The 68,838-nt window shown below is 51.3% G+C and overlaps 7 protein-coding genes across 7 annotated transcripts in view; 2 read left to right on the forward strand and 5 right to left on the reverse strand.

Annotated features, from left to right (window-relative positions):
• Window positions 1-3,965, forward strand: part of LOC100900331 (lipase member K-like) — a 27,850-nt gene extending 23,885 nt beyond the window's left edge. The window contains exons 4-7 of the mRNA XM_003738763.1: window positions 352-444; window positions 2,312-2,464; window positions 2,596-2,667; window positions 2,772-3,965. Of these exons, the coding sequence (XP_003738811.1) occupies window positions 352-444; window positions 2,312-2,464; window positions 2,596-2,667; window positions 2,772-3,965 (1,512 nt within the window). The remainder of the gene's footprint in view (window positions 1-351; window positions 445-2,311; window positions 2,465-2,595; window positions 2,668-2,771) is intronic.
• A 3,355-nt stretch (window positions 3,966-7,320) lies between these two features.
• On the reverse strand, window positions 7,321-8,110 carry LOC100907494 (uncharacterized). The gene is made up of 3 exons (XM_003738733.2): window positions 8,035-8,110; window positions 7,735-7,867; window positions 7,321-7,611 (listed from the first exon to the last, which is right to left on the reverse strand). Exons 1-3 carry the CDS (start codon window positions 8,058-8,060, stop codon window positions 7,387-7,389), a joined length of 384 nt encoding a protein of 127 aa, XP_003738781.1. The 5' UTR covers window positions 8,061-8,110; the 3' UTR covers window positions 7,321-7,386.
• Window positions 8,111-10,224: 2,114 nt separating this feature from the next.
• Window positions 10,225-12,865, reverse strand: LOC100907642 (uncharacterized). Its single transcript, XM_003738734.2, has 4 exons — window positions 12,335-12,865; window positions 11,297-11,506; window positions 10,977-11,142; window positions 10,225-10,863 (listed from the first exon to the last, which is right to left on the reverse strand). The coding sequence occupies exons 1-4, from the start codon at window positions 12,656-12,658 to the stop codon at window positions 10,646-10,648; spliced, it is 918 nt and encodes a 305-aa protein (XP_003738782.1). The 5' UTR covers window positions 12,659-12,865; the 3' UTR covers window positions 10,225-10,645.
• A 19,686-nt stretch (window positions 12,866-32,551) lies between these two features.
• On the forward strand, window positions 32,552-35,777 carry LOC100907781 (5-hydroxytryptamine receptor 3A). Its single transcript, XM_003738735.2, has 8 exons — window positions 32,552-32,697; window positions 32,993-33,092; window positions 34,324-34,447; window positions 34,550-34,656; window positions 34,756-34,921; window positions 35,025-35,182; window positions 35,283-35,452; window positions 35,585-35,777. The coding sequence occupies exons 1-8, from the start codon at window positions 32,634-32,636 to the stop codon at window positions 35,767-35,769; spliced, it is 1,074 nt and encodes a 357-aa protein (XP_003738783.2). The 5' UTR covers window positions 32,552-32,633; the 3' UTR covers window positions 35,770-35,777.
• A 1,668-nt stretch (window positions 35,778-37,445) lies between these two features.
• On the reverse strand, window positions 37,446-39,653 carry LOC100900474 (52 kDa repressor of the inhibitor of the protein kinase-like). Its single transcript, XM_018641808.1, has one exon. The coding sequence runs from the start codon at window positions 39,651-39,653 to the stop codon at window positions 37,446-37,448; it is 2,208 nt and encodes a 735-aa protein (XP_018497324.1).
• Window positions 39,654-50,767: 11,114 nt separating this feature from the next.
• LOC100900616 (diuretic hormone receptor-like) lies at window positions 50,768-65,763 on the reverse strand. The gene is made up of 10 exons (XM_029113107.1): window positions 65,597-65,763; window positions 62,120-62,134; window positions 57,423-57,568; window positions 56,269-56,348; window positions 55,773-55,891; window positions 55,058-55,211; window positions 53,736-53,892; window positions 52,779-52,989; window positions 52,440-52,578; window positions 50,768-51,064 (listed from the first exon to the last, which is right to left on the reverse strand). The coding sequence occupies exons 1-10, from the start codon at window positions 65,761-65,763 to the stop codon at window positions 50,768-50,770; spliced, it is 1,485 nt and encodes a 494-aa protein (XP_028968940.1).
• Window positions 65,764-68,123: 2,360 nt separating this feature from the next.
• The window catches only part of LOC100900757 (O-acyltransferase like protein), a 5,031-nt gene continuing 4,316 nt past the window's right edge, over window positions 68,124-68,838 (reverse strand). The window contains exons 16-18 of the mRNA XM_003738766.2: window positions 68,602-68,744; window positions 68,325-68,442; window positions 68,124-68,230 (exon numbers count right to left, since the gene is read on the reverse strand). Of these exons, the coding sequence (XP_003738814.2) occupies window positions 68,124-68,230; window positions 68,325-68,442; window positions 68,602-68,744 (368 nt within the window). The remainder of the gene's footprint in view (window positions 68,231-68,324; window positions 68,443-68,601; window positions 68,745-68,838) is intronic.

The following is a 68,838-nucleotide window of genomic DNA, read 5'->3' on the forward strand; positions in this document are numbered from 1 at the left end:
CCATGAAGATTCTATGTGGGAGTGAAAATTGTTGAGAAACAGAATATTGACTCTGTTCAGTCTTCTCTTTTTGACTGCCTGTTTACTTGACGAACGGACTGACCCGTTCATCCGCGACGATTGAATCCTCAACTGTTGATTCCCGCAGCGTGCGTACCATGCCACAAATTCCATTCGTCGAGTTCCGTGCTGCTCACGTACATCCTTTTCGATAGCTCCGCGTGAGCAAATTCGGCAATAGATTATTTGGAAGGCCGAATTCCCAGCAATTGGATCGAAGATTTCGGATGCGTTGCGAGGAACGAGGTCTCGGGGGCTCAACACTCTACCATCATTAACGGTATTTTTCAGGTGAAACTTTTCGTTGCGATGGCTCCCGTGGCCAACATCACTCACCTCGCATCTCCGATGACAATGCTCATCCCATTCAAAGGCTTAATTAAGGTGAGCCCCTGCGAACCGCGGTCACGCCTCCCGAATTTTTTCCTTCTGAATCTTAACGGAACCATATGATCAGAGGCGCGGATGGAGCCTTCCGGAAGTTTATTAATCTATCCCAGCTCTAGATCGACGGAAATCAGAAAACTGACTCGCACGCTCTCCGTGCGAGTTGAGCCCTCTCAGTTCCCGAAAATGAGATCTTCCTAGCGGAAATCTGATGTTTACTCCTATAGTTCGGTCGACTTCTGAGTAGACTTGCCCGCAGAATATTTCTATACTCAACTACGATTATCACTCGCTCAAAACATCGAGCGACCAGGGTTCCAGCTATAGGTAGAGAATTTGACTCGATACATAGCACGGATCTAGGATCGAAAGCTTAAGCGACGAGAATTGCGCTCGACTCGCGCGAGACCCTTCGACCCGACAGTTGAGCCAGGAGCGACTCACCGAACGGAGAAATTATTGGAGTCAACATGTCATAAGTATATATTTTCAAATTGGTGCTTGAACGGCTCTGCGTTTTCAATCTTCATTTCTTCCTGGAGTATCTTCGGGTGGTCTCGGAAGCGTTCTCGTTTGAGATGTCTCGCATATCCATCGTGAATTTAAAACCTTCGTGGCTTGTGGTTGTTCTCGGGTAGCTTGATTACTTCTCTCATCTATTATTTATTGAACGTCTCACTAACTCGAGTAATTGCGATGCTAACTGTGGGATATGAGTGCATCGATAGAAAGAGGAGGAGTTCCACCCGGGACTGCATTTCCCCTCGCCTAACGGTCAGGTATAATGGGGTTGAGTGTAGTGATGCCATGATCCGATGTGGATAAGTACCTATAATACGATCATCCTGAGTCATCACGGAGAGAGAAGGCGCCTCGTCGACCCGACGGAATTTAGTGTCTTTTGTTCGAGCCGGGCACCCCTTTCACTTTCCGGGACGGGGACTCACGACGGAGATCTCGAATCTCGACCGGAAGTCAGGGACATGAATTCCGGACACGCTCCAAACGCATCTCGGTCGCCACTCGAAATCGGGAATAAAACCACAACTTTTGGCACTTGATTTGATTGGCTTAGCACTAGCTCATTTTGAATGCCGCTATCCTGGAAGCGGCGATCGCGTTGATGAAAGTCGAGGTCTAGGATATAAATTCTGACTCGGAGATTCGCTCGACACGAATCACGAAATTTGTCTCCGAGAGGTGGTCTATTGCCGCTGACCATCGAAAATTTCCTAATGCGAGGCTTCGGGGCCGTGAAGCCCGATGCGCGACGGGGCGAGACGCGAAATAATCGCATCCCGGACGGAACAGACGGATCAAAATGCTTCTCGGTAATCTTCACTTCCTTTTCTACCTCGTTCACTGTACGCTCCTTTGATTGCTGTTTCTGGTCGACTTTCCCCCTCCATGGGATTCTGTGATGCGCGGCTAGCCGAAGTTCACAGTCGGGTTTTGCTGAAAGAGCACACACTCATCGACTCCATTGAGAATTACACAAAGATTTCACCGAACGACCGCTTGGTTGACGGAAGCCTTCTGGGGCCCGACAGCCGCGATAGAACGTCATTCGCGATTCTTGGCCTCTAGGCAAGCAGAGACAATCTGATGGTGAACCCCAGTATTGGGGAGTACTTCCCCCTGTATTGAACATCTTTCCCGATGCCTCTGAGCCCCTCGGAACCTTCTTCGAGATCGGAGGTTTGAAACAAACTCGGGGCAGCTCCAAATTTAATTAATTTCTGGCTATACGTAGTGAGGGGAAACGGTGTGTTGGTTTGCATGGGGGCGTAAGGTACGGTTTTGCATCTTGCTCCGACACTACATCGGTATCGCTATGACTAATCCTGTGCATTTACTGCTGTAGAAAACTCTGGACTTATATAATGGAGGCGGAGTATTACCCTCGAGTCGCCACTCGAGATCGATGTACAACCATATGTGCAATTCTCACATCCGGGGACTTTGTTTCCTGCCGGTGTCGGTCAGCGTGGGAATCAGCCCTCATCAGCTCAACAAGGTGGGGAATCGGGAGTCGCGCGGCGTAAATCGGCGTGAATCTATCTATTAGTGATTATGTCAGAAGACATACTCAATCCCATGTACATGCGTATGTCGCGAACTGGAATCAAGTTTGTACTACCGTTCCAGACGAGGATACCCGTCTACATGGCTCACATGCCATCAGGTACTTCAACCAAAAATCTGATCCATTTCGTTCAGGTGAGACGACAGGAAATCGCCGAGGACGCATTCTTTCTGTGATGATGTCGCGAATCGCCTGTGTTCCTCGCGCTCCGGAGAAAAACAAATTGCCTTCTTTGTAGATTCGCGACCGGAGAGAGTTTCGACGGTTCGACTACGGGGAGCCGGAGAATCTCTGGCGCTATGGCCTTCCCTTCCCCCCGAAATACCCGCTTCACAAAATAAGCACTCCAATGGCCCTCTTCTGGGGTGAGGGCGATCGACTAGCCACACCACAGGACGTAAGCACTTTGAGACGCGAATTGAGGCACACAATAGTCTTCGACTATCTCGTACCGCAGTCGGGATTCGCGCATCTGGATTTCACAATCGGCATCAACGCCAAAGAAGTACTACACGACCCGGTTTTGCACGTCATCAACGAGTTCAACAAGGGTCTCCATCTCGGATTGTACCGACCAGAGATCCACGACACGCTATTCGAAGCGCCCGTGCCACCATTCCCGATGCCACCAATGACGCACAAAAACCCGAGCGGGTTGCCAATCATGGGCATCAAGGTGGCTTCGATCGCCATGGGCAAACCCTGGCATCAAGACGACGAGTTCCCGCCGATGCCTCATAAGCCTCTCTCCTTCTTTGAATTCCTCAGGCCGCCCTCTCTGGATCCTGTTCACCGATATCATTTCGCTGGCGAGACTTTCGCTCATTTCGACAACACCATGCTGCAAGGTATCCCGGAAGATCCTCGTTTCGGCAGCTCTCACGGCTTCGGAAGTTCGCCGCCAAGATATGCTCTGACGAAGCCCATGTTCGCTCCTCACCGACCAAACAAACAGCCAGGGATCGAGATTGCGACCCAGGTGGCCCAGAACCACGTCGAGGAGCCCCCCGTAAATTATATGCACGGTCTCCGACCTCCACCGCCCGTTCGCAATGTCGCGAAGCCCACCGTCTCACCGGAGGTCACACCCGACGTCACACACGATCTTCAAGATATATCTCAGGAGCTCCCTGATTCGTCGGAGGGCGAATCAAACATCGACGAGCCAAGGCAGCACTTGTCTAAACTCGTACCGGCCGAGGGCCATTTCATCGACTACGGTCTGAGCACCAAGCCAATCGCCATGCATCCGGATAAGAATGGTGGCTTCCAAACCGACTGGTTCCCAATTACGGGGAACTCGAAGAAGTTGAACGTACAAGATTTGATGCCGTCGGCTTCGAAGGCTCAGTTGAGCCCTCAGCTCCTAGTTGGCGAGAATTCGAGAGAGATGATCAAGAGTCCCGCTTCGAAACCGTTGCGCGCCATATAGCGTTTTAAGTTATTGAATGAGTTTCCGAAATAGCTCCTCCCTCATGTTCGGTGTGTCCCCCGATTCGATCAAGTGAGAGGTGGTATCGATCGAATCGTTTTTTTTCTGATTTTTTTTCATATGTTATTTGTTGCCAGAGACTAGACGAAGGAGCTCTCTTCACGAAGATGTTCCATGGACTCGAGCTTAGGTTATGTAAATAATGTACATATGGTTACAAATTTATGTATATAATAATAATTGTACCTACATATGCTTCTATTGAATGCTGAGTTTGTTGCCTTGAATTATTTGAGTATTCCATCTGTACCTCAGCACGCAGTTTGTCCATAAATGAGGCGACCTCTCATTTTTCTAAAGTGCGTAGGCTTTATTCAGGACTCAAAATGTCCATTACAGCGTACAATGCTCTAGGGTCTTTTGCGCCTCATGACATCATTCGACTAGGTAAGCGAGCTCCAAAGCTTAACTACCATCGACAGCTTTAGCTTCACAGACTTGTCGATTTGTCCTCATACCTGGCCGAAAATACCATCGCCCTTCTCTCCGGAGACGAATCGAGATTTCATGCTCATCAAAGCAACCCCAAGGCATATTTGGATGAAGGATTGTCCCAGTAATTTCTCGAGACAGCCTGCGCTCCCAGGCGATGTCCGCTCGAGAGTCGCGAACGATTCCACAAGTCGCTCTCTAGTTTTCCGGCCCGCGGTCTCGGCATCGAAAATTTCACGGATGGATTCGTCGTCGGTGTCGCGAACATGCTTATCGAGATCGACCCGTCCAATGGTGATGCGTTCATTGACTCGATTCATCTCGCGATCAACACGGAGACGATTTTCGGAGAACAGTTCACTTCGCTTCTCATCCGATCGATCCCGTTCCTCTGAATTCGAGAGGCGTCGTTCCTCGTCAGATCTCTCTAGATTGTCGGGAGTACGGTGGTTTCTCTGGTCTTCGTTGAGCCTCCTGGTCTCGTCATTCTCGACGTTCCGGGATGAGCGCTCATCTCCCGTTTCCCTCTGGCTCTCCTCGGCGTCACGTTGCCTGGATCCGCGTCGTTCGTGGGAGTCGCGTCCGCTGAGCTCCCGGTCCTCCCGAGAATCAAGTTGCCTGGACTCGCGTCGCATGTCCCGATTTCTCTCTCGACGGTCCTCCGCTCGAGTTTCTTGCTCGCGGTTGACACGCGCTCTCGATTCCCGCTCACGCTCCACGATCACCCTACGCTCTCCTTGGACTCGACTTCGTGGCAGTTGGAGCTCCGTCTCCCCGCGAGCAGCTTCTACCCGCTCGCGTCTGTCCGCGTCCGGCTTCTTACGGACCCTGCGCTCGACATCGAATTGCTCCCTGGACTCCCGGAGATCGTCAATTCGAATTCTCCTTTCGTCCTCTGAGCGCTCTCGTAATTGCTCTCGCTCTCCGCTCCGAACTCGACGGTCATCCTCAGCGTTCGCTCGGACCTCTCGCGTCGTACGCTCGATATCTGATCGCTCTCGAAGTTCTCTGCGGTGATCAGCTCGGGCCCTCCGTTCGTCTACGGCGCGATCACGGAGTTCCTGGCGCTCATGAGCTCGGACTCTGAGTTGGTCCTCGTTCCGCACTCGGGAGATCCGGCGTTCTTCGACCCGATCCTCTCGTTCGTCCCTGACGCGCCGATTAGAGTCCCGGCGCGTTTCGAGCCGCAGTCTGCCCTCCTTGTCGAGTCGTTCACCCTCGTCTTTCCTGACGTCTGCTCGTCCGCTTCTTTCAGTGATCTGACGTCGATCATCGGCTCGGATCCTTTGCTCGTTTTCGATGTCTTCCCGGAGCTCACGGCGCTCCTGGGTTCGATCGGAGCGTTCTCTAAGCTCTTCACGGCTCTCGCGTGGATCCGATCGCTCCTCATCGAGACGTTCGGAACGAATTTCTTCCCGGGCCCCCCGCTCCTCGATATCACGACCCGCGTTCTCAAGACGTTCGGCGACTCGGACCCTCCTGCCGTCGCGGATGGAGGACCTAAGCCCTCGGTGGTTCTCGCTCCGGCGTTCTCTGAGCTCATGCTCTGTAGTCTCCCGTCGATCCTCCGCTCGGACCCTCCTTGCATCTTGGACATTTCGGTGTTCCCGCGCCCTCTCGCCGACCACGCGTTCGCGGCTCTCTCGCCGGTCCTCCGTCCGTTCGCTGTCCCGAATTCTGTGGATCTCGCGGCGTCCGGTTTCTCCTTCTCTCCTGTTCGATCCGGACCTGTCTCGGGCAGTGGAAGTTTCCCGATCGCTCGTCTCACGACCACTCTCGATTCTGCGCTCGTCTCGACGCTCGAAACGTGATTCTCGATCAGCTCGACGACCTTCCGAATGAGCTCGACGCTCGTTTACATCCAGCCTCAGCCGCCGTTCGTCTTCGCGACGCGCCGAATCCACACGACGTTCCTCCGATCCGAAGCTCTCCTGATGTGAAATCCGATCGCTGACGTCTTCATTGCGGATGCGTCGATTTTCAGTGCTCTCCTGATTCCCCGATCGGGAATCATCGTATCGAGTCATTCGGTCATCATCAATGCGTACGCGTAGCTCCGAATTTTCGTCGCGAAGAGTTTCTCCAATCACGTTGTCAGATGTTTTCATCCTTGTGGGACTGAACCCTGTCCACAGTGACTCCTGTCGGACTCGCGCATCGAGATGAGCGCTGCACGGCGCCGCGATGAGGAAGACCACCAAAAAGTATCGTCGCAGCTGCATATCTGGAGAAGGAGCAAGATGCGAAATCGTATTGGTGAACCCGATGCGGATCCTAGGTGCACCGAATATGATGAATACAACAAGAATTCGCAATCCTTTGAAATGAACTAGAGCCCCCGAGTCTCCGCCCCGGCACTTCCTGAGCGGGTGAGGGGGTCGGCTGGGGGTCTGCTCGGGAATTCTCCGTCGGTTCCCGATCCCGATCATCAGCGTCGGAATAACTCGCATCGAGTCGCGGAGCTCTCGATATCGAATTTCCTGATAATTAGTTAGTACTCACTTTGATCGCTCTGATTGTTGTCCAAAGTCTTCGTTCACCACACGAGGCTCAAGTAATGAGTGCCCAGCTCCGGATCCGAGATCCTTTTATAGGGTGGTCGGATCCCGGTCGGCGTGCTGCTGGGCCTCGCGAAGAGATCAACCCGAGAGGAACAAATGACAGACACATCGGTACACAACGACTGGAATGACGTCAGTGAATAGCCCCTCCAGCCATGCTCCGAGCACGCCTTAAACTATTATTAGCCACGAACTAATCATAAACACTGGAATTTGGGTGAACCTTGAAAATTCGGGTGAAGGGTGGTTTGTGAACCTAATTTTCGGGGGGGGAAGGAGTACCCCACAGACTTCTGCGACGATGAATCTATTGGCGTTACGTGATTTTGTACAGAGTATACAGAAATATCCGATATCGCCGGATCGGGTCAATTATCAGTTACAAACTTCTCGAAAACCGACCGTGTTTTCTCAAGGCGCGCGGCGTCGACGATGAGCTCTGAAGAATTCTCACGAGTCCTCATAGATGGCTCGGTCTCCTCTGTCATTCTCCTCTTTGGTTGATCGAAACGCTCGTAACATGGATTATCTACCGAGACGGAGCTGAGAGATGCCAGTCTCCCTCTAAAGTCGTAAGAATTGCTCGTGTAGATCTGCGAAAATACAGAAACCAGTGATCGACCGGAAGGAAGTAATTTGTCGAAGAGAGCACAGGTTGGTAGCCTCGCGAATGTGATGGAATAATGGCGCGATTTGGGAGAAGTCCGCTGACGTACCTCGAAGAAAGGTTGGAACCTCCGTGGTAATCGTTCTGTCACTTTCTCCGGGCAGAAAAATCTACCGAAGATCCTCAGAAGAATCACGACGAGAAGTATGAAGCCGATGAAAACTCCTACAGCTATCAATGACCTGGAAGGTTTGAAATCTTTACCTCACCGTGGCCTTCCATCGGGAACGAGGCACCGCAACGCAAAGAGAATGAAACGATTAGTCTCAGAATTCCCGACTCGTTTCCGATTTCTCATTGAATCGGATAACCGCTGCTTTGGAATCCTGTCCGGGAAAAGACCACCTACTTTTGTACAGGAGTGTAACTCGACATTTCCCAATATGTTTCCACGGGGAAAAGCTATCAATCGTTCAGCTCCCAATGTTTCCATGGGAGACAGCTTTCTGAGCGTTTCCGCAGGCGTCAACTCTTACATTGGCCTAATCTGCCAAGGATTAAAACAACTCCAGGAGTAAGCTGGGTGAGGAGGCTTGATGATATCCGTGTCTCGAAGGCATTGACAGATCGCGGTAATGAGAAAGTCAGATTTTCTCGGGATTCAGATAGCTCCAATATTTGCCTTCAAAAATCAGAGGTTCAGCGTTCAGCATCATTCTTTCTCTATGACCTCCACGCTGACGAGGGCTGTAATCATGAGTTATAGTAGCCACCCGGTGAGTCGCCATCACAATGGGATATCGCCGATCTGTCAAAAACGAAGACGGCAAATGATCGAGGACCGGCAACACTGCCTGGTTGGAAGCTCTGGCGGAGCGCTAGCTCGAGTCGCCACTCCCAATGACGTCCGGGAGAGCCGCAGAAAATAAAACGGGCTCGGCAATCCCGAGCACATTGGTGACTCAAACTTCCCCGCTTATATCTGTGAGGAGATTAGTAACGAGTAATCCGTATCTACGACCTCCGCCTCGGCTTCGTCCCCCCGAACGGCTCTGACTCTGAATGCTGTATCCGCCGGACTTCTCAAGGCGCGCAGTCGTTGAAGTCGCCTACAATATCGAATCCCTGTGAATGGAATTGCAGAGAATGCGATCGCAGTAGGTGACGATCATCCGATAGGAATTTGCGTGGAACCGACTATGGGAAGAGCCTCGAACGGTCGGTCGCGGCTTCCGGGATATTCTTGATCTCTACCTGAAAATTCATTTGCCCGTCTCCCTCAACTCCACAGTGGACGACATACTCTCCGATCGGATCTGCTGGGAGAAGACCGCTTGGTCGTTGAGGTTTCCTTGCCAAGAACAATTTGACCCTCTCGATGCGTGACGGAAACTTCATCCTTTTTCGCAGTACAAACAGCGGGGAGCAACGGAATACCACCGTCAAGGATTGTACTGCTCGACATCGACGGACCCTAGCTCCCAATCAGCCAGAAATCCTCGCAGAGAATTGGATCAAATCTCTCCGGAGTGGAGTTTTCACTCCCTCGAATTCGAAGGGCTCCTGGGCAACCGCACTAATAGCGTGAATCCCGAGCACAATCTCGACATTTCGGGCCGAGCTCCGTGCGGTATAAGAGGGTATTCCCTCTCCGCGCATTTTATCTGGGATTCCGGAGTGGCCAACGCCCTGCAGATCCGATGAAGTCCGTGCGGCTCCGGAGTGTATCGACCCACGTAGAATACTACAATCAGGGCGACAAGTTCTATAACTCGTGAGGGTGGATTCTCTCCGAACTCAAAATGAGCAGGAATCCATCGAGTGTTCAAGGTGAACAGCCACTGCGCAAGGTTGAGCAACAACAAAGGAAGTCTCGTGACCGAGGAGAGAAGTGATCGAAGGCTCTTGATTGATCTTCACCACCGATGTTGCATCTTTCCGGTACTGACGAGACGCTGTCCATACTTTCGCTTGGCACCCGCTCCTTTAACTTTCCATTAAAGTTCACAATCTTGTGCGACAGAGCCATGGCTTCGCAGACGACCACTTCGCTAAAAATGAACTCGTCAGATCGGCAGCCGGAAGGAAGTAATTTGTCGAAGAGAGCACACCTTGGTATCCTCGCGAATCTTACGGAATAATGGCGCGATTCGGGAGAAGTCCGCTGACGTACCTCGAAGAAAGGTTGGATGACTGACGGTTTTCCAGCAGCCTCCTCCTCACTCATCGAGAATGGGACGAATCTCCGAGAAGACATGTGGGGGTCAAGCCCATCATCCGATTCTGCTGAGATCCCTGAGCTTTCCCGGAACAGCCGCGAATTCAAGCAATCTACGTAGCGTTGTCAACTCAGCTCCGCCGATACGCATAGATTATGCCCTTGAGGAGAGCGGGCAGTCTCGGTCTCACGGGCGCGGGCGTCCTCTGAGCTCTCATAAGAGAACCCACAGAGGAGAAATTCAAGAATCCGGCTCACAAGAGAGTGGGTATTCTCCGGAGCGTTTCCCTTGAAGATCTTCGGTGATCCCCTCATCATCATGAATCATGACTGCCTACAGCGCTCATCGAATGAGGAAAAAATTGAGCCGAGCACTTATCTTCCAAACGTCCTTGCGGTTTTATTATTTCTGAACATCGGTTCCGTTGAATACAAATTGCAAATAATTTATCTCTTGAGTTGAAGCGCGACCTCCTGCGAACAGAGCACGAGGCGGATCTGACGCCCGTCAATAACTTAAGTCGCTCCGTGGATTTACTCAAAAAGACTGATAAATGTATCACAACAATCGGAGGAGAGCTTGAGATTCTTCCTTATCGAAGCTCAATACATAGGGAGCACTCTGTCACAACACACGAGTTTCAAGTTCTCCCATTCGCTCTAACATCAAACGATGCGTAAATAGGAACGGTTTGAGGTCATGGTGATCGTATCATTAAGTTAGTTTCATAAATGCACATGTTCTCGCTTATTTACATAGATATACATGGAACATTGATGAAAGGTTTAATTAAAATTATGTTCAAGCTCTCCGCATGCTATCCTCGAAGGGCGACGTGAGGGGCGCTATCGAGGCGATGGAATCCGATCGTAAAAGCAGCGGCTCGTTCTGAACCTCTCGGGGAACGGCCAAAGTTAACCAGCGAGCGCATTTTATCGAGTTTCTCCGTTGTCCGATGTCGCGGCGGAGGCATTTCATTTGGTCGACGAAGGCACATTCCAGGTTTTTTTGAGTTTTGGCTGTAACAACTTTCGAAATTACTCCAAGTTATTCAGAGAATTCTCGTGTAGGATCGATCTTGGCCTTTAAAGACCCGAAAGGAAAATTCGACGACGAAGATAGGTCTCCGTACCTGAGAATTTTTTCTTGATTTCGAGGCTCCCGGGGCTCAGCTCCGGCCTGTCGGGCATTAGGGAACGATTCGAGAAAAGTCCCCGGAAAGATAATCGCTTGTTGGTCTTGCTGAGCGACCCGTGGTGAGCGATGCATTGCACTGACTTGAGTAAGAGCTCGATCACCTGGAAGAAGACAGCGACCGCTTAGTCAAGGAAATCAGCGCCCGGCGATGATCGTCGTCGACCCCGAAGGCCGCGTATGGGCGACAGAGCTGGGCAAATTCAGGGGGAATCGATTGGTGGCCCGATGGAATCGGAATTCTCTTTCGCAACTTACTTTGCTGAGCTCCTGCAGGAACGGAGATTCGTCGGGCATGGTGGGGCTATATTGGGTGAGCCAGGTTATCAGCGATCTCGTAATGTATCTGTATAGCTGGATGAGGACATCGCGGAACAGTCTCTTATCGTTGTTGGAACCCGCTGCCAAGGGCCAGATGCGGAAAATTTTCTCGATAATGGTCTTCGACCACAGGTAATCACAGGCGACCTGGGAATCAGGAGAGAGAACGTCAAGCATGATTGGGGGAAGGGGCTAGTGACGAGAAATCCGAGCAAATGGATACAGCTGTTGGCGTGTCTCTTTCTCTGGCTATCTCTATGAATACACTCCGCAGGTGAGACCGATGACGCAACGCTCTTCCCGGCCTCGGGGTCAAGTACTTCGGTCATAGACACCCTGCCGGCGCTCCGCTCGTGATTCGTGACTCAAAGCTAAGGCTCGATAGCCGTTGAGGAGGCTCACGTTGTCCCTCGTGAAAGAGCTGGGCCCAAGCACTAGGCGACGGCGAGCAACGCTCACGAGGTTTGCCCCCGAAACACACGAATACCTCGCCAGGATGATCTATTGATTAGCGCAGAGCTCAAGTGGGGTCGTCCGCTGAGATTCGCATCTCAAGCCGGATAGAATCTGTCAGAGTGGATCCTAATTATTCGATTACTGTTGTCGTCAATCACAATTAATCAGACCCTGCCCGACGTGTGGAAGAGCGCAGTCAAGGCTACATGGCGACAGCTAACGTCAGATCGGGGTGCGCAGAATGTGATCGTCGTAAATCGCTGACTGCCTGAGCTATCAAATCGGACAACGGGAAGTGCAAGGAAAGGCTTTCGGAAGCGAAAAGAGAGGCTCCCATGAGGAACAACTCTCATATCATTCCCGAGAGCAATGGTCGCCATCGGAGGGGATGTTCGAGTCTGAGGAAAACTCACTCCGGACTCTCCTCGTGGATGGAACTTTGTCCGATCGAGGAAAACCCGGAGAAAGCAATTCCCATCGGTTTCGAGGAACGGGGCACCAACGCTTAAACAAGCTCACCTGTTGCAGCGCCGAGTTGAGCGTGCTCGACATGAACTTCGGAGCGATTTGCATGACGAACTGTAGCGATTCATAGCCATTGTCCAAATCGTTCAAAATGGCTGTCTTGAGCTCTTCGAAGCTTCTGCTGAAATGCCACATCACAATCCTGAGTAAGTAGTCCTTGTCCATCGCGACGAGCCACCGCTCGAATCTGCTCGTGGCGCAGGAGTAGACCTTCTTCGCTTCTCGCAACAAATGCTTGGCCGGTGTTGCTGGCTTAGTCATGTTCAGAGCGATCATCACCCCCAAGTTGGCGGTGGCAACTCGTTCCAACGTGGACATGCTCGTTGTTAACGTCGACGACGGGTCGTGTTTTGTTTTCAATCGGGGCCGAATGTCACAAGCGGACTCTCACGATAAACAAACGAAAGTCAACGAAGATTTTTCGGGCGTAGCGAACACTGAGATCAGTTCTTTTGCTTCGACGGTGTTTTATTTCCGATTCAGAAACGTGGTTTCAATCTCAACGGTGCGCGTTCACTGAGCGGTGTGGTCGTGAGTGAGCACGCTTGGCTCTTAAATAATATTTTGCCAGACAGGTCCTCCTCTCTCGTTTTAGAGGAGGTGACCATAGGAAGAAGCCCGCGGATCTGTAATCAATGCTACCGCAGCCGCTATTCTGTCGAAGAGATTATCGACTATGCGGTACTGACACCTTAATGGGATACTCGCGCGGGAGCAAAGGCACCAATATTTGTTTTGTTGGAGCGAGGAGCTCCGAAGCGGAATGAATAAGACAAGAGTCCGTTGAGAGAGAAGCACGTGGAGTTGGACCTTTGCCAACCGGCCCCTCCTTGAAAACTGAGATCAGTCCGATCGCTCAAATTCCATCTGGACTCATCCAGTTATCGGCCATATCGTCGTTCTCAAATTCTCTCGAGGGAAGCCTGTCTCAGCCGACAGTGATCGTCAACTTGATCCGGCCAAAGTTCCTCCGAGGAATGTGGCGAACGGAAATCACCACGAACACACCTTCATTCCGGAGAACTCACTACAGTGGAAGCAGATCCGGGTCCCATGTTCCTGAGCCGAGAACGAGAATAGGGAATTCGCGGTTGATTTCCGAAGGCAGTCTCGCCCGAAGAACATCCAAGTCCTCCAAGCCCACATGCAACGCAGCCCGGACCTTGCTCCGAGGGCTGTCTATTGGGTACGTGCCCAAGTCTGTCTCTCCGTATCAGAGCACAAGATGTCTGTGCGGACTTCCCTCGTTAGCTCGTATAAAGCACGAAGGTCAAAGTTCTTCGATCCGCGGTTCGTGAATCACACGAATCCTATTTTTGGTGACTAGGAAGGATGAGCGTACTATTCGGGTGGAAAACAAATCCGAGCATGGGGATCTTGCACAGACTGTAGATAATATTCGCTATATTCGGATCGCGATAGCGATTGGACTCAATACGGCGATCTCGATATTCTCGATACCTCTCAACACGAGCGCCGCGCAATCAATGCCAATCACGACTCCGGCATATCGAGAATTCCTGACGGAGATTTTTCCAAGGAGCGAACCGTTCGGATTGTCCATGGAAACTTGCCGCTGACCTCTCGGGCTCTGGAAATTCTTACGCTCTCGCAACGTCTACGAAAGGGACGGACATTCATACGGTCTTGCAAACAAAACCGCAATCTGAGTACCGTGGAAAATATCCATGGACTTTCGCGTACGACCGTCCGCCCAAACCGGAGCGTGTATCCACGAGGCAGCATGGCGAGCAAATAAACACACAAGCCGTAGGCGACCGACCGATCGCCGATTGTTGTTATTATCGACCTGTTAGTCGATCCGAGGACCGAGTGAAAACGACCGCTGCCCACATTTGCGTGCCGATCGAATGACGTTCCATGGCATCATCATCTGGCTACATTAGCAATAAGCTTGATTGGAAGCCTGACCGAGTTTCGTCGGCTGAGTGCCGAAACACCATGTCGGAACTGAATCGGTGCAATCTCGGCTCTCGACGACCCCGTGAGACTCCTGTCGAGATCAGCTCATCGGAGCTTCTGGTTGGAACTCCGGGTCTCATCGAAGTGTGGACATCAGCTCGCTATTCCGTCGACCGGCACGACCTTGAGCGCTGGTGCGATCGGTTCTCCCATCGACGATCGAATACGTTTCGAAGGAGAGGAACTAAAATAAAGTGAGCCATTCGAGAAACCTGAGATCTTCGGCGTGAGCTGTGTCTCCAACAGACACGGCTTGTGTAATGTCCCTCGAGACGTTCTCATAGAGTCGACGGTGCGCGGAAAAATGAGACGGACCGGTGGAAAATTTTCGCTCACATCGCGTATCGCTTAATGAAAGAGATAGTCGGCGATCGTTCTCGATCTCGTCAAAAATTCTTTCAATCAGAGCGTGAATTGAAGGAGGCCCTAATCTCATCTCTTCAAGTTGAGGAGAACTTCGAATCGAACGTCAACTCACTAATTTCGGAAGTTACTTTTCTCGAGTAATTGCCCAGGGCGCAGTTCATCTTCCTAGGAGATGAGTTCCGTCGCGACTGATTCTTGGATGGAAATTTCGCGAAAGGCGAGGAGAGTAACGAGCCCGAAGGTATGAACCGACCGATTCGCAGTCAGGTCCTCCAGTGCTTTGTGTTCATTTCTCAAGCTACGAGGACATATGGGAGGAAACTTTTCCGTAGGGAAAAAGTTCACGGCAAGAGAATAGTTACACAATCAAGGCTGGGCCGATGGCTCATCCCTGGGCCTAACCCGACGCCGAGTTCGAGCGTGTGGCAGTCGTTAGATTACATATTTCGTATCTCATTTCAGTGATGTAGATCTCGAGAGTGATATTGGGGAATTCTCCGGCGACCGCCGAACGACTCTGCGAATTCTCCCCGAGCATATCTTCAAGTGAGTGCTCTACTGGCCTACGGAAAAACATGCGGGAACTTGCGTACGAGGGACCAGTCAGCGTCTCCGCTCAGAGCCCTCGACCGATCTCATCTGGAGATCTCTTATTCGACCATCATTTTCTATGATATTTCTCTCGATTATGAATCGATAATCGGGCATCGAAGCGAATACATGCCCATCGATTGAACTGATTTCACATTGCACGCAGAAAGGATTTGAAATCGAAGTATAAGGCACCAAACTTCACGTACGGTGCCATTCTACAGTATTGTCGATTGTCGATGGTCAGTTGGAACAGGAAGCTTCCTCAATTCGACTTCGAGGCGTCAACTGGGATACATTGCGATAAGTTTTTACAACGAGCCCAATAACGGCCTTTGGACGCTCGCGGGAGAGTCTGCAACGATAAATGGCACAGTCCATGGAACTGGCTCTTGGGAATGTAATTCGTCGAAATGGCTAGGGCCAACTTCCGAATGGCTTTATCTGGGCCCCCGATCTGGACTTCCGACAGTTGCACGGTATGGGGAAACCTACGAAACTCCGTTTTTCAAGAAACGGGAGAGCTCCGGGAAATCACTCCTTCCTCATGCGTTGATGCGCTGAATTATTGAGCTCCGTACATGGCAGTGGAACTCGGGGAAATCATTGATCTACAGCTGACCAGGGATGACGACGCTCAACATGGGATATTCCTGTGTGGGAACCTCAATGAGAATTCTCGATGAATCGTCGACGGCTCAAAACCAGATTAATCCATAGCGAGCTTAAGCGACATCCATCGGAGAGAATCGTCACCTGATCCGAGGGTGACCCTTCACCTACGAAGCCCATTCACGGATCAAATCAATGAGACGGTTACTACGTTGAAGGAACTCTTTGTCGGTGCAACATGGGGCAACAACAGGATTGTAAAAGCTAACGAGGACAGCGTCATTATAATCATCCCCGCTATTGCCCACTAGCTGGGGGGGGGGGGGCGGAAATTGAGGAATATCCCCACTAACAATAAACTATATCAGACAGAGCGTCGTCCCTCGCAATGGCCAGTCGTTCCATTTTCACTTCGAAATTCTCGGTGGCAGAAAATCACGTGAGATTTCCTTCTCGCGGGACCAGATCTTCTTTCGCCGGGGTGTGTCATCCCGGCCTGATTCTTCAGGTTCGGTGTTTCGTCTCGGACTCGTTTCGCTGTATGACGCAATTTTTGATCTCAGCTCGTGATTTCTGAATGGATACTGATTGAGGCTGCTTCCCAGGCGGGATTCCCAGTAGCTTCCTCATCACCGACGAGTTTAGCTGGAACTGACCGCAAGCCAAAGTAAACAGAGCTGTAAAAGCGAACACGTCGAATTTCAACCAATTCGCCACTGTCGTATCTCCCATCGATGCCCATTCCGGCAAAATAATCAATGAGCCCACTAAGCTGCCTTGGCGAATAGCAGCTGTTCCGAATTTTCGAGAGGCAAAGTGAATTTATTAATTGTTTTTTTTTCCAAAGGCTTAAGATTTTCGCGATTGGAGAAGTAACTGGGAGCTCGATTCTCGAGTCCATAGCCACTCGTCTATATATCTTTACCGCGAGGAACATTACCGTCTGCCTGCGTTCAAGTTTCTCGAGTCGATCGTTGGTGAGACTTCGATAGAGATTCAACGGAAGACGTGTGGACAAAGTGAAGACGTGTGGTATGTCTACGTCGTTTATGGGAGCGTACCGAGACGGCTTAGTCTAGTCGGTGAATTCGAATACCACCGGCACAACCACAGTCATCTCCGCTTGCCAAAACAGGTGAATGAAACAGCTCCTATGGAAGGAATTCGCCTGAGCGAGGAACAGTGAAAAAAACACGCCACGCATTCTTGTAAAAGATAACCGCTATCCGCTAGGTAAATGACAGTAGTGGCAGGAGAAAGGGACAATCCTTCTTCATTCGTTTATCTTTGCAAAGCGTAATCTCCGGATGTCTTTGTCAGGATTAACGGAGGAAACTTCGGATGGCATTGTGGAGGTTCGACGGCCTCTCTTACCGAAATGTAGCCAGGGGATCATTTTGAACGGCTTGCGAGAATAATTATTCTGATAACCCGATGGTAAAAGATATCCCTTAGAGCGGGAGGTCCGACGAGTCGAGATTCGGAACCACAGCTACCTCATCTGTCGAATTCGAGATGTACACAGGCTCACAATGTGTGAATTTACCATTCCGAGAACAGAAATATCTAGTCTCATCGGTGTTCGCCAGCATTCCGCATCGATGATTCGATGCCAAGTCAGAGAAAGGTGCTTCCGATAGGATGGCGATCCCGCTTAGATGAAGCCATATTTCTCGAAACCTTTACGGGCAGCACCGCGTGGTGACCCACATATACGTCATTCAGCTGGACCTGTTCGGTGAGGGTTTCCCGGAGATCGCGAACAAAGTATTTATTAATGCTGCTGCCGCTGCGAATGGCAGTGACGTCACAACAGGCTCTAGTCGATGAACGGGACGCATTAGGTGGTATTAATAACCACCCGACAGACAGGGCGCTTACTGGGAAATCCTCACTCAGCTGGGGGAGGGGGGCTGCAGCGCAAAGTCAAACACGCATGCTCGTTATCTCACGGTGTGCCACGGGATTCCTCGGAGAAATTTGGTTGGATTAGTTGAAGATCAACGATCTAGAGACTGCGAAGCCTGCTCCGCCGATGGAGGAATTAGAAACGACCATGATCATAGCTTAAAACATTCATGATTCGGCATCGTAATTCTTATGAGCGCTCTCGTACTCGACGATACCGAGGCCCAGGTCTTCAATTCATGGGCTTTTCCATGGGACGACCGGAAGCACTCTGAGCCATAGGCCAGTCAGAGCTTCCGTGGAACAGTTTACGACTTTGGCTGCGTTAGTGAGGGCTTTGAATAATCTTGAGGTCGTGAGCCTCTAGCTCTAGAAGGTTCGCCTCAAAACACGCATCATCTTCTCGGAAATCCTCGAGCTCGAATTATAATGGGAGAGTCCGCCCCGATTCAGTCTGGTAACGCCTCGAAACGTATTTGTCGACGTAAAGCCGACGGTCTCTCATATAGAAAATGGTCTGAATGAATGATTGTCAATTCTTCTGAACGTTGCACCACAAAACCCTAAAATTCACAACACGGCGCGACGGAGATTCCACGGGATTGAGGAATGGCCTCGCGATTACGGACACCGGGACCTTGGAAGCACCACGGGAGTCTCGATTGGGGGGCTCTGTTTGTTCGTTCATTTGTTTGTTTGTGGAAGCGAGTGGTGGGACCTCGACCGTTCCGCTCAGACACAGCGGAGGGCGCACACCAAGTCCGCGAGAACAGCGGAGCGTGAGTAAAAGAGGCTCTCAGGACCTTTCTGATAAGATAGGAAGGGGCCTCTAACCCTATTGTAAACTCAAATATCGTCGCGTTGACGGGTGAGTAGCTCCCGTAAGTAAATCACCGTTTTTCTGCCGACAGCGGCAAAACCAGTGCTGTCGATGACAGTTTCAGTCGGCGAGCCCTAAATTTTACACGGAGTCTCCAGAAACGACGGAGTATGGGATGAATAGCGCATTTCCGACGCTTTTGCGGGAGAACGTTCCCCCGAGTGATCGGCGAAGGGCCCCCAATCGGCTCAGATTTTGGACTGCCTGCGTGAGACTGTTCGGGAGTCTCAATCTGAGCGACGATGGCGATAAGGCCAATTCTCACTCAGAGGATTGTGAATGTATGCGAGACGGTATCGATGAGCGACCGCGGTAGGAATCCTGTTCAAGGAGAGAGCTCTATTTTCGGAACGCGTCTCGAAGCCTCTCAACTACGCAATAATTGTCCGAGTACTCCTATTCCAAGCAATCGTACACGTTGTGATGGTCCGTCGAGCCCAGATCGAGGGGTACAGAAAACTCAAGGAAGAGGCGCAATCCTCCACCATGTCGGGCTATCGTTTTGCCGGTAGCACAGAGAGAACAGCGCTTTTCGAACAGAGTTCGATCGAGTGAGTCGATCAATGATTCAACGAGGCATGTTCGATTGGTTGAACGTAAGCACTGCTCTACTTCGTGCACAGTTCGTCATCGGAATTTGATTGCGGCCAAGAAATCGCAATTGCCTTGTTTCGATCGATAAGTCGAGTCGTCGCAAAAATTACGATTGTACTCAAAAGATTGCCGGAATCCGGAACCATTGCGGCCACAAATTTCGTGAGTCAAGTTCAAGAGCAGCTAAGAATGGCGGTGGAGAGCGGAATTCCCCCGAGAACGGAAATCCTCCGCGCAAGTTCCTTTTGAAAGAACGACCGACCCTCTTGTCAATTGAAGGTGGCGGTTCCCGATTGAAGTCTGCAAGGCCATTTTACCGTATTCAAGGTTCTCCGCTGACAGGTCTAGTTATAATTCCAGCAAGGGTGTTCCTTATCGCCAAGGTTTTATCATCGTCTCCACCGATTTCTTTGAATGATTCCGAACGAATTCCCACAGAAGACTCGAAACCATAAATCACTTTTAAGGCGAATCGGCGGGCGGGCCGAGTGCCTGAGGTTGGGGAGATCGATCATATTCGACGGATGTTTATTATTTCGCCGGGAATAAATCACGTGGTCTTCTGATCCAATCTGGATTGACACAGGGTAAGCTCGCTTTTGAACCGTTCGGGCGAGGGTCTCCGCTGGTGTCGTATGACCGACTACCAAGTTCTAGATTATGAGTTATTCGCCGTCTTCCTCGCCCGTGGATATCGCCGATAATCGTGAGGATTCCTGTAGTACAATAACCTCAGAGGGTATCCCAACAAACACCGTCCCTAGGGCTGCAAATCGCCGCATCAAGGGGAAGCACTCTAGTGATCGAAGGCGAGGCTGTCGGATGTCGGAGCCTGCCACCGGTTCTCCGCCTCATTTCGGCTCATCTCGGGATGATGGAGTATGTATCCAGTCACTTGTCGAAGTGGTACGGTTTTGAGTGGGAACCCCGAACGCCGTAAAAGCGTCTATTTCTATCGGTCCGACCTTGACTCGACTAGAACGGGCCCGAGATGGCCTGACCGCCCAACCGAAAAAGCGAACACTTCCTCATCGTAATTTTTCGCCAAATGTCTACCGGGAAGTCTCTCGGTTGGCGTCAGATCTGAGAAAGAACGTCATCGTCGTGTGGACGTCTTCCTTTTGCGGTGCTCGTACGCGGCTCCCGGACCATGGCGTGATAGCAATTATCCCTTGTTCTATGTCGGAAAATCCGACGACAGCTTACTCTGCTTGCACTAAAGTCTCGAGCCCCTTGGTGGCACACTCGCCGAGTAACTGCCTATTCGTCCCTCTAAGCATTACGAAACGCACAGTGCCCCAACCATGCAATTCTCGATAAGTCTTCCTTGGTCAATTTCAGCATAATGAGAACTCCGTTTACAGCTCCCGAACTGAAAATACGCCGCCCGCATCTATGTACAAGGACATATGCGCCCTATCTTCCTTCTGTTCGAGTTGACCTATATCATTCTGGTCGGAAATCAGTGATGAGCATCGCACAAGCTCCCGGGGACGAGAGGGAAAAACTTCCGCCATCGAGCAATGACCTCGTAGTATCCTCCTCAGAAGATTTCGGTGATTTCTTTCGTGATTTCTCGGCGCAGCTGTGACTTCTCACAAGTCTGATCTCTGGGAATTCGCTATGCCTCCCGATCGATTGCATTGAAGGAGTTATCGTTCGGAGCGCACATGAAGACGTCCATCTAAGTCGGCAGAGAAGAGTCCCGCCTATTCGGTTCAACGACAGCAGTGGCGCAATGGTGTTGTGAATACAATGAGAAACAATTTCTTCCTGCTTCTGCCACGTTTTCTCCTCAGAGAAAAGGACGGAAGCTCGCCCTGCGAGCTTGATCAGCCCCTTCGAGTTCTCAACCTCTTTCCCGAATGATCCCGGAGAGCGAGCCCCACTGCGCAGATAGAGAGTCGAGAATTGTCTCGCAACACACACGCAAAGCAGATGAAATGATAACTCACCCTTTCAATTCGACGGAGTGTGTCGGTTTGTTCTTCGATTTGGAATCCTTACTCTCGCTTGACCCGGTCGGGATTCGCCGAGGCTGTACCTGGGGCTCGACATCGGCGACCTTGCGTATGTCGGTGAATATTTTCCCGACGTCCAGACGCGAATTCCGCATTTTTCGACTTTCGTTGTTTCTATGCTCGACCGAGAAAAATTCAAGCCTGCGACTCACTGCCGGAACGGGGGACGCCTCCGTCATTTTCCCGACGGCAACCTGAGCTCGGAAAGGCGTTGGAGGCAGTTTCAGATCGGCGGGACTATTTAATTTCACGAAGGTACGCTGAGCCGGCGTCGAATTACCGGGAATTGATTTCCGTTTTTTGAGAAGTTCGTCAACGTAGTCCGTTGCCCGCTCCGACCATAGAGTGAGGCTGCGCTGAACTTTCGACTGTTGTCTCAGCTGTTTTCTACGCTGGCGTTTCTGTAGCATCTCGTGTAATCGTTTCTGGGATGGGCCCTGGTAGGAGAACAGGATCGGGCCCAGCGCGGCGCCGGGTTTCTGGATCGAATCGGGTTTTCTGCGACAGCCACTGCCATACTGTCTCCTCTGATGTTTAAGGTGTGGCGTCGAGGTCATCGTCGACCTTGGTCGACTTGCAGGCGACGACTACGGTGACTGCGAAATCTGCCTTGGCACTTTTAACTCTCCGAATCGAGTTCCACATCCGAGCGCGTTGCGAGAACGACTGATGAACGTAGCGAAGTGCGGTTTCTGTCGACGACGAGTCCCTTCCCAATCTACTGCTATCGACCGGAGATCGATGATGACTGCAGCGCTGCTGCGGCCTAATCCTTCGTGTCCATAGGTTATTTTGAAGTTGAGTCAAGCCTTGCTGTCGCACAAAGAGAAGAAACCTCGCCAGTGGGCTTCAATCGATCCGAACCGATGCTTCTCCGAGACGAGAGCTTCCTCAAGTGATTTCCGCGTCGCGTCTGATCGAGTGGTGCAAAAATCGCATCCTCTCCGTGAACTCGACGTGACCAGGACAATGGTCGGAACCACAACGACCGAACGTCTTATCTTCAGTCAGCTTTCCTGCTGGTGAACGCCCACAGAAATCAGCCTCTTCGGCTTACGTCGGCTCGGAAACCCGATTCACCCGGGAACGTTTATCTGTCATGCATGGCAACTGAAGGAACGCTCGAGGAAAACGAGCCTCGTGAGGGCTGGTCACGCATGCAGCATTCACGCACTAGCGAGGGAGGAATCGAGAAAGGGACGAGTCGATCCACGAGCCAAAAGAGAAAGGGAGATCGGAGTCGATTCGGAAAGCTGTTCTGGGGGTTTCCTGACGGGCAGGGGACGCTCCGTTCGAGGAGAGACGGTTTATCATCGTGAGAGCTAGGGAGGGAGATGCAACAGTCGGAGCGCGTCGTTGAGCGCGGGACTTAGTTCCCTTCCCTGGTGCGAGCGAAGATCGCGCGCCTCCTGCGATCGAATGGGGAAAAATCATCCCGGAATCATTCCGTCTTCCCGATAATCGGCTAACTCGAGAGAGTCTAGATCGTCGTTCCGACGTAGGTTTTTGGTCGTTCATCCCGGGCAGGTCACCCACAGAAGACGGCCCAAAGCGTCTCGATGAGAAACATCGATAGAAGCGAAATCTACACCCCCTCCTCCAGGAGGTCTTTCCCGAATTTCCCCGTGGCAGTGTCTCGGTTGTGATCTTAGACCCCCTCGATCCGGAGAGCGGGTCTACGGGAAGCAAGCGATTCCTTTCCGGAGAAGTGGCTCCAATAACGCCGCGACGCTTTTCTTCATGGAGAGCACACGAGATTCCTTCTGTGAAAAATGGAGCATACCACCGTCGGCAGACGTCAGAATATCGCAATGCTTCTCTTCCAGACAAATGACGGGGACTTCTATCGAACGAAACTTCGCTTTCATCCTGCGGATCGATACGTGCAGCACGAATGTCGTGTCGTTATGGCAAGAGAGTGCTGGCACCAGGTATGGGCCGTCCATATGTTGCCTCGCGATTCCTAATGGTGAAGATGAGGTTCCGCTCCTCACAAGCCCACGCGAAAGTGGAATTCCCGGACACTAGCTGCTAGCCCGGCCCCAAAGCAGTATAGAGCGGAGTTCTCCTCCTATGGGGTGAAATTCTAGGAGTTTGAACCATTGTTCAGCTGGAAGCTCCTCCAGATGTCAAGTTCCTGGCCGGAAGATGCATCAATATACATATTCGGTCTGCGATTTCACCGGAGTTTCACACTCGCAGCCTCAAATCGCACCCTACTGACCTCTGACCCGAGCCACAGAAAAATATTCGATTTCTGTTTGCTCGCGCACCTCTGGACCGATCACCGGAGAGGGAAGATGATATGATGTCGAAAGCGGACTCTCCGGAAGAATGCAGAACCTTCCCCCTTGCCCGCTATCTCTCTCTCTCTGGCATATAATCGACCTTTCCGAATTCATCAGGAATGAGCGAGGATCGGTACCTCCTCCGCTGGCATCATAATCCTGCTACTGCGACCACAAGCCACACGACTTATTGCGGGAGGCGGTCCCGGAATATGCTCATCCCGCCTGAATAGCCCAGCGATCCATTAATTACAGAAGCCAGAATTAGAGGTATCGCTCCGATATCGGCTGACCTGATCCCTTGACTGACGGAGTACACAACGAACTCAAGATCAAGGGGAGCTCGAGCGGTGGGAGAAGAGTTTCGCTCTCAGAAAACAGATTTATTGACCGAACTTACAGTGTTTATCGAGTTTATTTGAGTTCAATTCCGGAAGACGTATTCACAGAATAAGCCCAAGTTTCGCCATAGACATCCATGACGATCTCGATCTACGGTTCTATTTACAAGCAGACAATTTACAAGTTTCTGACGTCAGAAGTGTTGCGGGATAGGCTGCAAGACTTCCTTGGTTCCTTTGGTACATTTTGTCCTTCGTTCGCAGAGATTGATGGACTCAAAGTTCGCCATCTAGAATGAAGCTCCGTCGGAGAATCCGTCGGCTCCGTCAAAGCTCGAACCGGAGAACCCAGATGTATCGAAAGAATCGGCTCCGTCGAAACCGGCTCCACCGGCAGAGAAGCCAGAGAAATCACCACCAGCTCCCGCTGCTGAAAGACCGGCGGCATCTCCAAATGATGAGGCATCGAAACCTCCAGCCGACGCTCCATCGAAGGCTCCGCCGAAATCCTGTGCGAGGGTAAGAGCGACGAGGGCAACGAATGTGAGTGCGAAGAAAGTTCTCATTTTGAACGCTTCTTAATGTTCTGTTTAACTGGTTTAACCGTTCAGCATTGGCTTTATATAATGCTAACTTCCTCCTCGCCTGATTTCTCGCGCCCCTGTCGGTGGCGTAATGGGCGCCGAAAGCTACGAAAACGCGTCGAATGCAGGGGTGCCTTCTGGTAAAATCGCGATCCTGTTCAAAAACCACGAGATCCGTCCTGAGAGCGACCGAGCGGGGGCTTTCGACCCTAGCGGGGTGTGGGTCCTCAAAGACGAGAGTTGCCTGCCGGGAGGACTTGGCGGGCTGCTTGGGGCCTCTCCCTGATATAAGAGCTTGGGTGGAAAAAGGAAAGAAACGAGAACGAAAAAAAGGAAGGTCCAATTAATTCTCTCCGGGCTCCGATGGCTCTCATATAGATACCGTCATTTGGAAGACTTCACCCGTTGAGGATTCAATTGTGAAATGGTGAATTTTCCTCGGATTCCCGCTCCCGGCGCTGTTCTTGCTGGAACCAAATGGAAAATAAAAACCACGCAAGCGTGAATTCCGTCGATGCACGCTGCTGTGTTCCTCCGCCATCTTGAACTTCGACTCGATATTTCCTTCATCATCATAATTATTATCATCATCAACGACGACCCAAGCTAAAGGAACAGCGACAACTACCGCAATCTGACGACTATTCGAATTTTTCGATAACGGCTTTATGTAATCCCGCTGTTGCTGCGCCGCCGCTGCGGTGACAACAACAACCACTGCGGGAAATGAACCAAGTCTTTGAGCAGCGGCGACGGGCGGACGCCGCCGGGATGGAGGACCGTGAGAAATAAACTAACTTATACGGCGACCGGCGTAGAATGAGTGATCAAGTTGATGGCTGCAAGCAGCAATACGCTTTCAGAGCACATGGTTCGGTGCGGATACCGGCCGCTCCAAGAAAAATCAATGTACCGACATAGGAAGGGACAGGACACCCTATAGATCCGGTTTTGTGGTGAAAAGCGGACATTGGCAGATATTGGCTCTGACAATCTATCGAAGCCTTGCAACTAATCGGGGGATATCAATATATTCAATTCAGCCAACGGAGTTTCCATCTCTTGAAATTTACGGTTTCCGAAATTTGGATATGAGATTTCTCTTTCCGACGAGTGCGCGTGAACGTCGAAAATTTTTATCGGGAAGAGTCGGAAAGCTGGTCTGGGCTCTGGGCTACACGGAAAGAGCGAATCGGACCATTAATCAATGCTCAGGCGTCGCTAGCGCTCAAAACTTCCGATTGGTCGTCGAAGCTTCTAGCTTTACTTCATTTTGTTCAAATGCTTTGACACACCGTCACCACGATCGGATGGACGCACGGACCACCCGAGTGACTCCGGAGAATTGCATAAGCGTCGCCCATTCGCGTGATTGTCTTGTTGCTGCTTGTGTGGGCATATGTGCCTTGTTTGTTCGAGGGGTGTTCGCGTTCGATTTCAGTGATTACTTGTTTTGCATCACTTCGTCTTAGGTGACGATCCAAGTGATCAAGATATGATTTCGAATAATGGAAGTTTCGTCAATGCGTTCTAAAATGGCTGGATTTCATGTTTACTCTAATGTAACGAGACGTCGAATCGCGTTCGACTTTCCCCGAAAGTGGAGTCAGTCATTCCAGAAGCTTCTCAGTCACGGAACTGACGTTCGGGAACGGTGAACACTGGGATTGGAAATCAAGGTCGTCAAATTACTTCTCATTTCTCAAAATTAGAAGAATAACTCCTCGAGAGAGCTCGTCCATGTATTCACGCAGTCGAGTCGACAACAGCCAAGCGGCTTGAACATTGGTCTATTTCGCTCGTCTGAGTGTGTCTTCCTCCCGCTTTCAGCCGATGTCCCGAAAATACTCTCCGGATCTTTCAGCTTGTCATCAATGCGGAAATTCGCCAGACAATCGACCGGCTGGGCTTGAAATCCTGAGGCAGCTGCGCACATATCCTTCGGTCCACAAATATCGATAGAAAGTTTTGCGGCGCTGAGCAGCCGGGTTCTCTTCTACTTTTCCCCGATATGTACATACTACATACATGCGTATTCTCTGCGGAGTCGAGACCGGGGATCCTTCCAAAACTTCACGAAAAAGAGCTATTTACAGCTGAATGAAATTGCATCGCTCTCCGTGCCACGGTGACTCTCGGACAGGAAAAAGATTTACCAGAACAGAATTCCGATCGCACGCAGACTGGATTCCGCGAGCGATACCCAACTTCACGTGGGTTCTTACTTCTCTTATTTAAGAATGTCGGACCAATTCATTGTAGTTAAAATTCTCAGTGTTAGTCGCCGATCTCAAGATTTTCGGGCTAACGCTCTCGTGGGGACCCTCGTGTCTGTCGCAGTCAGTAACTTGATTGAGTTTTGAACGTTGGAGCCGCTACGGCTCATTCTCGGAAGTTATTAACTTGCCCACTCGAGTAAATTCGATTGGACACTTGGATCGTTCTCGAGCTCCGCTATCCCCGATTCTTGGAACCTACTTGCGTCGAGAAGAAAATTAAATTCCGACACGCTGTCCGAGCTTGAGTCGCAGTTTCTACGATTTTCAGCTCCTGAAATCATCAGACGGAAATCTACCCCCGCGGCCGCGTAACTTACCGATCCACGTGCACTCCTGAGGGTTAGAGAGCTGCAAACATCTGATGATGAGCCATCAATGCCGGAGTTGATGCTTATCGAATCCTCCTGCGTCGCTTCGCGGATTCCTTTGGAGAGTATCTTGGAATGCAATTGGTGTGGCTTCTCCCTTCGGAGCTGCCAGAAAATGAAGTCGGTCATAGAATCAGACCAGATCGGGGGCAGTTGACCAAGCGTCCCGCTAAGCTATCGGCATTGAATCGGCAGGAATTGCGAGGGAGCGCTTACGGAGAGCCGTTAAATCTCGTCATCGCAGTCGGTAGAACGGTGGCGTGCACCGACCGTCCGAATCGTTTCTGAGCGCTTCGATTAAGAAGAGTAAAGTAGGATTATTGCGTCATGGAAGAATTCTCGGCCGGGTCTGTCCGGCTTCATTATTCGTTTGTGATCACGTCACGACTCGGTGAGATTCTAACGCAGCGACATGATTAGAAGTCGCCGAGATGTCTGTTACATTCAGGGCCGCCTCACGAGCCGAGAGCCCGGAACCCCCCAAGGTTCAGCGTTGAGGCGAGCAGAAGTTGGTTCTAATGTCTCATGACTCATGAAGCATGTTATGGAACCAGGGGAGCAGCTACTGGTCACCACGAGAGAATTCGGATCTGATGTGTCTCTCGATTCTACGATCCTTCGCTGCTCACTCCGGCTGGAGGTGAGATCGGGCTGGTTCCTGAGGCTGGTGCAATGACTGGGATGATCCACCGGAATTTCACGCTCGATGTGAAAAGCGGCGAAGGAATCTCTATTTGAGAACTATCTCCCGAGCCGAAGCCGGGATAGAGAATCGGTAAGCAATCCCCGCATCGCTCTATGTCTTGTGCGAGCAATGAGCTTCGGAATGATGGTGAACATTGCACTCTCAACTCGGAGTCCCCGGAACCACCGGTCGTCGATATTCGGGGATTTGTGAGTCCTCCTAGGATGAATGAGCGTCCCGAATATCAATGGCGAGTATGAAGGAAACCTCATGGATTAAATCTCGATACCCTCAACTCTGAGACGTTCATAAATGGACTTCAGCTGTACCTCGAGATTCGTGGACTCTGAGCGTGACTGACGATTCGAGTCATCGCTTTGCCTCTATGGGGCTCGCCGTACCTTCAAGCGGGAGAGCGATTCCCGAATGTCGTACAAATCGTTTGAATTACCGTGGAAGCAACTGCCGGAGATCCCTCCGGAGCCAGCAACGGTGCCACGGGTCATGTTAATGAGCGGTGCAGTCATGGAATATCGCGGAATGTCGCGTCTCTTTCATCGCTCCCCGCGGTCAGCGCCGATCTGCCCAGAGGTCCGCATTGAGCTCTCCCGCCGCACAGTGGGGCCAAATCGAATTTTAGGTGGACAAAAGTCCATGGAAATCGATCCCGGAATTTTGATCGGTTATGGGTTTGAAGATGTTCGTAAGACTCTGAAAGCCGCGGGGGAACCATGATTACCGCATTTTCCGCATCCCCCAGCCACCCTGGCACCTGCGAGAATAAAATTGATTTTTTTATTTTTACGACGATTTTCATGAATTCCTCCCCCCAATCGGTGATGCTCGGAAATGAACATACTTCGTGCCCTCGCATTGGGGGGAAATTATTTTCTGCGCTCAGTTCCCATCCTGATCTCGCAATCCCACATGATTCCGGTCGAGTCAGCCGATTCTGGACTTGCTGGGAAGACTTTTTCGCCGAGACGAAAAAGTTCGGAAATTCGTTAAATTCTCGATGTCAGAAATGCGGTGTCCCCACGTGTCCCCCCTCTGATTTTTTTCTTTTGGGGAGTTTCGGACCTCTTCTGGACGCAGGAAAAAAATTGGGGCGCGAAACCCAGCGGTTCTCGAATACTGTCCAGCCAAAGTTGGGATCTGATCTCGTGGATCGGGACCATTCTCATGTAGTTTTTCGAATCCGAATCAGCACCAGCAGTTGGAAAACATTGTCGCTCTTCACTCAACTCTGGGAACGAGTCAACGCCGCGCCAAGACGCGACGCCTACGTCTCGGAACGGAAAAAACGTCAATCGCTTTCGACATATGGACGTCAATCTCTTGGTGCTGATTTGGATTCGAAAAACTACATGAGAATGGTCCCGATCCACGACATCGGATCCCAACTTTGGCTGGACAGTATTCGAGAACCGCTGGACTTCGCGCCTCAATTTTTTTTCTGCGGCCAGTAGAGGTCCGAAACTCCCCCAAAAAAGAAAGAACAGAGGGGGGACACGTGGGGACACAGCATTTCTAACATCGAGAATTTAACGAATTTCCGAACTTTTTCGTCTCGGCGAAAAAGTCTTCCCAGCAAGTCCAGAATCGGCTGACTGGATCGGAATCATGTGGGATTGCGAGATCAGGATGGGAACTAGGCGCAGAAAATGATTTTCCCCCAATGCGAGGGCGCGAAGTATGTTCATTTCCGAAAATCACCGATTAGGGGAAGAAATTCATCAAAATTGTCGTAAAATAAAAAAAAATCAATTTTTTTCTGGCAGGTGCCAGGGTGGCTGGGGGGTGCGAAAAATGTTGTAATCATAGTTCCCCCGCGACTTTCGAAGTCTTACGAACATTTCCAGACCCATAACCGATCAAAATCCGGGATCGATTTTCATGGACTTTTGTCCACCTAAAATTCGATTTGGCCCCACTGTGCGCCGGAGATTCTCGCCGCAGCCCGCTCAAAAATCCGGGATGAAACTCCCCTCAGAATCGCAGTCGGATCATGGACACATTTACTCGGGATTCAATTTCCGGATCCGAGCCGGCGCGGCGCAGCTCTCGGTCGCTCAGTTTGAGGAGTACGATCTTTCGCGTCAGCGTAGGCAAGTCGTCGGTATTTTCTTAGGGATTGCTAGCATGATCTTCGGAGAAATCCTAGAAGAGCGCTTCTCATCAGTTGCTCCTTTCCGGTCGAACTCTCAGAGATGAAGCCTCCTTCACTGAGCCACGCTTGAGGGCCACTGAAAGCACGCTCCACTTTTGGTCAATGCCCTCGGTGACGGAATCTCGGTAGGTCATGGAGCCGGCTCCAAAGCATGAAACCGAAAGTCAACGGGGCTCAACCTTGGTCGGCGTCATGCTTGCGCCGCGCCGCCACCGCTCGTCTAAACAAAAACACACATCGTAGAACACATCGGAAGCAGTAGACCAAGCCTACCGCTAAGCACCAAACTTCGAATCGGTGGAATTCACGATTAAGGCATCACGGAAAGCCGTCGGATCTCGCCATCGCGTCCGGTAATCTTTGGTCACGTGGCCATTGTTGGTTGGATCATTTCTGTGCGATTATGAACTGAAACGCTGGATTATAACGTCATGGAAGAATTCTTCACCGGCTCTGACCGGTTTCATTGTTTGTCTGTGAGAACGATACGAATCAACGAGATTCCACGCAAGCAGCACCATGCAAAGCCTCCGGACTGTCTGGGTGTTTCAACGCCGCCTTACGCGTTTCGAGAAGATCCAAAGAGAGATCGAATCCCTGATGAATCGGGGAAACCACCCTCAATCACGACCTATGAGATCTTCGGGGTCGCGGAGGTTCGGAGAAAAGTACACGGACGCCGGCGAACCGGTCGAGCTCGGGAGCTCGAATCAGCGCTTCGGGATCAACAGATACGAACTTTATACGAACTATCTCGATAGAGCATGACAACCTCAGACCACACCTAGACATCTTTTCGCCGCAGCATGCGGGAACGTCACACCGTGCGCGTTGCTCCAGGCGTCCATATTCCCGAATGCACCGGAGAGCCCACCGGGGAAGACTCTTCCCTGCGGAAATTGCGTTTTTCAGTGGACGTCCATCTGACAAAATGTCCGAGAATGTCTGGCTTGAACGATCGCAGAAAACTGGCGGGAGTCGGTAGTCTGGCGGGGTATCTATGTATAATGAGAGAATAATCGAATCAGGCTTGTCCCGGCGCAAGGAAGGAATCCATTTCGGGCGTCCTTGACGGTCGTTGCACCGTTGATCTCACCAGACGGTGAGACATGGAAGCGGAGTTTGAGCGAAAGTCGAGCGGCTCCACACAACACTTGTCGACCTCGGGGGACTCTTGGCAGACCCTAGGTTCGGAAACCTCCGACTTCCCTTTTCCTTAGCGGAGCTTCGGGTCTATTGCCTCTTCTACATGCTTGGGGCTGGCCCTCATGTCGTACAAAGATGCGTTGGAGCAGCGAGAAACTTGTCCGATCTGCCGGCTATTCCCGACGATCCCGAGTAAATGAACATGGAGCGAGTTGGATCTTGGGTTACGATTCCGCGATTACCTTTGAAAAAAGCGGAACCTCGAACCCGCGCAGCGAATGCGTAAGAAACGTGCGACGCCAACGACGAAGAATTAGTTGAATAGCGTAATGGTACAGCTCTGCTTGAGCGAACCGAATCATAGCTGTGTCCTCTGCCGGGAAGTTCGTTGAAGGCGGCTCCCATATTTAACCTTGAATCCCACCAGGCCTGGCGGTCCTGGGGTCTTATTAGTCATACCTCAAATAGGCCTAACTCGCTTGGGAATCGAGATTTGATCCGCGCATCGCGGGGATGCACGGGAAAACGTCGCGCCTAACGTCGACGTCGTTTGCACCAAGGGCGTGCACCTGTAGCTGCCACTCTACCCCGCGGCGCAAACCTGCGTCATTCTCGTAGGGGGACCGAGACTGGCGCGATGAACTCGACACAGGTCTAGTGTTCCCCTTGCCCTACAGGTTGGGGGTCTTGAAAAACTCGGTCTCCTTCCACGCAGTATGTTCTTCTATTTGGCATCTGGGATCCCTGCATCTCCTTTCGGGGTCAATATTTCATTTCCGGACGATCATGTTCTTTCGCACCGCGTCCTTGAGAACGCCATTGCTGGTGGGCTGGCAGGCATGGAGCTCGGTGTATCAGGGACAATGCACACGACACTCGAGGCAGGCACGCTTTACCGTGTATTCACGTGAGCATACCGAAGGGAGAAATGACTAGCGATGGAGCGGATATCTAATGAAATAGTGCACTTAAGTCGCTTTTTTTCCAGTATCGTCAAGCGCTGTCCGCATCCGTCCCGCACTCGATCCTTTTAGCGGAGGGGACTCTTGTCCCACGTGGCTGTGAATCTTCTCGTAGGTCGTCGCGGTGCACTCATTGAGGAAACTCGATTCTGAGGGCAGATCTGTCTCTCGCTAAAAGCCTCGCAGAACCTTGACCCGGACTCTCGGACCTACGAGACACAAACTGCGAACCCTGAATGGAAGCGCACTCGAGAGACCGAAACGGAGCATCAGAAAACACCACGCAAGTGGTTTCGGATTCGAGAGATCCGAGGAACCCAAAATAGTCTGTAGCTCTCGTGCATTCCCTCGACGCACAGGGAAAATTCGGGAGGTTACTTCCGAACGACGCGCCTCTCGTGGCGGAGGCGTTTGCTCGTCTCGACGAGTATCAGGTGAACACCTCTTCCGTCGAGACTGCAGAGTGCTTTCTCAACGACCGAACGATCTGAAGCTAGCGGTATCGCTTCCTTATCATGCGTGTAGTAGTGCTCTTAGAATGTATATTCCTTGTCCTTCTCCTGCGAGCGAAGCTCCCCGGTATGTAAAACCCGAGCATTATTGCGCATGGATAGCTGTGGGATATTCATAAATGCTAGTCCGGGAATGCGCCCATGAGTTCGTTTCCGGGACCGAAACTCCCCGGTCGCTCTTTTTCGACAAGATCGAAAGAACAAATGGAAATTCGCGTCATATCCCATTTTGTTTAGGCATACGTATGAACATAGATTTCCTCCACCTTTGAAAATTGTCGAGACGTACCTGTTTTTCATCTCTCGCTCAATCATTGCGCCGAGTGTCTTCAATGCAGCGTGTAAGAGGAGAATAATTATAGAAAACTCAGCGAAGGCGGAACTGATGAACAAAAATGCCACTCTCGCGGGTGAAATCATCGCTTTCAAACGAAAGCTCAGAACATCCAAGGAGTATTCCAGGTGAGTTTTATTTCGCTCCCCAACGATACCGTGCGTGCTCCACGCCTGCTCCGAGCACAATCGTATGCATCTGCTACCTTCATTAGGGCCTAGAAAAAAATCAAAATCGGTCCCAGCTGATTGAGTGGGGTGCAAAAAATTCTATTCGGGAGCATACGCTGGCGATCGAAGAGAAGCTTCTGGCATACAGACGTCTCTCCTGGTTCAAGCGCTCGTGTTGCTGCGGGTTCCGCTGCAATTTTCGTCAATCTCAGAATTGCCCAGTTTTCAGTGGAAGCTTCTGCAGTGAATATTAATAAGATATGTAGAGACTCAGTTCAGGTGCCTGGTTCGGAGTTCTCTCAAGCGGATCATTATGAAAGTTTTCATTCACTCACTCGGCTTCATTGTCCGCATGCGCCGTAAATAGAAAGTGTTGGAGACTCCTCACGAAGGTTCGTTCGGCAGGGATGCGTACACGAAAGTGTTATTTCAAAGAGAGGGTCGATCAGGCCTTAATCTTCTTACTTTCCCAGTTTAGTTCCACCGTTCGAACAGGGAACTAACGTGAAGGGCTCATCTCGATACCGTCTTACCGATCAGAATGAACGAGATGGGATCGGTACGGATTCGGCCGGAAGACATACGAGATCCCGTCTGATGTGTTTGATGGTTCCTAAGAAGCAGCGCTCTCGTGACCGCGCTCGCGTACAGCTCCGGCCTTTCGGTATGGCTCTCTCGTCATTTTCTCGATGCTGAATCGAGACAGCATGATTTGGGAGCCAAACTCCTCCCTTGAATACCGGGCCTCCTCCTGCATCGGGCTACGCAACGTCCCACGGGAAATCGCCAACGCCTAGCGGACGTACTGCGTGAATTTTCTCATCCCATTATTACATTGACGTATTCTCTGCTGGAGATCGAGTCATTCAGGCTCCGATCAAGAACCGGGGCATCAGATCATTTGATTTGAGAAATGTAGAAATGAAGAGCAGAGGCGCGGGAACAAAGCCGAGACCGAAAGACGAAGAGCGATGGCGTCGCTGTTATGACGCCACTATCTTGGTCGCGGATCGGATATTGCTGGGCAACGCAGCGAGATTTCGGTGCGGAGTTAGGTTTATGGTTTCGGATCATCGAAATGTACTCGGGCAGAAGTTCTGGTCCGACGCTACGATTCGTCATCGAATTACGCCAGTGAATATCGACTTGAGCCAACGCGGCATCCACGTGAAATTAACTTTACTTCCAGTTTGGTGCCGCCCTTCGATGCAACGAAGAAGACACTCCACATCACGAAGTTTCTCAGCTTCGAAGACGAGTTTTTGATCGATCCCGAAAAGCACCTCGTGTGGTTCACGATAACGGACTGTGATGTAAGCTGCCCCTGGGAATTACCTACATGGTTGAGAATAATGGATTTCGCCTATTTCGGAAGTTAACCACAAAATGACTATTACAAAGTTTCCCGCCCCTAGAACTGGAAGGACTCCAGACTCGAGTGGGAGGTTGAGGACGCGCACGTTGAAGACTTGCTCATTACCTCATACACTACCTGGAGACCCTATTCATATTACTCGGCTCAGTCAGTGATTTTCCGTGAATTTTCGAGAAATTTCATGTGGGAATCGAATCAATATTTCCTACACACTGAGCCTTTCTTCTTCGAAACGGTCTTTCACAGGAGGAAGCGTCTCTTCGCTTATCCCTCGTATTTGGAACACAGTGGCAACATCATTTCCTGCGATGCGTACCAGGTGGCTCTCCCGTGCACTTTCGACATGTGGGACTTCCCGAGCGATGTCCATGAATGTGTCTTGACAGCTTACTCACCGTACTATCATATCGATGTCAGTGAACATGAAAACAAGCATCGGAAATTCTGTCGATCATTCGACGAATCCGCTCTCGATTCATACGTCATTAGACTAGAGACAGTCGACTCACTTCCAGGAAATAGTCTACGATGTCATGGTGACCGGCTCAGAGCCGAATTCCGAATGGAAGATCGACGAGAGAAGCAAAGTCCAAAGCGCTTTTTATCCAGGCCAAGGGAATTTTTCGGAGATAGTCGTCGACTTCCAGCTAAGACGCAGACCCCATCTCTACGGGTGAGTCGGAGGCGCGGATTTAGTTCGATATGCTCCAGGAGAAAATCTTGAAGCTGATTCGAGCGATTCGGAGAAACTCTATCGCTTCCTCGATCGACAGAGCGAGGGTATACCTGCCACTCTGGAGCGTGATGATCCTGTCCTTCCTGATCCTCTTCTCACCCGAGGAGTCGAGAGTCGCCACTTCTTCTCTGCTATTGGTCACAGCATTCTTACAGCATGGCTTCCTCTTGAGCTTGGTCAAGGGATCGACATCGACGCCCAAGATCGGTGAGTGGATTGTCTCTAGATGCTCAGCAGGGAGAGGAATTTCAAAAAAATCTTTGTACGGATCAACTACAATTATTGCATTCGGTGTGAGAGAAGAATTAGCCTCGTAAATGATACCGCTATTTCTCCCAGTGCTGTTCTCGAGCTGTCTGGTCACCACCACGTGCTGCATCGCGGCAGTCGCAACATTCCGGGCGCAGCAGCAGAAAGGCCTCTCTTCTCCCCTGGCTCAATTCTCGTCGCGATTCGTCTGGATAGAAAACTTTGGCTTGAAAGCGATATGTCTCATTTTGGCGGGTGTTCTCAGCCTTCTGTAGTGCTTGCGAGTTCGAGAAAAATAAAAGGGAGTTCAGACTCTTCGACTTCTTTTTCCGTCCGATCCGCCCCCTCGTTGTGCGAGCTCGATAATTGAGTCTCGGGGACGGGAAGTCCATCGAGAGACATTCCGAGGCATGTCAGAAGGCTGGGGGATACGCCCTCAATCTTCTCAATGGATTTAGCTGCTCTTAGCTGGGAGATATGTATCTCTGTCCGCGGCACTGATGAGTTCCGTCAATGAGAGAGCTTCAAGTCGCCTTCCTGTACGACTATCCACAGTGGCTTCATTTGGCTTGATCAGTCGATCGACAACTGAGTTCAAGTCACTGAAGGGATCTACCGCGCCGAATGACCCACTTTATGCTCCCTGATCATCGAGTATGCTATTTCTTGCGTCTTATCTATCTATCGTTTCGATTTTAATCAAAGAGTGAAGTCCTGCCGGAAGGCGGTCACAATTTCTCGAGCTCAGCAGTAACGTCAGCAGCCCCTGCTGGGAGGTGATACGCATGGTCCCAGCGCAATCTTCTATCTTCCTTCGAGGCACTCGGATGTGAATAAAGAATTCGATAAGCCTTCCTGATCTCGATTTGTCTCGACTCGTTCCATCGATCTGCACTGACGATATTTTGAGGCAAAATAGCCCGAGTATGCTTCATCGGAGCGCCGAACGCAAGTTATTCCAAGACTCATGAATATTCTTCGCGTATCGTGACCGGAGTCGTCGCAGCCCGATTCGATTGCCTCAACCGAGGAATGGCCGGGTCAAGGAAACGGGAGGGCTTGCTTCGGAGGTCCACGCCGTCCACGACGTATTCCAAATACTCTCGGAGAAAAATAATCATCATCATGTTTTCCATCGAATGAGTCATACTCGAACTAGCTGGTTTTGATTCTATCGATCTCCATCGAATCGGCGAGTCCATTTCTCATCAAGGATTCGATCTTCCTGAAACCGGCGTAATTCCAACTGTCATTCAGGCATGAAGCGAGGTGCACTCTCAAGTCCATTCTGTGATCATTCGGCAATTATTTTGTCGTCCGCCATCTCTCGAAAGGGAGCTCCATCTCGACACGAGCGTTCGGAGCACTTTACTGAACTCCAGAGAGAAGGGGCTGAACAAGGTTGAGATTTAGGGCAATGACCCCGCGACAGGGGCGGATCCAGGATTTTCTCTCGGGGGGGGCCAAAGCCCCGTCTGGTCGTGGATGGATGAGTTGGGAGCATATTATTTAAACTTTAATAGCTTAATATAACTTTAGGAGTTTATATTATGAACTGCTTCCCGAGCAGCACATTTATTCGGTCATATGGCTCGACTGTTCAAGTTTCACTCAGCCCTAGAACTAGATTCATCCAGTCAAGCTGGATTCACGCATTACAATCACGTGAAATGAAGTTTAACTTATATGGCACAACGATCAGGTGATAAAAAGCGAGCACAAAGCTTCGCTCGATTCAGCTACAAGACAAAATCTAGCTTCCTCGCATTCGAAGCTAAGGAGTCGATGACCTCCTCGGGATCGACGTCGATGCCCCGTAGGATGCTCATCGAGGCTAATCCATTCAGGCGAGCCTCGCCCATCACAGATCTCAAATACGTCTTCAGCAATCTAAGACTGCTGAAAGTACGTTCTGCGGAAGCGGTGGTTACTGGGTATGTAGCGAGTATTCTCAGAGGATATTGATTTTGGGAAAATCAGCTGCGGGGCAGTGATTCAGTGCATCTATGGCGCTTGCAGGCACTCCGTTTTGCGGGACTTCCATCCACTTCGCGCGCCACCTTTCGAATTCGGCTTTTGCGACGTTAACACTACAGCTTAGATCGGACTCGTAAAACTCGATCGCTGGATGCAGATCCGTGACAGAGCTTCTCACTGCAAATTTGGGTATCAAACACTGGACCTTCAGGGCGCCCTGTCTCGCATCCGCGAACAGTGAGATAAACCCATCGATCAAGCTGTCGAGGTACGGAATGTAACTCGTCACTCGAAAATACTCTTCACTTGAATCTGCGGGATGATTCTCCCTGTTGAGCTGTCTTTCACATATGCGTGGCATTCTGATATCAATTTCGAGGGAGTCGCAAACCTCTGTAACCTCTGCCAAAATTTGTTGGAATCCATCGATCGCAGCTTCTCGCCTCCGCCTCAAGACAAGGAGTACGTTGTCCACTAAGTCAAGTGCCGCGAAAATATCAAGCTCCTTCGCTTGAAGTTTCACGGACAAGGGCAAAAAAAGAGATGAGAAACTCTCGATGATGAATAAAGACGTCACGAACTGGCATTTACAAATCGCGCTCAGAAGTTCGTAGGAGCGAGCTCCGGTTTCACCAACTTCTTGCTCCAGCTCCAGCAACGACTGCACGATCGGTATAAGAAGCTCCTTGAAAGCTATGAAAGCCTGGTGGCTCTCCACCCAACGCGTCATACACAATGTTTTGAGTCTCTTTTTTCTGGAATTCGATGAGTTCAAGCGTTCGATCTGATCTTGTAGAATTCTCGTTCGTTTTGAAGAGTTCGAAAAGAATGCACATACATTCGCCACTGAGCCAGCTACCAATCGGATCGCGGCGAGCTCGCTGGAGTGCACCAAAGCCAAATTCAAACAATGAGACGCACAATGGAAGTAGAGCGCTTGAGGAACGACGGCTTTTATCTCGGCTTGCGCACCCTTGTTTGACCCTCTCATCGCACTACAGCCATCATAACCCTGACCTCTGAGGTTCCGGATGTCTAGTCCTTCTTCTTGAAGAACACCGAGTATGCTGCGGGCCAACCCAGACCCTGTCTTCTCTTCCACATCAGAAAATTTGAGGAAGACTTCTTTGACAACGTGCTGATTATCTTCGCCGCCAACATAACGAAGACACACGGTCAGTTGATCGGTCTTCCCCACGTCCCTCGATTCGTCAGCTAGCACGGCGAAGAACTTGGCGACCTTGACCTCGGCGACAATTCTCCGTCGTATGATCTTCCCAATCGTTGAGATGATCTCGTTTTGGAACGTATGACTAACGTATGTCGCGTTCTTCTTGGCGCTGTTGAGGTGTTCTTCCAGAAGCCGATCCCCGGCATCGAGTCGATACCGCAACAGAGCTCTGAAGTTGCCGTCATTATTATTTCCGTCGACGGCGCTAAGAGACCCATCATCTCTGTGACCTCGAAGTGGTATATTTTGCTTCCCGCAGAGAAGAATCGTTCTGATTATAGGTACCAATCCTTGTCGATTCTTCTTCACCTGCTCTCCTCGTGCGGCTAACAATCGGTTCCTGAGGTCGTGGCCGACCTTATCGTTGTACCAATCGAGGAATTTCTCAGCTTTTCCTTTAGCCTCGCAATGATATTGGCAACGCTCATGGTTCTTCAGAATATCCAAGGCCTTCTTATACTTGTTGAGAGGTTTCGCGACCAGAACACCGAGGAAGTTGGGCCCTCTCTGATCCGACGTTTCTCTCGCAAACAGGACGCAGTATTTGCAGAAAGCCCCTCCGCCATGCATTTCGCTATAGGCTAACCACGGCCATTTCACGAGATAATGATGCTGGAAAGCACGAGTGCGAGTCGACTCCAGAACTTTCGGGAACTGATAGTGCTCATCGGGTTTCCAGCAATCTGTCAGCGCTTTGAACCGCTCCTCCTCCGTCAAAGGAGCATGTAGAGAGGAACTCTTCCGAACGAAGCGGCCAATATCCATGGGATCGAATGCCAACCGCGGCTTCTTCACGGCCGGAGACGCATTCGAATCGCACTCGTCCAAGGTTTCAATTATAGGCGGAGATTCCGCTCCGTCTTGTTGAGTCGAGGACGTCTGTAGGTCTCCCTCGGCCACAGTTCCCGGTTCCGTGGAGAAGAAATTTGTGAGCTTTTCTTGTCTCTTCATCTTTCATCACGATGAATTCGAACACTGATTTCGCTTTGGACCGCAGATAACGCGAGGTGCGTGTCTTGAACGTAAACACAATTTTAGATGTCGTCGTTGCACATAGGTGTGAGTCTGCGGGGCTCTTCTCGGACGCGAAAGTTATCGATTCAAAGGATATATGAAGCTTTCCGGGGCAGACTGCCGGAATTGGTCGTCAATTGAGACCATTCTCAACCGATATAGTATGTATACCTTAGGCTCTCGGGGGGGGCCATGGCCCCCTTGGCCCCCCCCCTGGATCCGCCACTGCCCCGCGAGCATCGTCCAGCTTTCCAGACAGCTGACGAGGTCGCGGTTGTGGACGCTCTATATGATGACACCATATAATTTCTGAACAAGGGAAGCCGAGCTCATGAATCGATCTCGCAATCGCGTGATCTTATGGAAAATCTTCCGAGACGTACATAGATCGCTACGGCGCGGCGCATCTCTGAGAAAATTGCACGCGATTGCAACTTTGAAGGACGAGCCCGGAATCGATTTGGATCTATACCGCTGGGAGGACTTCCCAGAGGGAGGGGCTCCGGGAATCGGAGTTGGGCCCTTACGTGACGGCGGATTGTTTTCCTCTGTTCATCGTCCAAATAAAAGGGAAATTGTTCATTCGCAGCCCGTCTACGACATCAATGATTCTCCCAGGCGGGGACTAATCGGATGATGTGTTTGGAAGGGGAGTGAAAGTTTGTAGTTCCGATGGCCTCGGTCCGCGGGATCTCGCGGTATCGGTTGTGTAAACGCGAAGAGAACAGCGGTTGATGGGCTACGGAGGAGCGAGGGAACGCCGGCGGCTGCTCATAACGGTCTGTGCTCTGGAGCGTAATTGCTTCGGTATAAGGAACAAGGCCGAAAGTTGGATCATGTGTCGATGCTTTCGCGAATGAACACAAAGCCGCATCCTGATGATGATGCAAACGACGCTGCCGTGCGGAGCATCTCCCTCTCTCCATCTCTCTCTGGGACCTGACAGAGACACGTATCAGCCCGACGTCTCGTTCCAGGTCGGAACTGCCAGAGAAATTCGAGCCAGGACAATGGGAGCTACGCGCTTCTGGGTTCCAGGGGGTTGGGGTTCCCCTGCCGTTCCACGGAGGCCAGGCAGTTTAGGAACGTTTCCCCCTATTCGCTCGAGCCGAATCTGCGGTTCTGACGAAGCGAAGGAATAATTCGCAGCACAAAAATACCGCGCGGCACAGTAGTTCCGATCGGCATGGATAATTGGCTTCGTACATGACCACAAATCGATCCGGAGCGCCCTAGTGGAGGTCGAGTACGCAATGGAAAGACAGAGTGGGGCGAAATCTTTCTCCGGGTGATAATAATCGCCAGGCGAAACTCGACTCGCCCAGGGTCGACGTCTCCTCTTCGCCGCTCAACCAAACTGGGTATGACTGCGGTCAAAATCAGCCGTAGTGAAATCTTGAGTTCTCACGTCGCGTCGTCGCCAGGATTTTCGTGGAGTTCGACATGTCAATCCTCAGCAGTTGAGCATTCGCAGACTCTGCGTTCGACACATCGGGCTCCCTTTTCCTTTTTCCGCTCGGCGCCGCTTGCCCAGACAGGGGAAACGTCTGACGTATGTATCTCGCACGACACCGATCCCTTGTATTTCCTACTTGAACAAAACTGATCCCAACATCAGGGCGGTTTTCTTCTTGATTCCGGGACATCAGTGAATTTGAGGCGCGGGTAAAACTGCCAGTAGTCCTCCGGAGAGCAAGATGGCGACACTATGTATATTGGTGCCCACGCGAGCAACCAGAGTTCGTGGATCGATATTTTGCTCCAAGCACCGTGCCAGCTGCGCTGAATCCGGAATCTCGAAGTCTTGCTCCTCCTGCTACGGCCAGACACTCCCATGAAGGCAACTGTTCGCACTTCATCTCGTAAAATTTGCAAACGCATTCCGCCGTCGACTCGAAGCACCGTATTCCTGTCAAACCTCCGATGCAGAACTCTCCGGGGAGTCTACGGACTGAAACTCGAAAAACCGAGGAAGAGTCCGACCTCTCTGCTTCACTTTACTTCGATGCAGACGTCGCCATGCGGCCATGGATAACCCCCATCGGCTTCACTCCGCCGAATTCCTCATACTATGGACTTTGACTTTCAGCGACGCTTTGGATGGGAGTTCGTCATCCGCGTCCGAGGACGATTTCCGAAAAACAAAAACAAAAACACAAATGAGGTGAAGTAGAATCTCGAGCAGAATTTTTTGTTCGTTCATTCGTTCCTGATCATCGCGATGATTCGGTCGAATCGCATCACCGTCGGGTTGAATGAGTTCCGCCACTTTCGAACTCCCGATCTGAGTGAGTGAGGTGGCCCGGATTGCTTCGGCAGGGTCAAAGTTAGACAGCTGCGCAATCCCCCTGCCGGGAAGCGTGTTTTCCGGTCACTGCGGGACTGGAATCCGCGCGATTACCTCGCGACAGCTCTTCGCAGAACTTGCGGGGGTTCTGGGAGCCTTGGAAGGGCTACTGTCTTTGTCGCAGGACCTGAATGCCGAGACGAACATCTAGCCTCAGTAATCTCTATTCGAGGCTCGTAGATTCGCGGGCTCTGCTCACCTGAGTTGAGCTTGCACGAGGTAAACATCACTGATCCGAGAAGCCTTTGTTTCGCGCGATGTGGACAGAACACGGCGACAAGCATGTCTCTCAGGAACCGAACCACCTTGGTCCTTTGGACGTCCGCACAAGAAACCACAATCCACAACATAAATTCATTTATAAAGTTGTTCTTGGACCCCTCGGATGGAGAGCGTCTGGCGAATTCCGGCTGCTTGCTATGGGAGTCGCGCGGGAGGAAAGGCGATGACGTGACCATTCTCGATCTGGCAGCTCTTCTGCTCGGGTTGAGCAACACGACCTGTTGTGACAGTCCAGAGTAGGTACACGATGCCTTGGGCTGCAATATTCGTTCCTCTCTGAAAAGGTCTCTCTCGAAGGTCGGAATCAGAGATCAGAGAGCGACTTCGTCGCCGGAGATTTTGGATTTGGATGCTCGAGATTGAGGATCAGCGCAGAGGTCCAGCTGGTAAATGGAAACCGGGACGCTGTACGAGGGAGCTCCAGCGAGAGTCCTCGATAGTCTGGGACTCTCACGCCAGCGAGTCGACAGTCGGCTCGGAGTCGACAGTGTGGACAAATGATGTGTGGCAAGCGGAGTTTCGGGAAATGTGAATGGAGAAATAGAAAGTATCCGGAGGAGATGAGAATTCAAAAAGCGGCCCCCGCTGCATCGGGAATCCTTCCTATCAAGATTCGACTGGCCTCATAGCGTTCGGATCAGGAGTCTTGGGGATTGGACTAGAAAGTCGGGAATATCGAAACAGAAATTCGGAGAAACACATCAAGTCTAGCTGTCTCTGCGCCTCGAGCTTCTCGGGACTTAACATTCAGAGTTCCATTACGCCGGAAAAGAGCGGCAGAACAGCTCAACGGTTGGGAGGTCCGAATTTCCGGAAGTTTTCTAGTCGTCCAGGATTTCGATGAGTTTCCTGAAGAAAAAATTGAACCCCTTTCAAGACATCGCCTGCTAGCACCAATCCTATTTTGAGCCTCCTCAGGCCCAAGCGGTATAGAACTGAATCCTCTCCGAGATACATGTGTATGAAATACGCCGAGCTTCCTACTGTGAATCCAGATCCAGATGCACGGCCTGCTTTCTAGATTCTAGACTCCCGAAACCTCTCGGAGGCTTCGTCCACCAAGTTTTGTGGTATTCTCCTTTAGGCCTGAGAACCGACCCCCGAACACGCAGCCGCAACGCTTTCTGGATGGATTTTTAGCTTCAGCCTCAAGGCTCGATTTCCGTAACAGCAGCCTCCGTCGCAGCGGATGATCACCGAGAAGGGAAGCTGCTGCCTGAGTTTTATGTCCTTCTCGTCTCCTTTCACTTTAACAGATTTGGGGACCATGAGTATAAATTCGAGGCGGTATTCGAACCGAGGACCTTCCTCTTGAGGTGGTTACCATGGCAGCCGAATCGAGATTGGGGACGTGTCCGCGCCATAATCTCGCCGCTTGAACCCAAATGAGTATCTGAGCTTCGCTTCCGAGCGCTGTCTGGTCCTTGACTTCCGAGCGACCGAGAGATTGATTAATCACGCTTTCGAGTTCCAGGTCTTTCTGAATTGGGGAAGAATCTGGTCAAGTATTCGTCATTCCTGTGGAAAGCTTTCGATTATTTAGGAAAAAGTTCCCAGAACTCTAAGCCCTCTTTCTCTGTATAATGGTCGAGGACATAGCCCCGATCCTCACACTGTGAAAAATTAGCGCGAGTATTACCTCCCCATGGCGCAAATGGATCTCATGGTGGGGAATAGGATTTCCATGGAGACGTCAAGCTCCGATACGCGCGGTCCTCGTTGCTCTTTGGGTATTTTGAGGAAACGTGTGAGCTCAGGCGCAGGTGAGGGGGTCGTGTTCTTTGCAGTGCGAAACTCTCATGCCGGGAAAAATGGCCAGAGGAAACGGTCCACTATCGAGGTCATTAGTTTTCATTAGCGCTCCCATTTCTAGTTCTGAGCTCGTGAGCTAGTGGCAGTATGTCACTTCATTCGGACATAGAGGTAGGTAATTTCGTATGAGTGAACAAGACTAGCTCGGGGAAAAGATTTGGCTGGGAATCGAGCTCGTCTTGAGGAATCGCTTGCTCGTCTACCCGGATCGCATCTCAGCCCTGAAATGCGATCGGGGATCAGGGAGATCTCGCTCGCGACGAGCATGCCCTTGGCTGTCCTAGGAACGCGCATTCAGATAGCAGTTGATGAGTTGGTAAGCAGTCGTTCCGCCTCCGTTAGAGACAATAGAGTTCTGTTCCCTGCGGTATTACGTTTCATTTGGCAGTCGAGTCATCCTTCTAATATCATCTCGGAGACGCCAGCGTGGACATGACGGTCATTCTTTTGGAACCAGACACAGGTGCGGGCAGCCCTGCGAAGATTTACTGCTTTCCGATAGCATCGGAGTTTTCTCTTTTAAGGCGAGTCTGAGAGAAATAATCATGTTCTTGATAGACTCGCAGATGAGTTTTGGAAGGCCACTACGTCTACTCAGACCTCGGCATGGAGGTAATGTTGACATTGAGTGATGGCCTGCTCATCAATGAAGAGACTTGTTCGAGCGATGTCCGGAAGGGATCGAATTCTCCATTCGACATGTTCTACCTCAAGTAACGGATGAGTTCCGAGTCATCATCGCTCGTGGCGAATTCTACGTCGTTGCGACCAGGCTCACGTGCACGCCGTCTACGTTTTTACAAGCTTCTCAGGTGTTCCCTGCGCGTTGAAGAATTCCGTTAGCGATACCGTCGACGGAGGTTTCGAGCATCTGTGAGCGGTCCGTGGTTCGTATGATTTTGCTGCGGGCCAATAGCGCCGAACTGTCCTTCCCGGTTCAGCTTCGTCACGTTTCCCAAGATATGAGCCTCGATGTCGCCCCACTCAATACTGTTTGAGACCGACACAAACACATTAAAAAAGATTCTGCTCCGTTCTTCCCTCGTTCCCCTTATCGTCTGCTCCTTTTGAGCCGCGAAACTCCGATTCCGTCAACAGCCTGGGGCATCCTGCTTCGCATCGAGTTTCTCTCTATTTTGAACGCGTCCGAAGGTTGATTTTCGCTACCTTGTTCCAGCACGCACTTCCTCCAACGTGTACTTTGCCTCTCTGCATTTTCGTCCCTCGTCGCGGAAATCGACCCCAAATTGACTGCTGCCAACAACAGCGGACGCATTGAATGTCTCCATGCGAAAGAAAAGGGACTCCCCCGTGAAAAGAGTCCCCGGTTTGAACGTGGAGTGTTGCGCAGAAGCAAGAATTATTCTTTCTCGCGCGCCACGGAATGAAAACCGACGTCCAGATGGTCGATTAGCGCGACTGACTTCCCTTGTTCATATCGGCCAGCTTCGAGCGCGCGGGGTCCGAGTCCAGACTCGATTCTCCGCTTCAAACCTCAAGGTTCGAGGTGTGGGACGATGAAGCCTAAACTCGAATTTTCGCGCGATTACGCCGTTCCATCATGGCAGCGGAGCTTCATTCAGGGTACGAGAAATGGAAGACGCCGTCTGATGACGAAATCAGCAGACTGCACATCAGGGAACTTTTCCCTTCAGCCGTCGAGCCCGAAGCTCTCGCAAGAACTTCCATCGCAAATAGGTGTTGTCGTCACCCTGCCTGAGCCCCGGATTCGATTGTTGAACTTTGGATGCTCCTACTTCGCATTCGATGGGAGGAAGACTAATTCTGCTCTTTCCATCTAGGCGCTCAGTGGTCGGAAATCAATTTCTAGGTGGACAATTATTTCGATGATCTTTTCGATAGATTTCCGTTCCCCGAATGAGGCGTGAGACTCGGAAAGGTTTTCCGGCCTCCAGTTCGCCCGCAGAGACGATATTTGAGGTCCTGGGGACGTCGTTCTTAAAAAATCCCACCAACTTTACGCAGGCAGATCTGAGAGAGACGAATGCTCCACGACTTGGAAGATGGTTGCCTTGCGGATAGGGTCTGCCTCCTGGTTCATCCAATATCTTTATTTTAGGACGTTTATTATAGGATAATATCTTTATTCTGGGACGCTCAATATACAGTACATAATAAGATGAATCTATGCATAATTGCGTATCCGCAACGATGTGCCCTTAGCTCCGTATGAGTTCCACATCAATCGCTAGACGTCTCCATCGCCTCCACTTGTTGTCCTCCACAAGATCTCAATGCACCGTGAAGCTCAGCCTGAGAGCGCACAACGAAGAGCGATCCCGATGCACGTGGTTCCCTGCTTGACTTCCAACTTCCTACAGAAAGGGAGACCGCGCCAGCTTGACCGTGAGTGAGACTCGGAACATCGTCTGCTGGCTCTCAAAAGATCGCTTTTCGGCGGTAAAACTGGAAATGAACTGTTGTATGTCGGGTTGGATCGCCGAGACTACTCGGGTTGCCCCCGAGTCGCGGGCATCGATCGCGATCTATATCCATGCTATTGTTAAAGAGGGGATCCCTATCCACAATCGAAGCGGATCAAGCCCCGCAGCGAATTCTGCATCCCAGTATCGCCGCGTGGGGACACCCACGAGCAGTGAAAGAGAGGAAAAATAATCCAAGACAGCCCAGGCAATCTCGTCTGAAGCATGTCCGGCTATAACTCGATATCCCCGACGAAGGCCTAAATCATGTAAAAAAGGACGTTTTTTTTATTAAATCCCTTCGCGGAGATGCGCTTTGGGAAGCGGAGGTCTTGACGAGCTTTGAAAGAAAAAAAAACTCTCGGGCCGAGCCGGGGCAAAAGTCCTAAATGAGCAATCTAGGTTGTCGCCTATTGTCGGCCACGGAAGAATTTTCCTCGGTCGTATCGATACAAACCGCAACTTTCCGGGTCGCTGCGTCCTTGTTGGGGGTCATCCGTCACTCATTTTCAAGGTTTCGGGTAGATTATAACTTTTAATTTCGAGAGATGGGCGAAAAACGACCGAATAATTTAGTCCACCTAGAAATCGATTTTTGACCACTGTGCGGCGGTGGTCGGCGTGATTTTGAAAGGGTCACCGACCCCCACAATTAGCTTGGCGAATGAACCTCATAAACATTCCAACTGCTGATTTGGACTCGTCCCGAGCGCTCCCCTCCCTGAATTTCCTCTTTCCGCCCGCGCGAACTCTACGAAAACACAAATCCAGGTCGGGTCGGCATTGTTCCTGGTCTTCATTCTTTTCTCCCCGGTGCGAGGAAAGCGTCTAATGGTGTCGAATGAAGTCTTCCGAGATCAGAAGATGACGAATGCGCGCCACTTTGGACCCAGCCGGTGATCACCGCATCCTCGGCTGCTGGAGATTTCGAAGGGAAGGAACTTGGAAAATGGTGGAGATTCAGAAGGCACGAAGGTATCTTCCGCAGAATACATCGGGAATCGATTTTTTCGCGCGAGAGAATGCTTCCCTCATGAGACCTTCAGAAACAAGGAAAGAGGGAAGAGAGGGGAACGAGCTCGGGATCGTTTTCCATCATTTGACTCACCCATACTTTCGCCTATGAAGCGTTAGACAAATCTTCGGTGCTTCGGGGGCTCTATCTCGTGCCCAGGGCTTAGACAGCGCCGCCGCGCCGTAGGACTCTTGTGGCCTCTATATCTCGTCGGACGTTTGGAACTATCACACGGAGAAAGTTCCGAGAACGATCTCGGCGGACGGAGATCGCTCGAGCTGATACATTTGCGCGACCTGATTTCTCTCCGACGCCGAATTCACTGTTGGTGCCGCGGCCTCCCGTGGACTGCACATCCTCCGCGTGAAAAACCGGTCTGGAAGAGAGGGTGGCGACTACCAGCATCGGAACGATAAGATACGGTCGCCGATGTGGACCAGTCGGTGCACAGAATTTATTCGACCGATTTAATTCCAAGAGAATCATTGATTAGAAGCTTCGCAGAGCATGCCGTCAGGCCCCCGAGGCCTATGGCTCGCAGATAAGTGCTTCTTTCCCCGTCTCATGCCGAACTCGTTGTGCTCTATACGGATCCTATCGGAGCGAAGGATTTATGCCCGATGTTCGACCGAGCAGAATTTCCCTTCGAGCCCGCGTATCGAGCCGGAGGCTCCCGCGTGAAACTCGTATTATACGACTCAGGAGTCGAGGTGATCAGCTCGTATTGAAGGTGAGTGCATATTGCCATTGAGATTACTCACTTAGTTAGCCCTAGAAATCGAGTCTAATGGCCCGCATGCGATCCAAACGTGAATTCCATATTCGCACTGGCAGGTCGAAGCCTCTGAAGGCAGCGGCCGCAACCGCAGTGCTCCGGATTCAAGATATTTCTCCCTCACCGAGGTCTCACAAACTGATTCCCCGATGCGAACGCGACGCCAACGCCGCGCCGGCGCCGTCGTACTTGCTGGGGCCCTAAGTTTTCACGAATTCCGGCTAGGATCACGCAGGGGGCGAATATTCAAATTTGTAGAGCGCGATTGAGCTGATCCCGTTCCCCCAGGAGCGCAAGCTATGCAAATTCGAATGATTGCGCTGCAATATCGCTCGATATCGGTTCGACCGACTAAATTATGATTGAATCTGCGAATACTGAGCATGCGGAAAATGAGGGTCGTTCCGGACGCCCACCGGAGAACTCGTTGAGGGGGGAGCACACGCAGAGTCGCTTGGAACTGATTGGATTCTGCGAAGAAGCGGAGAGCGATCCTGACACTCCTGCAAACAATCGAAGTTATGAGTCATGGATGGATCCCGATGTCAAAGGATCATGGCAGAGTGGAGAGCCCTTTCCAATGTTTCTCCCCTATCAAGAATGAGATACATTGATTGGATAATTGAGAACTCGTCGATCGAAAGTCAGCTTCGACGGGGGAGCTCTGCGAGGTGTCAAAGTTCTCCTCCGGAACTCGAGACTCCTCCGGGGCGTCGGAGCGGGGAGATCCCTCTCTTCCAGAATGATTTGCGGGATTTTCCAGAAGAGATTGATGCCGTCTTCGTCTTCGGACCCGGATCAGGGCATTCCCCGCGCCGCGAGAGGAATAGCATCGATCAGCGTTGAGAATATCAGATATGGACAATTCCTGTGAGGGGATTCCCGGTCAAGCCAGAGACTCGGGGACGAGTTATTAATTATTCCCTCAGCGGCGAGTCGGCGAGGTCCTGCGACAAACTTCCGTGGAGATGGAGCATCTAATCCTCGGGCTCAGTGCAACGTTCACCAACAGGAAGTCTCGAGCCTCAAGTCTCGAGTATGACGAGCACGAACATCTGCAAATCACAAGCGGCTCGCCCTCCCGAATCCCGCATATAGAATTGTAGACCAACAGGAGGAATAGATGGGCTGCAGTCCAACCGTAAAGGATCGATCAAGCATGTTTCCCTCCAAATCGCTTGAACGAGTGTCAACAACCAGCCGCGGTGACCGGCGTTATGCTCGACGGAGCCGAGGCATACGAAAAATGTATAAAATGTCACGGCGAAATTCCGCTGACCCTTTGCGAAGGGAACCTCAAATATGTATAGGTGACAACTGACAACGTCTAATCTAATATATCGATTCCCATCACCGCGGTAGAGTCGACCAGCTAGAGCGAATGAGCCGGAGAGCTCTCGGACGAGAAGAAGTCGCGAAGACGGTAGTATGAGAGAAAAGTATTGAATACATTTTATTTCCATCCGCTCTCTCACACCAAAGTTGATCAGAGCAAGAAATACTCCGAGCGTATCAAGTTTCTTGTAATCCACGATATCCGCTAAAATATTCAAACCCAGTGATTCACAACATTTCAAAGTCGGCTCCGCAGAGCGCGCTTTGCATTCTCCTCTGAGTCAGTCGGCCATTCGATATGTTGACGCGAGACAATCCCATGCAAACTATCCGTTGAGTCGGCTGCATCGATTGCGACTTTCCTTCATCTCACATTCTCCAACGCTCGTAGTCAATGCCGTTCGCCCCGCTAGCCTCACTGAGAGACCCTGGATCGGCTCGTTTCCGACAGACATATCCACATTCAACATTCAGTGATACGCTCGAAGTCTCACAAGATGGGTCGAAAAGGTCATCCGTCATAGCTGCGTCGATATAGGTAATGAGAATATTTGTGATACAGTGTTCATGTACAGGACGCTTGGTGCGGTATCAACGATCTCGTATACCTATAACATTTCGATGCCTTGTCGCTTCGCAGGAGTCGCACCGGTGGGATTCCTGCCTCGGAAAATCTCTGAGCTCCTGTATACGACCAGCGAATTCTTAACGAACCGAATTTTCGACTTCTCAGATTTTTGGCATGCTGAGTGAAATTAGATTGAGCGCCGGGCCCGAGTCTCCGCTCGACCAGATTGCCCTGTACACTAAAAACTCGTATCCTGAGCCGATTTAGTTTTATCCCATTCGAGAGTCAAAGAGCTCCGGAAGCGGAGATTACCCGAACCCTGTCGGACTTCGAAAAATTACTTATTCGTCGAAACGAATTGAATTTGTTGGAGATACCTAGAGCTGTTGATATGTCAGCCTGCCTAGACATTTAATGAAATGCCACATTCGTAAAGGAGAGAGCCTTGTTGACAAAACTAATCCCTTGAGCGTTTACTGCGGGCTGTCTGACATCACCACGACTCTAGTCGGGCTGGCCATACGGAGTACCTCAGGACCGCGACCTTTCATGGAGATTTTTAGATGCCCGCCTTCTTTGACTCGGTTGAAACTCGTCGCCTTCCGGTCCTCCGCGGCTCCAATTTGACTACCGAAAAGCATCGAACTCTCACAATGGGTTTTTCTGCGGCGATTCGGATTTCTTCTGATTGTTGCTCTCAAGTAAGCATTGCGAAGCGAGGTCTGCACATCGGAGTTCATGAAGCAATATATGGTTGAGACGAATATCCCCTGAAATGCGATGAAGAAGCGTGATGAAAGTCCCGTGTACGAGTTTCGCAAGCTTCACAGTTTAGGGCTCGAGAATTATTCGGGGCATTCAGTTCCGTTCCAAGCATTTTAATAATACTCGGTGTGACATCCCGAGATTTAAGCTGATCTTAAGACTCGTGACCCAAATTAGGATTTCCGCTTTCCTGGGCTATCCAACGACTCGCCACACAGGCCACCCCCGTTCCCCGAATCATCAAGTGGCGAGTCCTGCCACGACCGCAGTCAGGGAAGCAATTCGCGAAGGGGGAACCCGCCTTGAGGAGAAGGCTTTCGTAGTCCCTCTCGATCAGACATCCGTGCTGTCTGACTGAAGAGCGAACGAAGCTCCTCCGAGGATGGAGGATATGTCTCATTTCCCCTTCCGCCTCTCCAGTTGGAGAATCTATTCTAGATGTCTTCGCTCTCTACCCGGCTCGTCACCCTGCCTCATCATATCGACAGCAGGCATTCATGAGAAGATGAATAGATCGTGCCCTCGAACTGGATGACCTTAGTGAGCTCATCTCCGTCATGAAGAGCTTACAGATTCTCATACAAGGATTCCACGAAGGAAATCCTCTATGATTTGAGGTGGAATATCGCGCGAAAACACGCATGATCACGACGAATTCGGGGAGTGGCTTCAAAACCATCGACTTTAACGGCTCGTCGTACCGCGCGATATAATCCTCATCCATAGCACATCCTTTGTTGAGAGAGCCTCTCCCTCAGAGGTTTGGAGGAGGTAATCGAAGCCTTCTCGCGGAACGCACTCATCGTAGCTAACTCCCTCCACTCTCAACCCCAAAGTTCCCCTTCTATTTTCGAAGTAAAGGGCTGCCTAGTTTGGGAGAAACTCTTCCATTCTTCTCCATGTTTGTCTCCCGACATCTTTCGAAAAACTTCGGGACCAAACGAGAGCTCCGATGTGTCGAGGGCGATACGACGATCCGCTTATCCAGCAGTAGCCGCGAGAAATTCTCGGGATTCGTTGAGGTCCCTTGTTGACAAAGCCGTACATGACCGTGATTAATGGTTACATGCCCGCGGAAGATTCTGCGCGGAAAAGCTCTTTTGTTCAGCACTAGAGTCTTCTTTTGAATAAACATAGCAGATTTGGCTGGGTCCCAGAACTACCAGGATCCTCGTCTAGACTTCCCTGGAGCCTTCCCGTATTCCCCTCCAAGCGTCCGCCAACGGCCTCGAGAGCCTCTCCGCAGAATCGGCCATAACCCCTCGGCAAGGTAATTTATCAGTCGTGATCTCTGTACTTTTTCAAGTGCCTGTCGGACATCTGACCGATGTAAGTGAGAGGCTTTGATAAAAGCAGGAATATTTTTGAGGGGAAGCTCACCTGGGAAGACATGAGGATAGCGTTCGTTATCATATACACGTCTTTCAATTTCCTGTCCGAGTCTTGAGGGTTGAAACAGAAGAATAGGTGGGTGATCCCCAGCAATGGGAACAATAACAATGTTGCCTTCATACCTTTTCTGAAAGAGAGAGTGCAGAAAGTCAATGCTATTTGTAGACTATCGCCGACGGCACAAAGAAGCCGTTCACAAACGATGTGGCTTGTGGAGATTTCAAGGTCTCGTTCTCATTTCTCAAGTCCGAGATTCCCCTCGACAAGCTCTGAGAATGTTCCCGCGGAGGGTCGCGGAGGAGAAAAGTTTTCATGAGAGGCTCATACCTGAATTGCGTATTCTCCGCGGACTTCACTCGCGATACGAGAATGCGTACTATGTTAACCAGGAAACAGAAGTTGACGAGCACAGCTGTAAGCCGAGGTGCAATAAGGAGCCACGTCCAGTCGGATTGCACGTAACCTTCCCAACAACTCCCCGGAGGATTTGTTGCTTCCATTTCAGCCGCCCACGGGATTATGAAAAGCAGTGGCAGACCTGCAGACAATTTCATTGGTCATATATGTTCTTTGAAGTACTGACTGCAATATACAACCGGGCTCAGGTCCGACCTCTCGACTATCGTCGTCAGCGAAATCTACTATGTATGCCTTCATCAGGTCGTCGAAATCTCGCGCTCTGATGGAAGGGGCAATCGGCCGACTGCGCTGTAGCTGGAGCTCTCCGTAGGGGTCGGGTGCAGGGTCGGAGACCACGGGAGGTCTAAGCGGGGGTTTTCCATTGCTTCCGCACCTCCGAACTCGGAGACATTGTCTCGCGGAACTTGATGCTAGAGCCCCAACGACACTCGCACTCCACCGTCGAAACGCTTAGTTCTCGAATGAGTGAGCATAGTCGAATCTTGCTGTGACTGAACCCTCAATATCTCACGAGCATTTGACCATTGTCCTCATTCAGGGAAAGTCGGAATTTATTGGATATTCGATTGGCAAGAAACGATCATTAGGTACCCGCGAGTTTTCCGCGGCTCCCGAGTACGCGCGGACGATTCCGAACCCGGCGAGTGGAAAATGCGGAGCATCTACGATGAGCGATAATTCTCTTAAGAGGTCTTCCTTGCTATCTCGCGAACTTCTCTGCGACTAAGCGATGGCGAGAAGCCCGAATTTCCAGCTCCACACGGTGAGAGTCCTCGGGACCGAAACGCGTGCTGCGCACCAGTATTTTTCGGCGATATATAATTTCATTTCGATGCTACGTCTCGAAGGCCATTCGGTACTCACCCCAGCCAAGGCTGTAGTAAAGTTTGAAGGGAGCGCTCTTCCTAAAAATTGACGTTGTGATTTTTGAGTGAAGGAGGAGGCCCTCGACGAACATCCAGTTTATGGACGACATTGAAGAATACATTTGAAGACACAGTATCGCTTTGCATAGGATGGGCTGTGGAGAATCAAGTTTGATTGTTCAACACGATCCGACCAGAAACTTCCCCTAAGCAATCGACAAAGAATAGGGTTCCGACTGATTGTCGCAGTCTTAGGGCTAATCGAGTTTGTCCGGGTCTGACGTCGCGACGATGCGGTTTCCATGCTCTGGGAGCGTATACTACTCGATCACAATGAGCTTTGGCTCCGAAAACCGACGGAGCTTCGGCAGCAACAAAAACTTTCGACGCAAGCCGTCCGTCAGAGTCTCACCAGCAGCGTACGTCAACGATCACAAAGTTCCCAAATATTTGACGGGCCGAATGTACAAGCGAGCTCGATTGTGGGAGTCTTTGTTCAGAGGCCTTCCGACGGGGGACCACTGACCGCAAAGTGATTCCTCAGAAATGTTCGATTCGGATTCGGGAAGGGAGCTTCAACCCGCCTTGCCGAATGCTAGATTTCCAAACGTCGAACCCTCTCGATCTCCATGAGTGACCTGCCTTGACCCTCCGTGCGCTGACGCGACGTGTCGGTTCTCTGTGATCGCCGACGTGACTCACTCAGAGACTTCGTGGGCGTATCTCCATGATTAGGGTCGGTTCTCGCGAGGGAATCTGCGGAACCGTCGGGAACGATATGGGCTCCGAGGTCTACGTCAATCGTTCTGTGGTCATACCCAAATCATTGGGGAGAGATCTCGGCAGGATTTATCGTCTCGGGGGGACAAGGAGAAAAACGCGCGCGAGCGTCTGCGATCTTCTCGAATGGCATTTCGTACGAGCCGCGGTCGGAGAGTTACCGCAAGCATCGATAATTTCAACAAACGATTCCTAGCGGCTCGAAACTCCTGACAGAGCAAGGTTCTGACAGCTCAATGGGAGTAGCGAGGACACGAGGGAGTCTTCCAAGCTGTCAGGGCATCATATCGGCGAGACAGTCGCTTCCCGTTCACAACTTTGTATCACGAGCAGGGGGATCGCTAGGTGGCAGGCCATTGGGGTTCTGTCGGAGCACAGCTTCTTTGACGATAGAGTCCTCGATTTGAGAGCGGCTGAGCTCAAGGACCGATCCCTTCCTGGCTTCGCCCCCCACCTGGCTCCCATCATTAAGTGCAAGCATCATTCTGTATGAGCTAGTTCTCGGTTTCTTCCGATTAGAGCGACAAGAGAAAGGCTCACATTCTTCTTGATGAAGTGCTTGTGCTCGGTGTCATCTTGACCCCACGTTTGGTCGAAGATCAGAGGTCCCGAAATGGCAATCAGCATCACCGAGTGAATGATCAGGGACGTCACCAAGTTCACATGAACTTTCGTCCGGCTGCATTTCAATGTTCTGCAAAAAAGATTGAGAGCTTTTGTTCGGTTCTTCCGACGATTCCGTGGAAGCTTCTCGCAACTTGCACTTATGAATGTTCGCTTAAGGTTTTTTTCTTGAATTCTTGGCCCTCGTGTCGCGGGAGGACGCAGAGGAGTTTCAAATGAGGGGGAGTATCCTCGGACTCTGGGTCTTTCCATCAATGAGGCCCGAATAAAGGTTGCACCGTGAACGAGTGACGCAGATCCGTTGAGCCTGTCTGATGTACACGATTCCATACTATCGGTGACAAGTAGTCCCGACTCGATCAATTGCAAACTTCGCCGCGGAAGCCTCAAAGAGCAGTCCGCCGTCGGCAACTCATGTAGTGGCTCCCAACGGAATCGATCTACATCGTAAGTGTTCCCGCTATTTTCTCCAATGAACGCGATGATGAAGTAGTAGCTCATTGATTCCGAGGGGGCACACTCTAAATTATTTTGAGACAGGAAGGAATATTGGAAGCCTACTCCCAGCCCCCGCTCGACCTTCAAGGCTCGTCGAGCTCCACCGCCGAGAAGAAAATCTATAAACACAGACCTGAAGTAGATGAAGATGAACGCGGATGCCAGGAGGAAGATTAACGAGATGAACGAGAAAATCAAGATGAGATACGTTACCGCCAGCGGTACAACACTGTATGATGCTTCTTGATTGGGCTGGAATGGAATAACAACATGAGGTTCCAGCGGCGCTGGGTCGAGACAGATCTGAGAGCGTCAGCGGCGGAGTCAAGCTCAATCAGAGGGTGGTGCTTTCGCTCGCACCTACGGAGAGCGGAAATTCTTGGCGGGGTCAGCGCCTCTGATTAGGAAGTAGGCGCTCGAACAAGGAAAGATTTCGCGGTTATCACCTCAAGTCCAATATTGGTATGCCCTTCGTGAGACATCATCGATCATACGACGGAAAATTATACAGTATCTGAGCCGTGTGGTATGACAGTAATTCGATAAAGCCGCTTGATGCTTCCGATCGTTTCGCGTGTTGTCGGTCGCGCATTCCGGGTCCCACATTAGTAAGGAATTCGGATACTTACGATCTGCTCCAAACATGCGTTATAGTTCGTCTGCGAGTCCCATTGTCCGTTCGGTGCACATACGCGAATCGCATAGCGATCTGCAACGGGTATCACTTGCTTACACGACGGTTCGGATTATCCGAGGTCCCCAGGGCGCTCGGGAGAAAACAGACGCCTAAAAACACCTCGTCCTCCGACGTCCCTCGATTCTTATGAGAATGGCCGAAAATTAATGCTCGAAGACCCCTGAGAATTCCAAGAGGCCGCGTTCCATGAGGGTAGATAATGATCGAGTATATGGCGTTGGCTAACTGAGTCGGAGCTTGTGTGATGAGAACGCTCACAACGGGATTCCACTATGTTCTCAATAGATGCGAATTTAACCTCGAAGAGCTTCAAAATCCTCCAGGCCCCAGGTCTCACAACGGGCTTGAGGGAGTGTAAAGGAAAAGGAATATCTCATCCTTGCTCGTTGAGAAAGCTTTCCTTCTAAGCTACTTCCAATGATGCTCATCGGACAGCGTGGAAAGTGGTCTGCCTTTTTACACTCGGGACAGAGGCTTCGTGGCTTCCAGATAGCAAGCCCGAACCGATTGCGATTCCTCAGCGCTCGAAAGCTCGAAGCGAAGTCTAATCGAATGACCACAGAGTCAAAATCGGTCACAGCCTAATATCATTCTTTGAACCGAGCTCGACGCGATTCGTCTATATCAAGATAAATTCAATTGCCATTCACTAATTCCGGCGCAGGGATTTTCGAACGATTGCACTCGGGCTCGAAATAGGAGAGCTTCCACCGTCCGGTGAAGAAGCAACGGTTGGATTATTTGAGTAGTAGCTCGCCATTGGTGAGAGATGTCGTGATGAGGGGTTCCCGCCCGAGAACTCGAGGAAGGAGGCCACCGATCGAATTCTTTGCTCTTCCTTAAGAAAAAATGCGGGAAAGTCGAAATAGAAACGCACAGCCAGAGAGGAAGAGTTTTTCCTTCGGATTCCCCCCTAGTATCGGAACTACTCTCGGCTATATGCTGTTCAGAGGAACGAGATAACAGCATCATTTTACATTTCAGAAGCCGTGTCCCGGAGGAGGAAGCCAATCCTAGCAGGGGATTTTTAGGTGCCAGAGTAATAGCCCGGTCTAGAGAAGGGTATGGAATGCAGCGGCAACCAACCTTGCCATAAATTGTCCACGTGTGTTTCCGGCGGCCTGTAACCTACTTCATTTTCGAAAAGACTCCTACATGACCGGGCAGCGACCGAACTCGACGGTATCGAATTCCAGCAAAAAACTCCATCCCACGTGACGGGGCAGTGCGTCCTCCTCCCTGGAATCGTGAATGACATCATTAGTGTGAGACCCCATTCCAGTGAAATCTCTGCGATTAAGACGGTGCGACTCTCTGAGCTCCCTCAGATTTCCTCTCATCATTTGACGGAGTTCTGCCCGGTCGTTACGACTACGGCGCTTTGGAGACCGGGTCTCCATGAGGAGGCCGGAACTCCCCTCGAGAGAGAATGATTTCTCGCAACCGCCCAACAGGCCTCATGAGTTGCACACATCGCCACTCATGGAAATTCTCTTTCAAATCACTTGCGGACATTGCGAAGCTCCCGCTTCGATAAGGAAGTCTCATGTCAGTTTGTTCCTCAATGTGCCGACTCGGGTCAGGCCCCATGGAGCTGGACTCGCGCTACTCCTCACAGTTGAGAGTTGAGAGCTGCGATGGAGAGCAAGGATGCATTCCACGGAACTCCCAGCGCTCATGGACGGGTGTTTTTCAATAGCCGTACTTGGAGCCCCTTCCGGGTCCAAGATGAATGAGGTCGTCCGCCTTAATCACGATGCGCTGTCCGTCGGTCGCATCCGCTCCGAATCTCCGGATATCGCGAGCTCTGCGTATCCCGGAGCATGATTCAATGAACTACGTCAAAACTTCCGGATCGGTTCGTTGGACGGCATCGCTCAACAGCTGGGTTCCTCTGTTTTCCTCGGACAAGAACTCGGAACTCCTCAAGTAAGGCAGCTAGTCTCTCCGCAACAACTTGCAACCCGGCTCGAGGGAGTCGAGATACGAAAGCGGCGGGCCGAAGTTCTCCCACGGACGAGGAACTTCTCGACTCGAGTTTTAGTTTCTTGCTCCTCTTGCTTCTCCTCCTTGAGAAGGTGAGGATCCCAGAGATGAGAACGAGATACGCGAGCTTCTGTTTGGGCTCCCTGAATGCCTATGATAAATTCATTCCCTGAATGCTCATATTAAAATGAGCGTGGCGATTCCAGGAGAGGATCAATCTTTGATGTGTCGGATGGGCCTTCGAAAGGTCACCGCATGCCTTAGTTTGTCGTTTACGGCCAGTATTTACTCGAAAGCTTAGAGAGACTCCGCCCATCCCCGTCGATGAAGACATCGAGCTCTTTATCCGGTCGATGTTTGGTTTATCTTTGTTTGGTCGATTCGTTCACGCCTATCAGAGAGACTGTGGTGAGAAGAAGCGTGATTGCATCAGACATATTTGCATTCGGGATGATATCGTTCCCTATGCACACATACTTATGATGGAGAACTCGAACGGAGACACCCTGTTTGCTCCGGACCTTGGTAGTCCCTTGTTTATTTTCCGCACGGAAACCTCGAATTCCCGAGACCCTGGCCTCCGTCAGGTTGGAAATGGAGCTTAGAGTGGCTCACGTCACATCCGACAGGAGAGGAGTTGGACCGGACTCGCCACGCTGAGAGAATCGTTGTGCGTGAGGACAACACTATTAACGATTTCCGTTCTTTGGGAGTGTCGTATCGAAGGAGGATAATGGGATATGATAATGATATCCGCGACACTCGTGTCTGCAGAATTACCGCCGTCGGACGATCAAAAGACGGTTCATCCTCCGGCCAAGGGTCCTGGAAGACACCTCCCTTAGGACCCCGCGACTCCAGCCAGCTCCTCGCGTGAGGAGTTGGTACCGTGCACGCACAGATTAGTGACTCTCTACCGGTCTTCGGCAAGGTTTTGCATTCCGTTCGGCTCCGTGATTGCCTGTCCCCGTGCTATGCGGGAGGGTGAGACGGGGAGGAAATACGGAATTAGTTGTGTCCAGTGTCAGCAGCTTTTCAATCATAGACTACGGACGCCCCATTTCCGTTCGTCTCCCTTGATGATGGTATCGTCGGAGCGCGTATCGAATAGCAGAAGGATCTTGACAGTCCTGCCGGAAGCGAGAAACGTATTAAGAGCACTTGTTCACCGCCGTAGAGAATGCCAACCGAAAACTTTTGAATGAGAAGGCTAGCAGCTGCCTCTCTCAATCGGAGTCCGGTTCCGGAAGCGTGGCCGACATGAGACACCCCAATAGATTGACGCAGAGCGTCAATCCCAGGGTCCGACCTCTCAACCGCTTCTAGGTCCGACAGTAGCTGCGCCGTTTTCTGCGCACCTCGTGACCGAAGCGGCTTCCCTCGCGCTGCTGTCCGAAGGGGACTCCGGTCGCGGCTCCGATTTAGGCTCCCGGGTGCGGAGCTGGTTTTTAGCGCCGCTCACGAAGTTCAGTCCGGCTCCGCGAGCACAGTTCTCTATCGTCGTCTACGGAAACGCCGAGATTGAACGAGGCCCGGCTGAGTGAAAGCGGTCCTGGACACGCTCCGAACGTTTCGCTGAAATATTTCGTTATGTACTTGGTTTCGGCCGAGGACCCGAAGATTACTTTCCGGGGGAGGAGGGGGGGGGACTCCACAAATAGAGATAATCCATTTGTCATTTTTCAAGCGAGTAGAAACTTGGATGCTACCCAAGGCGGAGGGATTTCTACTCGGTCGTGGAAAGAGCTCCGAGAAACATTGGAGGAGAGAGGCAGGAGTCCGCCAGTCGGCGAGCGGATTGTGAATCCCGGACTCGCTCGCTCGCATTTTGACATCGGCATTCAGACCCGCGCTACTTTTCGAGGAAACAAGCAAGATTTTCGCTGATAGTGGATGCTTCCCTCGAGCATCAGCGGATTGAATATTCAGAGTGAGGAGCGCTCTCAGACAAAGAAAAAGAAATAGAGTGGAACACGGCCAACACGGAGCGACTTCGGAGTGCTGTCCTCAGAACGGCTGCTCGTATCGAGATCGATGCTCCGCGTCCATCGCGCATACGTTCCGAATGCATTTAACGACTTGGAAAACACCGGGAGTCGGCTCGGAGCTCGACATGTGTGCGTTCTCCGCCGCTTGCGGACAGACGAGCGAATCGCTCGAGGGTCGCTCGAAGAGCTTGGGATCGCAAAGCAACAGATGCCAGCTGAGAGCAGGCAACGACTGACGGTTTCCATTACGTATGCCAGGAGGAAAGCACCCGTTTTTTTTCAGGATTATAACGAGGCCTGAGAAGCAATATCACACAAATCTCTATCTATACGAGTCTTCGGTTTTGCCTGTCATTGGCTGTGGAGCTGGGAATCAGGAGCGACGGTCGCCAACGAGTGACACTTGGACATAAGAAGAGACCCTCGCTAATATCCGGTGAGGTCTCTCGTCGGGGATCCGCGCCGTATTTGTCTCCGCTCTTTGTCGGAGACGGCGCGCCGTCTCACGAATGTTGACAATCTGGCTTCGCCCTCCATTAGAAATCCCTTTCCTCGATACTGAAGGAAGGGCAGCCAGTTTTGGAATCTGAACCCCAAGCGAGAAAGCCTGCAGTGTCCGCAGAAAGGAAGAGCTCGGAACTCCTCACAAGGGTGGAGCTGACTGTGTCTGAGGAAGAGAGCTCGCGAACAGTCCCATGTTTCGAAGAGAAAGTGATGCGCATCAACAGGTTTCTCGCTTCTCTCAGGCACTGCTCAGCAGAACATGGAGGGACACCCAACGAAGCTCATGATCTACGAATCTTGCTATGAGATGGACTCTGACGTCTGGAGGTCCTCCCCTCGAATGCATGATCGACAGTTGGATTCCTTCCTCGACAAAAAAAAACACGAGAGTCCGGAGTGGAATGACTCGTAGCACTCAAGGAAACACTGATGAGCTAGCAGGCTTGCCTATCATTCGGAGAGGAGGAAACCCCATATGCGCGGAAACTGAAAAGTGGAGCTCAACAAAGCAGTGAAGTGCTCCGAAGTGGGGCCTAGTCGTGGAAGTCGCAGTGACAAATGGCAGTGCGTCCGACCGTTGGCCGGGAAAATGTTCGTCCGCCTCCGTTGCAAATCGCAGCTCGGCCAATTGCCCTCGTGGTATTCTTTCGGAGGCCGCGGACAGCACATTGAACAACAAACGAATTCATATGTACAAGCGAACGGGGAGAATTCCCTCCGCCCTCGCACGCTGCAGTCAATTCAGACGGCCTGCATCCTTTGAATTTCAAAGTGAACACGTTTCCATCGTGCTTCAGGAAGGTTCCGCGCGGACACTTTATCGGGTCGCGAAATTCGTTTTCTCGTGTTGACGCATCCGCGGTCGCAGAAGGAACGCGCCCCGCGTGTCTCCATATTTTCGCACTTTCTTTGCTCTTAGTACCTGCTGGGTCTCCTCCGTATGTTCTGGTCTGCCTCAAGTAACCGTTGAGAAGTGAACGTTTCGCAAAGAATCCAGAATGTTTCCACAAGTTCCCTCGAGTTTGAGGACTCCACTCTATTCTGTGGCGCCAAAGAAAAATATAGAATGGAGGCGACGCGACGAGACCGCCTTGAGCCCGAATAAACTTCATCCGTTCCCTTGTTTCGCCCTCCTCACACTTAATGAAGTCTCGCAACGTTTTCGGAGCTCTAGCACCCTCGCCGACGACGCGCTGCAGGAGCTTGGGAGCTTTCCGATGCGATATTCCGGAATGAGCTGCTCTCCATGAGTCGATAGCTGAAAGAAATCTCGCGAGAGCTTTCATCACTAGGTGATCAAAAAACTCGACGTCAGTCCTGCTCCCGATGGCTAATCCTGCAAGACCCTCCGGTTGGGCGCAGAGAACCGAACGCAAAGAACTTCAAGGGAAGTGTAAGCAAAGCTCGATTCTTTATCGAATGGTGTTGATTCGCGAATGTTGCCATTGCGCCGTGGTAACCAGGATTGTGCTCAGCGGGGCCGAGTCAGTTAGCCTCAGAGACGAGACTTTTCCTGTCATTTTCCATTTTTAGTCATTCCCCACGATATCTGGTTACCGCGAGAAAGCAGTTCACTCGATGCATTCGCGTTCCCGCATTTCTGAACTCCCGTCTCTTCCTTTCTATTTTGCCCGGACCTCCTCAGAAACGTGTCAGCGTGACCGGCGAGAAATTCTCCGGAATACTGACTGGGTTTTCTGCTCAGAATTCCTTTAGAGTTCCCTTCCCCTCCCGAGTGGCGTCACATGAATTTACCTATAGAAGGGAAATAGCATGTGTAAATACGACCCGCGATCTTCCGCCTGATCGTCAGAAACAGGAACACTGTAAGCGGTACTTCACGAGCGCGAGAACATTTTTCTCGCATACCCCAAATTGATTCATATCTTTCTGTCTTCTGGTTCTGATAGAGCGCTCGTCGTTCATGTCGCTCGTACATGGTATGCTAGACATCAGTCCCGCTGCCGATGTCGTCGACCGCACTCTGACGCCGCACTTCGAGAAAAAACGGCGCGGGGCACGGATATTAATTATACAGCCATTGTTTGACAACTCCTCTACCCGTCGTTCCATTTTTTAAACTATCCTCTCCCCTACCCATCAGCCATCGCCCGCAGGTGCCTCCCAACTAAGAGAGCACGACGACGACGGCCGCGACATCGCGAGCCCGGTTTTCGTCGACATCATCGACGGCAGTACGTATCATCGACTTGATTGAGTTATACCGCGCTCAGAGATTTTTTTCGAGTTTACAGCGAAAATCCATCGATTGATCCGATCTTGGGTCCGGAAGCGTCGAGGGAAGAGCAATCCCTGCGATTTTCTCCGATGTCTTTTCAACTCCATCTGGGCGATCCTCCCTCGATAGCCCACGACCTCGCGCCTCTACATGGTTTCTTCGCCATTGTTCATATCGGTGGCCGAAGCGATTTGAATTCTGCGGCGATTTATTTCGAGCAGCGCCGGTAGATATATATTCCAGCTCTTCTACCTCCAGGACGATCGCTGGTTCATGCTTGCCGAAGTTCCCCGGATAGACCTCACGGTACGTGAAAGAGATTCGAATATCGCTCGAATTCGGAATGTGGCGTGAACTTGCCGTTCGGGCTTGGGCTCCTCGGAGGAACACTGTCCTGCGGAAGTGCGTAGTCGCCGCAAGCCATCTACTTTCACGAAGGGACTCGCGGCCGTAATAACACATTCAGTTGTTTATTGCTCTGCGGTCGGATTGCCTGAATGTTGCTTGTCGCTGCCGCCGTTCCCCTGCTCGTATGTTGGCCATCGGGGGAGCTTTGCTCGATATGGTTGACTGCTTTCTCGCAAGCAACCACAGGACTTGCCGGACGTTAGTTGTTGAGATGAGGCTCCCTTCTTGCTCTCTGCCTTGTTGGATACAACTGACGTTTCTGCGAAGTCGAAGACGGCCGCTCGAGTTTGAGGGAACTCGGACTTCCTCAATGCGGGGCACCTGTTTACAATGACAGAACGGCGAACAGTCCCAACAGGCCACAATAGCTATAATTCCTCTATAGAATTCCGCGAAGAGGAGTCCGGGTCTGAAAGGATCTGGACCCACCCAAGCTTGGGCAGAAATGATTTCTCAGGATCGCCAATGGTGTTCATCCCGAGAGCAACGCATTGTCCTGGGATCAGACAGCGTCGGGCAATTCGAGCCGCGGGCTCGAGTACCTTTGCAACGGGACCTAATCGAGCAACACCGGAGTCATCGGTGCTCTACGTAGTTCTGAGCCAGGACAGAAGTCGTGCGCTTCTCCGACCGGGTTCAGAGCCATCCCCGTCGCCGTGAAGCGTAAGCAGATGTACTCGCTCAGCACCTGCTCTTGCTCAACCTCCGCCCACAGCTGTCGGCATCTAATTACCACTGCCGATAGATCTGATGCGCTTCGGCTCAAGGGGAAAGATGAAGAGTAGGTATGTTGTTCATACGTTATCGGGTCACGTCGATGGATTCCTTCCGAGCTCGCTTGCATCCTCGGTTTATTTAAAAGTTTCTGACAGGGTGCGACCATAAATCGCTATTTATATTCTCTGCACGTCATGTTTACCGGCGAGATATATTTGCGGGCCGCGAACTTTTTATCCAAGAATGCTAATAGTGTGGGCGGTCTCGCTCGATTTTCGAGCTCGGGTTTTTGACCTCCTCGAGACCGCCACAGCCCCCTCCCCCGGCGTGTGAATTCTATTGTTGAACTGCCGCTTTTCCCGTCTCTATCGCGGATGATGCCTGATGACATTGACGAGCCTCGGCTGCTCACGTTCGACTGTCCGAGGCCTTTGCTCCCTGACATTCCCATTGAAATGATTCTCCGCGCGCCGAATCCGCCTCGCTCAAGCCGCCAAGGGGATAGAGAGCGTGACTCATCCAGTATCAGGAGAGGTCAACCATCTACACCAACGCTGGAACCTTCCGCAACCTCCTAGGGTCACGTTCCTCGGGTTCTCTGGCTTCAGATCGCGTAAAAAGATATCGTTCACGCAATGCAGTATCCATGATCGACACTCGCCCCCGCTTCCGAATGTATCGGAATCCTGACTCCGAACGTTGCCTCGCCTGAGACGAGCCTGCTCCCAGAACGGCAAGATATGTTTCGCAAAAGCTGTCTCGGAGCCGCATTCAGCTGGTTTCGTGGAATAACGGGGTCGGACACGCACACGCCTCCGATGACGTCGGACGGCAGTACGGGAGCATGGTCAACACCGAACCATCAGAAGAAAAAACGTTCCGCTCGTAATTGAATGCAAAAACCGCTCACATCACACCGCTAATTTTCGAGACCGAGCCGCCTTAGAGTCTGACGACCTGATACCGCTGAGAGAATTGATGGTTTCCCAGAGTTCCGGGTAATCTCGGAGCACATGTTTCTCTGATGCACATACGAGATATTTTCTCCCCGCCGATATCCGTGGTCACGGTGAGACGTCGCCTAATTCCCCTCTTCCGGAGAGAACGCAGTCCACAGTTGACGATTCACGGCTTCGAGTGAGCGATCAGAGCGTGTTATGAGTAAACTTTCACGAGAGACTCCCGACGCTCAAGTCGATTATCAAGCCTCGGACCTCTGTCCCGGCTAAGCAGGGATTCAGAACAGACCGGAGATGATGGGAACCCCGTCCTATTGCAATCGATGAAGATTTCGAGTGCCGAAGCGAGACGTGGTCGGACTACCGGTGCGGTGAAGGAACGGCGATACCACGGTATTCGGAACAAGTCGAGAGGGAAATCCATTCATCTGATCGTTGGGCCTCCACCTACCTTTGAACGGGTCCATCTGGATATGCCGATGACATTGGTCCTCATTCAAGGGAATGAACAATTCGTCCAATATGAGGCGGGCATGTGTTGCGAGACTCGCCGAGGCTCGCGTCGCATTCGACGAGGCTTTCGACACCAGAGGTCCCGCCTCCGACGGCACTGTGGAGTTGTCCATGTCTTCTGATATGATTCACACTTCAACAAGATCCGCTAGCACTCTGTAGTACACAAAACTTGCACCCGCCTCCTGCAGTCAAGTCCTTGAACTATACTACGTCAAAGTTCGGAGAAGTCGCCGAGTGTCCGGCGGATGGTGGACACGCTCTTTCAAAGCAGTATTTTTCGCACGGAGAGGTGCATCTCGGCATCGAGGATTCGAACTGATGGTAGTCACGGTGCCGTCAAATCACGCTTTTTCCCAGGCTCAAAGGTCGAAAGCCGGCGGAAAGTTTCTCGTAAGTTGGCGGGTGGCTCTCACTCGACCTCAGGAATGTTCCTTAGTTCGTGGAGAGGGAACTCTTCCCAAATGACAACAGGAGCGCCCTCGACGGCTCGGGGAGAAATCGCTTGCTAAGCCCAGAGACCGTGATGGGGAAGTCTCTTCTGATTCGTACACCGGAATATAACCCTTCCATCAGATTCTCGCATCATCCGCAGTCTTTGCCGCTCTAACCGTTCATTAAGTCGTTCATCGTGATTGAGTCCTTTAGCAGTCATCCGGAGCTTTCGTAGAATGAGACTTGATGGATAAATTTAAGTCCTAAGCCAAGTATCGCATTCTCGCTTAGGAGTTCATGAACGATGTGTCTGAGTTCTCTGGGTCTCTGATGTCCTTCGGAACTCTTGCACGGACTTGACTGATGATCAGCAAGTGTGAGCTGGACGGGACCTATTCCCCACTTCACCTCCTAAGCCTACCCACATCCTTCAAATAGTCTTCCCTTTGAATCCCGAGAGGAACAGAGAGCGTGACTTACTAAATAGCCGGTCATTAAGAGCCGGATTACGTCATAGAATCTCTCCCTGACCTTTTCCGATGGCCTCCACGGGGAGCGGTTGCCTTCGGAGCATACCTGTCTTCACAAATGTCTGAATCATGGTCCACATTATCGGCAATGGGTGCTACCCCTCGCCTGGTAGAATGCTCTGAGATCTCACGGTTTATGACGTAGGAATCCAGTTCAACGTCGAGCTCACAGGAGATTCGATCGAGCTAGCGAAGACGTTCCCGTAGGGCATCCCCCTGCGATGGGGTCTCAACCGACTTGTCGCGTATGCTACGGAAGTCATCGAGCTCGCCTTGAGTCGTATAATCACTGGAAGGAAACTCGACCATTCCTCGAATTTTCCCAAGCTGAGATTCCACAGTCGAATCCCACTCTAGTCTCCCGAGAGTTTTCATTTAGAGACTTCTTTAATAAAGGCACTTTTTTTTTCAAGCTCTTCTAGTCTGCCGGAGGCTCTCACGCGGGGCTCGAGCCATCGGGAGTCCAATGCGGGCCCCTCGGAGCATCTGAATGCATGAATTGAGCAACCGCCGCGATTTGTCTGTCGAAGTATCACAGCGACAAGACCTCACGCGCAGGGTCTGCTCGGGAACCACAGTTCCAGGGAGGTCACAATGCAAACAAGATGCTCCAGCGAGTCGGAATATTACCTGATCGAGCGATCACCGCGCCGATAGACATCTCGGGTCTTACCTCCCAATAGTCGATTCCTCTCGGCCGGAGACAACACGAGAGACTGTGACGCCTCCACTCTCCCCAAAACTTCGCACTCTGATTTCTCACACGGTGGTGCCGCCTCTAGCCTGAATTTTTCTGCTCTCCGTCCGGCCACAAGTCTCCGTTCCCGAGCAGAGTTTCAGGAGAAGCGAATATCGTGTCATGATTTCTCAAAGGAAATAACCATGTGGAAGGTAGGAGCGGAGAGATTTTCCAATAAATGCCAAGTCCTTTCATGCGCTGGAAGAAGTCCCCGAATTTTCGCTTTGCCCCGCCGGCGCCGAAACAATAGCGGAGTCTTTCGAAAAGTCCGAGTGGGAGTGACCAACGCCGAGCGGCGACGACCTACCCTTGGGAATCCCGCCTCCGAGAGCTAGACACGGGAATTCTATCCTTTGTTTCCCGAGCTTCATTCGCGTTCGGGACACAACGTTCTCGTGAGACTTGTCGAAGGCTTAGCGAGAGCGCGTTCCGAGGCGTGGCTGCTCTTCAAACTGTCGGAATCAACGGAGCATGTCCTATCATGACAGGGAGCGCGGAATAAAGCGTATGCCCACATGGCGGCGGAAAAAAAGAAAACTATTCACGGGGCGTCCTCGCAACTTGTTTAAACTCTGTATCTTCTGTCTTCCCACATGCGGTCTGAGGAAGCTCCGAGAACCCGTGTCAGCCTCCGCTTGAAGCGGCTGGTGCGAGTCTTTTCGGGACAAGCGGGAAAAACGGAGGACTTGTAGAAGGGAGCCTCTGTATCCGAGTTCCACTCTTCGCGCCCCGGTAAGCGGGAGATCGGCGCGAGAACGCACGAGAAGTTTCATTTGAGCTCAAACGAATTCTTGATCCCTTTTGCTGTCGCATTCTTCTTGTTGATAATCAGGATCGGGTCCAAGGCGGGCTTCATGTCAATTATGACAAGGTTGTCTGCAACATCCCCGGCATAATGTGAAATGGATCGCTACGAAAATACAAGTAGGAAAATTGATGCTGAGTTTTCGTGAACGTCTACCCAATTCACCTCGTTCTCGGGAGGTCTTTCCAAACTTGAGCAAAGCCACAACGGGTCTCTCGACGAACAGAGAAAGCACGAACGACACCGCCATCGTCAGCACGATGTGGTGTAGCGCCAGGTAACTCTGAAAATTATACGATCATTGGGCTTTCTGTCGCTCCCACGCAAGAATCCACAAACTCAACAGATGGGGGCTCTTGGAGAGGAGTCCCTTGGCTGATACGCTAGAGACAGTGACGTCGGTGTCGTCGTTGAAGGTCATGCTCGAATGAACAAAGCTTACCAAGTAATCATACGAGAAGAAGAAGGGCGATCTGGCAACAGCGTTTGAGAATATTATCACGTAAGCGTGGCTAAGGAGGATGCAGTAGACGAGCCTGGAGCTGAATTGCCAAATGCGCCAGGACAGAATCCATGCAGCGACGTCTGGAAACGTAAAACTGCTAGAACTGGATTTTTCGTCGCCGGCCCCAAGCTACGTCAATCGCCAATGGATCGGGAACCACCGAGCGAGTCTCGT

The sequence above is a fragment of the Galendromus occidentalis genome, unplaced genomic scaffold, assembly GCF_000255335.2.
Source record: "Galendromus occidentalis unplaced genomic scaffold, Mocc_1.1 scf7180000076319, whole genome shotgun sequence".
NCBI classification, from domain to species: Eukaryota; Metazoa; Arthropoda; class Arachnida; order Mesostigmata; family Phytoseiidae; genus Galendromus; species Galendromus occidentalis.

Excerpts from the sequence above, each read along its gene's own strand:
- LOC100907494 (XM_003738733.2), bottom strand. The coding sequence starts at position 8,060 with ATGTCGAGTTACACTCCTGTACAAAA. Across the intron at positions 7,868-8,034 it reads AGTTACACTCCTGTACAAAA|GTCATTGATAGCTGTAGGAG; the intron begins GTAGGTGGTCTT and ends CAAACCTTCCAG. Across the intron at positions 7,612-7,734 it reads GGTTCCAACCTTTCTTCGAG|ATCTACACGAGCAATTCTTA; the intron begins GTACGTCAGCGG and ends GTATTTTCGCAG.
- LOC100907642 (XM_003738734.2), bottom strand. The coding sequence starts at position 12,658 with ATGTCCACGTTGGAACGAGTTGCCACCGCCAACTTGGGGGTGATGATC. Across the intron at positions 11,507-12,334 it reads TCAACTCGGCGCTGCAACAG|GTCGCCTGTGATTACCTGTG; the intron begins GTGAGCTTGTTT and ends CCTGATTCCCAG. Across the intron at positions 11,143-11,296 it reads TCCTGCAGGAGCTCAGCAAA|GTGATCGAGCTCTTACTCAA; the intron begins GTAAGTTGCGAA and ends GTCTTCTTCCAG.
- LOC100907781 (XM_003738735.2), top strand. The coding sequence starts at position 32,634 with ATGCGTGTAGTAGTGCTCTTAGAATGTATATTCCTTGTCCTTCTCCTG. Across the intron at positions 33,093-34,323 it reads ACATCCAAGGAGTATTCCAG|TTTGGTGCCGCCCTTCGATG; the intron begins GTGAGTTTTATT and ends CTTTACTTCCAG. Across the intron at positions 35,453-35,584 it reads GACATCGACGCCCAAGATCG|TGCTGTTCTCGAGCTGTCTG; the intron begins GTGAGTGGATTG and ends TATTTCTCCCAG.
- LOC100900474 (XM_018641808.1), bottom strand. The coding sequence starts at position 39,653 with ATGAAGAGACAAGAAAAGCTCACAAATTTCTTCTCCACGGAACCGGGA.
- LOC100900616 (XM_029113107.1), bottom strand. The coding sequence starts at position 65,763 with ATGGACAACTCCACAGTGCCGTCGGAGGCGGGACCTCTGGTGTCGAAA. Across the intron at positions 53,893-55,057 it reads AGCACTTCATCAAGAAGAAT|CCCATCCTATGCAAAGCGAT; the intron begins GTGAGCCTTTCT and ends GATTCTCCACAG. Across the intron at positions 52,579-52,778 it reads GCGGAGAATACGCAATTCAG|AAAAGGTATGAAGGCAACAT; the intron begins GTATGAGCCTCT and ends TCTCTCTTTCAG.